The sequence below is a fragment of the Rhododendron vialii genome, chromosome 13a, assembly GCF_030253575.1.
Source record: "Rhododendron vialii isolate Sample 1 chromosome 13a, ASM3025357v1".
Classification (NCBI taxonomy): Eukaryota; Viridiplantae; Streptophyta; class Magnoliopsida; order Ericales; family Ericaceae; genus Rhododendron; species Rhododendron vialii.
This window is the reverse complement of record NC_080569.1, coordinates 15,576,670-15,637,617: the sequence shown is the minus strand read 5'-3', so window position 1 is coordinate 15,637,617 and position 60,948 is coordinate 15,576,670. Positions and strand designations below refer to the sequence as shown.

Genomic DNA, 60,948 nt, shown 5'->3' with positions numbered 1-60,948 from the left:
GTTCCAGGGATGGCCATCTCGGCCGATCCGTCTGAATCCGATCTGTTATCCGCTCCGAACGGGTCGGATATTCGGGGATTTTTTCGGATATCAGAGCAGATTCGGATTTTTTTTTAAAAAAAATTCGGAGATCGGATCGAATTCGAAGATCGGATCGAATCCGACCTCCGATCCGCTCCGCTCCAAATGCCCGACTATAAATACCTCTTATTTTTACCTGTTAGGGTTCTAACACAAAAACAAAGCACACCCAGCAGCCCAGCTCTACTGCTGACTTTCACCATCCACCCCAGTCGATCTCCCTCTCCAGTTGACGTCAAATGTCGACCAGGGTAAAATCTCTCTCTCTGACTCTTTCTCTCTCTCGTTCTCTCTTTCTCTCTTAAATCTCAGGCCCTTCTTTTACTTACAATAGTGTACCGAATGTCAAACTGAGAGCTCTAGTCTAGTCGCTTGTCCAATTCCATTTGCCATGTACAAAAGCAGTCAAGCTTTATAATAAGTAAAGGGGGTTTTGATGATTTGGGTGTTTGTAGTGGTAAAGGCGTTTCCTAGATAATTAGCCATTGGAAACGGTGATGGCCAATGGGGAGCATCTCACCTCCGTACACCATCTTCCAGTACCCTTCCAAGCTTGAATGTCCTACAAAATTTCATTTTTTTTTTGAAATTCGGATTCAGATCTCCATTCCTGGTTCGGAGCGGGGATGGAGGGCCAAGATATATATTCGTTCAGGGCGGATTCGGGTGCGGGTGGAAGGTTCGGATTCGGATATTGTAATATCCGCCTCTGATCCGCCCCGTTCCCATCCCTAAAAGGTTCAGATCTGTGGCACAATAGACTGGGACATATGAGTGAGAACGGAATGAAGGTTTTGCAAGCTAATAGGAAGCTACCAGGGTTAGAGTCAGTGGATATTGACATCTGTGAGGATTGCATCTTCGGCAAATAGAAACGGGTTAGCTTTTAGAAAGGCGGCAGGCCTCCTAGGGCTCAGAAACTAGAACTTGTCCATACAGATGTTTGGGGTCCAGCTACTGTGCATTCTCTTGGCGATTCTTACTACTTCGTTACTTTTGTCGACAATCACTCGAGGAAGGTATGGGTATTCTTCATGAAGCAGAAGTCAGAGGTCTTTGAGGTCTTCAAAAAGTGGAAAAACCATGGTTGAGAATGAAATAAATTTGAAAGTGAAGCGGTTGAGGTCTGATAATGGCAGAGAGTATGAACTGGGTGTGTTCAAGAAAGCCTGCGCTCTTTATGTGATTCGTTTAGAAAGGACACCCCCAGGGACTCTGCAGCATAATGACGTTGCAGAAAGGATGAACATGACTTTGACTGAGCGTGCGAGGAGCATGCGGATACACACAGGTTTGCCTAAGGAGTTTTGGGCAGATGCAGTTAGCACAGCAGCATATTTGATCAATCATGGGCCATCAGTTCCATTGAACTTTGGGATACCGAAAGAGATTTGGAGTGACAAAGAGGTAACTCTTTCACGTTTACGGGTTTTTGGTTGCATGTCTTATGTGCATATCAGCGATAAGGAAATGGATAAGCTTGACCCTAAATCGCAGAAGTGTATGTTCATTGGGTATGGAGGTAATGAATTTGGTTATCGTTTTTTTTATTATAAAAACATGAAGATAATCAGAAGTAAGGATGTTGTATTTAATGAAAGGGTAATGTACAAAGACAAGGATAGCAAACAGAATAGTGGGAATGACACTACAAATAGGGACACTTCAAAATACTTTGGGTTAGAGGATTTTTCAGATGACAGAGGGGTTGAGCCAAGTTCTAATAGGACAGATGGGGCAGTTTCAGATGAGGCAGTTCCAGAGACAGAGTCTAGCTCACTGGTCAGAGATTTGAAGAGGTCAACTAGGGTACCCAAACCTAATCCCAAGTACCTTTCGTCATTAGATTACTTGCTTTTGACAAACAGTGGTTGACAGACAGTGGAGAACCAGAGTGCTATGATGAGGCTTTAAAGGTTAGTGAGTCAACCAAGTGGAAGCATGCGATGCAGGATGAGATGGATTCTCGTTACTCTAATAAAACTTGGGATTTGGCTACTCTTCCCGCAAGAAAGAAGGCTTTGCACAATAAATGGGTTTTTTGAATTAAGCAAGAAAGTGATGGTAAGAAGAGGTGCAAGGCTAGATTGATAGTAAAGGGCTTTCAACAGAAGCAGGGGATCGATTATACAAAGATATTTTCCCTAGCTGTGAAGCACATCACTATCAGAGTGGTGTTGAATTTACTTGCTACGGAAAATCTTTTCCTTGAGCAGTTAGATGTGAAAATTACATTTCTTCACGGTGCCTTAAATGAAGAAATCTACATGAAGCAACCTGTTGGCTTCATTGAGAAAGGAAAAGAAGTGATGGTGTGTAGACTCAAGAAGAGTTTATATGGTTTGAAACAGGTTCCCAGACAGTGGTACAGAAAGTTTGATGGTTTTATGCAGCGCAACGGCTACAAGAGGTGCAATGTAGATCACTGTTGTTACTTCAAGAGGTTTGAATCCAGTTACATTGCTTTATTGCTTTATATCGACGATACGCTTGTAGTAGGATCCTGTGTTAGGGAGATAAATAGTTTGAAGCAACAGTTGGCAACAGAGTTTGCTATGAAGGATCTAGGTGCAGCAAAGCAGATACTTGGTATGAGAATCAGTAGGGATAGGACTTAGAGGATCTTGCGATTGAGTCAAGCTGAGTATATTGAACGTGTTTTGGAGAGGTTCAATCTACAAAGTGCTAAGGCAGTTAGCACGCCCTTGGGAAGTCAATTCAAACTTTCTCAGGGCAATCACCTAAAACAGATGCAGAGAAGGAGTACATGGCCAAGGTTCCTTATGCCTCGGTCATTAGTAGCCTGATGTATGCCTCGGTCATTAGTAGCCTGATGTATGCGATGGTATGCATGAGACCAGATATTGCCCATGCAGTGGAAGTTGTAAGCAGGTTTGTTAACAATCCAGAGAAACAGCATTGGGAAGCAGTCAAGTGGATCTTGCGTTACTTGAGAGGTACCACTGATTTGCCACTTTGTTTTGGGAGAGGGAAGTTGACAATACAGGGATATGTGGATGCAGACTTTGCCAGTGATCAGGATACGAGGTGAAGCACCACGGGGTATGTTTTATACTGTTGGTTCAACAGCGGTGAGTTGGGTTTCACGTCTGCAGAAAATAGTGACATTATCCATGACAGAAGCTGAGTATGTGGCCGTGACTGAGGCTGCAAAGGAGATGATTTAGTTGAAGAGTTTTTTGTAGGAGTTGGGTTTGAAGGAAGAGAACTGCGTCCTTTTCAGTGATAGCCAGAGTGCTATTCACCTTGCCAAAAATCCAATGTTCCACGCTAGCTAGGACGAAGCACATCGATTTGAGATACCATTTCATTCGTTCGCTTTTGAAGGATGGAGATTTGTTACTAGAGAAGATTTTGAGAAACAAAAATCCAGCAGATATGTTGACCAAACCTGTTATTGTTGAGAAACTAAAGTTTGGCCTTCATGTTTGAAAGAGATGATGGGGCTGTAGCCACACCAAGAGGGGTCAGATGACTATGTCTGCGTTGATTGAGATTATTTGGTTTTGCAGTTGTTTGTTTGCTGATACTTCGGTTATCTTTAAGTGGGAGATTGTTAGGGGTGCAGACAACCTTCAACAGTGATTTAGCTCGAGGGTGTGGGGGTGGACCGCAGTTCGGGGTGCGACTTTAAGAGCACACCGAACTATAGCGAAAATGATATTTCAAGGACTTGTGGTGTAATTTTCACATAGGGACCCGACCTATTTACACTGCAGTTTGTATGTAATTAGGTTAACATGGTTTTAGAAAAAAAATAGAGAGAGGCGAGAGAAAACACAAGTCTGAGAGAGATTGTGAGAAGACTTTTACCCTTGGTTCGATTTCATAGTAGACTGGTGTGGCTCCCGTGGTTTTTCCTCGAGTTGAGGTTTTCCACATATATCTTGTATTCTTTCTTTTCTTGTTCGTTACGCACTATTTTTTGTTTGCTTGCGATTTCTGTGATCTTAGTTTCCAAGATCCGTAGTGCGTTGTAAGTTGAACAAGGAGTTCAATTCCTAACAAGAGGATTATATATTACACACTAATGAATCAATTTAGTGTTTTAGCCACTAGCTAGCAAATACCTTAGGCAAGGACAATTCCAACCGGGGTACGTAGTATCGTAGGCACGGGCAAACACTAGTATATAAATACTAGTGCATGCCTTCAGGCATGACTCGAACAATTTGTAGATGCAAATAAATACTGGACATTGAACCCAAAATATCATCTAATAAATTTCAATTTTGCGAAAAACAATAATCCAAGCATATTCATTGACATGTTTAACTTGAATAAGCAAATAAATAACAAATAATTTTTCTGAAAGAACCGACATTTTAAAATTTAAGCACATCAACTAGTGCTTTGCATGCATCAACTAAATCAGTAAAAATCTAAGCACCCCAACTAGTGCTTTGCATTTAACAACATATATAAGAGCAAATCTAAACACACCAGCCAATGATCTACATTATAATACTTACAAATCTGAAGGGTAGCGATTCGACAAACTTTGAGTAGTATTTCTGCACAAAATTAAAAATAAATAAATACAAAAAACCAATAAACATCCATAAAGTCATTACTTCCAATTCAAATAAAAATGCAAAAAATGCAAAAAATAAAATAATAAGCATCAATAAGAATAAGAAAAGAGAAATGATGCCGAGTGAGACTGATATACCTTATTAGTTCGTCATTGCCACAATGTTGTTGTATTGATCATCTTGAGATTCATAAATTCTCCATCCAAGTCCTATAAAAGCAAAATAGTTTATACCGTGAATATTCTTTTTCGAGATAATTATCAAAAGAAACTTTTAAAAAATGTCAACCTTTACAAAACTTCATGGAATAAGACCAAACTAAAACCATACTTATTTTCGACCTACATGCATGTTTGATCACTCGTAAGTGGAATGCCTCATCAACAGACAAAAAAAAAAAAAAACCTCCAAATATTGCTGAATACCACACCAATCAGCGGAGACCATGACAATCGGCAAAGACCACAAATAGATCACAGCCAAAAAAAATCCTAAATTCTTATCATGATTAAGATGCCCATCCTTCGATTCCAGCAATAAAAGCAGAGTTTCAAGCTTGATTAAGATATATGTAAATGTGACTAACTGGGATCCTTAACCATTCCCCCACCCACCCACAGATTTAGGGAATTGCTAATGCATTAGATCATCTCCATTGTAATAAGCAAATTGGTGTGGATAAACAAATTTAACAACAATACTCAAAAAACACCCCACATTGTAATAAGTAAAGTTACAAGTCTTTTAGCAAATAACCAAATTGTAAAGACCAGTAATTTTCGTTTAGTAAAGTTTAATTGTTTCATAAAAGATAAATGGCGATATTATATGGAAAAATATGTTTGTGGGTCAATGTGCAAGGATGTGGAAGAGTTGGGTATTAGTGTAAAATGCATATGAGTGTATATATATAAATATTAGGCGCGCATGTGTGTAGAGAAGTGATTTTCCCACACACACAACTGTCGTCCCTCTATTCTTCCTCTCCGGCGTCTCTGTCTCTCACTTTTGCTCTCTTTCTCTCAAAACTCCACCCAATCACTCAAAATCCAGACCAATCAACCTTCATTCCGCATTCTACTCGAGGTTTTGAGCTAGCTTTTCGTTGGTTGGAACTCGGTGTGGTGTATTTCAGTCGAATCGAGGTTTTTGGAAGCTAGGGCTCGTAAATCTTGTGGGTTTCGTTCTTAAGACTCGAGGTAGGGATTCTAATTCTCAATATATGTAAAAGAAGTGTTTCCTTACCTTGATTCGTGCTTATGATTGTTGTTGTTGAACTCTTGAAAATCTGCAAAAAATCTGCTCGAATTGACCGAGTATCGATACCACTCTACTTGGCATTGATACCAATTCGTCTGGAATGTTTCTTAGCCATCTGTATCAATACCATTTTGAATAGTATCGATACATATTGTTTATGGACAATTTTGCTGCATTTGTTCTATACTCCATTGTTTTGACCCCCCGATCACTTCTAACTTGTTTTAAGCACCTCCAAATCACCCTATAGTATGATTATTCGTACTCGTTGAGTTCGTGGAGTATATTTGCAACTTTAGCCCTTGTTCTGTAGAATTTGACGTTGGTAACTATATGAACCACAACTGAATTGAAATGACACATTATGAGAGTATGAGATTCTTGGACACTTATTGACACAACAAGAACATTCAAGACCCATCAACGGGTTTATGCCTGGCAGGGGGTATCGGGATCCCTTAATTGACCCGGAAAGAGCAAAAGCTCGTATTGTTACATTCAGGACCTACCAATGGGTACGGTACCTAACAGGAGGTATCGAGATCCCTTAATTGGCCCGGTAGGAGTTTCGGCTCATGACACTTCCGACAAAAAACGTTGGACACATGGAAGATGGGAATAGTTCTAATTTGAGTTGCATGATGTTCTCTAGGTTGTTGTTTGGGGATTGTTGAGACAAGATTGTTGATTATCCTATGGTCTTTATTCTTGTTCCTATCTTGAAATCATTTTAGCATTTCATTTGTATATAATGTTAGTGTAAAATTTCGTACTGGGATAGTGTAACTCAAACCTATTACCATTTTCAGGTACTAACCCGGGACAATAGCATGCATGATTGGAGTGCTTGGAAGTGGAAAACTCTTTTGAAAGCTAACATACAGGAGTTACTTAGCCATCTTTGTAAATGTCTTTTGGAAGATGTATTTGTAACTTCATTTTATATTTCTTTTGACTTAAGAATATTGTAAACCCTTAACTCTTGAATACTCGGTACTTATGTTAATTCGGGCCTTCGAGTCAATGATGTAATCTTTTGAAAACTCTTGGATGTGGAGGTACAATTATGGATGTGGAAATGTTGAACTTCTTTGGGGTATCATATGGTTTATTGTGAGATTTTATTGATGGAAATTATTTATATTTATGTTGAAAATCGAGGGCGCGACACAAATTCCACTCATTTCATAACCAAACTTAACAACTTTTATCAATAACCAAAACTTAATAACTCAAAAACACCCCGCATTGGAATTGTCTTATCGAGACGAATAATTTGGTATGGTCGGATGCGTGATCGAAACTCATTTGCGATTGGACAAATGTGTATTGTGTATTGTGGAGGGATTTTTTGGTTAGGAATGCAAAAGTAATCAATGTGGAGGTAGAGGTTGTTAAGTTTGATTATGGACTAAATAGATAATCAAATGTTAACGCGGTACATTTTGGTTATTGGTTTTGATTATTACCATTGCGGATGCTCCTACATGCACGATTTTCGGATAGAAATGTAGCACAGTTCGATCTAGCAGTGGGTGTGAGTGGCTAGGTCGATGCTGACTGTGTTAGAGGCGGTGGTGGCGGTTGTGTGTGTGTGTGTGGGGGGGGGGGGGGAAGATGATTGAGAGAGCAAGGGAGGGAGAGATCTCGTGGTGGTGCTGGCTAGGTCGGTGCTTGCTATGTTAGTGGCAGCAGCAGCGGTCGGATGTGGGGGAGAGAGACGATTGAAAGAGTGAGGGAGAGAGATATCTCATGGTGCTGTGCTGGTGGAGGGAGTGGCACCGCTAGTGGTGCTAAGAGGTGCGGTGCTGCTGCTTGTATCAGTGAGGGAGGGGAGTGGCGGTGGGTAAGAGAGGGACGATCAGTGCTAGTGTGGGACTGTGGTGGTGGCGTGAGGGTAAGGGAGATAGAACGTTTGGGGGGCTAGGACTTTTGTTCTAAGGGTGGGACGTGGTCACATGAGGGAGAGGGAATTGGATCAATGGTGGAGGTTTATGGGTAGATTTCAACGATTAAGATTTATGTAAGACATAAGATTTGAAAACTAAGCTCCCTTATTATATAGATATAACGTGTATGAATGATGTATTTAGCAATTTTTTAAAATTACATTGTGAAATATAGTTTTGTACTTCATTGATTAAAAGTCTCCAACTATTTTTTTCATTTTTTGATAATTAGGAAGAACTGATGATTAAGTAACATAACGACGTGGAATAACAATTATGTTTTTTGGTTCAAAATATTTTGTGTTCTTCGTCTAATTTTTGGTAATTGAAAGTCTCCAACAACGTATTTCTTTCCTTATTTTAATATAACATTTAAGTTACTGAGGGGTAATGTGTTATTTCCAAAAAATCTAGCGGGTAACTTGGACTTCTCATCTCCAACAATTAGAAATGGAAAAAGAGAATGTGAAAAACTCATCCCCTTATTTTTTTACTTTTGCTCTGAAAACACAAAAACCAAAAATGCATTCTACCAAAACTCTGGTCAGCCACCCAAAATTCTAAAAATGCAAAATGAAAAGTTGAAAAATAGACATCCGCTCACTGCATTGATGGTTTTACGTTTAAAATCTATCCAATCAAATTCACTTACCTTCTGATTGCATCCGTTGGAAAAAAGACCGATCCAAGGATGCTACCAGTACCAAGTGCAAAACATCAAATGATGTCTTTTTGACCATGCAAAGCGACAACCCTCAAAACTATGTCGTTTTGGCCCCTTAAAAAACTAGAAAAAGCTATGTCGTTTGGATCCAGCTTTCAATCCTTAATTTCCAGACTCTACTTGAAACTTTCGCATTTCCAGATTGCTGTCACTTTTAACACTTAAAACTTTCGCATTTGTAAGGCAACAAAAATGTAAACCAACTGGGGTTAGTTCAGTTGGTCAGGATTCTTGTATCTCAATAGGAGGTCAAGATGTCGAGTCTCTCTACCTGCGTGTGAGTGTCTTTCCTTAGAGGACTAAGCTCTTTCTTTGTTTGTACCTTATAATGGGCTTATTTCTTGAATTGGTTGAGTTGTTGAGATTGTTTATCTCGTGGATTCTCACAATTGATGTATATTTCTTGAATTGGTTGAGTTTTTGAGCTTGGTTGTCTCGTGAACTCTCACAATTGATGTAGTGTCCCGAATTTGTACTATGTACTTCATATCTGATGTAAAATAATCTCTTATATTGATTGGGGGAAAAAAAAGCAACAAAAATGTGAAATTTGCTTCCTGATTGTAATATCCTTTTCGATTCAATTTCTAATGCCAACAGAAACTTGTACTAATATAAAGCATAAAAAACGGATCTTGTAATTTTGCTTCTTGCATGGTCATCCATGAAAACATAACTCAATGTATGTTAAGAAAATAGAGTCTCATATTGTTTGGGAGTGGAATGAGTGATCACTTAATAACATTTGTGACCTTTCCACTCATTGCCAATTGGTTTTGAGATGGATATAAAGTTTTCATATGGTATCAGAGCAGGGCCTATTCCATCCCATATTTTATAAAATTCACAATCCACACCTCGCGATGACAGACCACCGAAAAGGCTGCACGATGATAGGACCCAAAAAGTGGCCACATATGACAGACCTCAAACACGGTTGCGCGTGAGGGGGGAATGTTAAGGAAATGAATCCCACATTGCTTGGGAGTGGAATGGGTGATCACTTAATAACATCTAAGATCTCTCAACTCATTGCCAATTGGTTTTGAAATGGACATAAAATTTCTACATGGTATCAGAGCGGGGCCCGTTCCACCCCACATTTTATAAAAATTCACAATCCACACCCCACGATAACAGACCAGCAAAAAGGCTGCACGATGATAGGACCCAAAAAGTGGCCACACGTGACAAACCTGAAAATGCGGCTGCATGTGGGGGGATGTTAAGAAAATAGAGTCCCACATTACTTGGGAGTGAAATGGGTGATCGCTTAATAACATTTGGGATCTCTCCACTCATTATCAATTAATTTTGAGATGAATATAAAGTTTTCACACTTGGTAGGTTTGACAAATATAGTCATGAAAACGTAAAGCAACAACAGTAGATGCAATCAGGCACGCGAATGGGAAACATCGTCAGAGGATGTTCCTTTCCTCAATGTGGATCAAAAAAGGCGTAGCTTTTTTAGCAGTAGTAGTTTTTAAGGGACCAAAACGACATAGTTTTGAGGGTTGATGTGGAAACGGCATCGTTTTGCCGGCTCTACACACCATCAAGATGCTTGACAGCATTTTCAGATCTATTTTATTTTTTTTTGAACGGCAAAGAAGAAATTTTATTAAGAGGGAAAAGGAGATGCAGAAAAATAGGAAAAGAAAAGGAAAAGCAGCATCACAACGCCAAGAATACATCTCAACGAGGTTGATATCTATCCTGGCAAAAATTATATGCCAAGAACCCCAAGCTAGTTGATAGGAATACCTGGATCCTTATGGTTTAATATTAGGGGAATGCTAGGTACAAAGAAAACTTACCCCGAAAGTATCCCGAAAACAACAATCAATAGTTGAGAATCACTTTGATGATTATGTCACACACATTAAAGTGAATCTCAACCACTAGTTGATCTTTTCGGGGTACTTTCGGGATAAATTTTCTTTGTCCCTAGCATTTCTGTTAATGTTATTGAATGTAAAAACTTGACCATAGTTCATAGTCATAGTTTTTAGTCATAGTTTTTGACGTTTTCCGTTTATAATTGTATTAATAACCATTCGAACTATGATTAAAGTAGAATGACAAAAATTTTAAGGAAAATTTCAAAATACCCCCAAATTTAATACTCAATGTCAAATAGATTCCCAAACATTCAAAAAAAAAAAAATTTTCTCCCAAAATTATCTTCCATTAAACCCTTTCCGTAAAAAATTTGTGTTTTCTTCAAGGCATCAAACAAATGGGCCATTATTCAAATACATTAAATCCCTATTATTCTTCCAAGAAGGATTGCTCCTTGCTCTGGTAAAAGTGAAAGCGTGTGGACTTCACTTCACTTCCAACGTGGATCCGACACGCTGCAATCCACGTTGCTTTTGTGAGAGGGAGTGGCACTGCTCTCGGAACATGGAATAATTCTCTTGATTTAAAGCAATTTACACAGAGAATCTTGTGGCTCTAAAAAATCGCAATTTAAATAGGCGTAGAAATTGTTAGTGTAGATGTTTTCCCAACTTGTATGGCTGGCCAGACCAGATAAGATGGTACAGTACTAGTACTATTATTCCCTTCTGACTCTTGTCTTTTCATATTTTCTTAATTAATAGAGTAAAATTTTCCCAGTCATACCCTTCATCAAGCCGTTTAGGAAAGGAAACTTCTTCATGATCTCCCCATCATTTTAATTAGTAAACTGCATATGCATATATATAAAGGCTAAGATTTCCGATTTCCTTTGTCGAATTTTCCAGTCAAACATAGCCCTAAAAACCTCCTTTTGAAGATTCTCACCCGTTTTCAGTCTTTAATTGCATCCCTAAACCCAAGCCCCAATTTCTCCATACACGGAAGGAGATCAACTTTTATACTTGTATATAACCACCACCCATAATCCCTCCAGACCAAAACCAAAATCAAAACCAAAATCAGAAAAAAAAAAAAAAATGGGCAAATTTCCCTCACTTGTTTTCTTTTTCCTTTTCGTTTCTTCTCTTTCATTGGCATGCTCCGATTCCTCCTATCAAACATTCCTCCAATGCCTCAAAACAAAATCACCCCCCCAATCACCAGAAATCTCCTCAATCCTCTACGACCCAACCAACTCCTCCTTCCAAACCGTCCTCCAATCCTACGTCCGTAACCGCCGCTTCAACCGGTCCACCACCCCTAAACCCCTCCTCATCGTCACCCCCAAAACCGAGACCCATGTTTCATACGCCGTCCTCTGCGCCCAAGCCATCAACATCCAACTCAAAATCCGCAGCGGCGGCCACGACTACGACGGAATCTCCTACGTCTCCGACCAACCCTTCATTATCCTCGACATGTTCAACCTCCGGTCCATCTCTATCGACCTCCCAACCCAAACCGCTTGGGTCCAAGCCGGTGCCCAACTCGGCGAGCTCTACTACCAAATATCCACCAAAAGCAAAACCCTCGGTTTCCCGGCCGGCGTTTGCCCCACCGTCGGCGTCGGTGGCCACCTCAGCGGCGGCGGATACGGCAACATGCTCAGAAAATACGGCCTGTCCGTCGATCACGTGACCGACGCGAGAATCGTGGACGTGAAAGGTAGGATTTTGGACAGGAAAGCAATGGGAGAGGATTTGTTCTGGGCCATTAGAGGTGGCGGTGGGGCTAGCTTTGGAGTGGTCTTGGCTTACAAAATTGGGCTGGTTCCCGTGCCGGAAACCGTAACCGTTTTCCGCGTCGAACGGACGTTGGCGCAGAACGCTACGGAGGTTGTTTATAGGTGGCAGTACGTTGCTGATAAGATTGATAATGGTTTGTTCATAAGGCTTTTGTTGCAGCCTGTCACTGTTAATAAAACCAGGACGATTAGAGCATCGTTCATTGGAGAGTTTCTGGGTGATTGTGTGAAACTTATGGAAGTGGTTGGGAATGGATTTCCGGAATTGGGATTCAAGAAAGAAGATTGTATGGAGATGAGTTGGATTGGATCTGTTCTTTACTGGGCGAATTTTGATAACGGTACGAAACCGCAAGTACTGCTGAACAGGACTCCGGATTCCTTGAATTTCGGGAAGAGGAAATCGGATTACGTGCAGAATCCAATTTCCAAAGACGGGTTGGAGTGGATTTGGAAGAAGATGATTGAAGTGGGGAAAACAGGATTTGTTTTCAACCCATATGGAGGGAGAATGAGCGAGATCCCGGTGGGGGAAACGCCGTTCCCTCACCGGGCTGGGAATATATTCAAGATGCAGTACTCTGTGAATTGGAATGAAGAAGGGGTTGATGCAGATAAAGACTATATAAATCAGATTAGGAGACTATATAGTTATATGACTCCTTTTGTGTCAAAATCTCCCAGGGGTGCATATTTGAACTATAGGGATCTTGATATTGGTACTAGTGCGAATGGGAAGAACAGTTATGAGGAAGGGAAGGTTTATGGGGAAAAGTATTTCTTGGGGAATTATGCTAGGTTGGTGAAAGTGAAGACCATGGTTGATCCAGGGAATTTCTTCAGGAATGAACAGAGTATTCCACCATTTCCATCGTAGAGGAGGAACAGAGGAAAGTTCAGATACAGGGATGTTGATTTATCGTAGTAGTATTAGTTTGTTGGTAACCGCTTTGATTATTATGCTACATTGATGATAGTTTTAGGCATTTTGAGGCCTTTTACCGAAGTGTCTGGTGATGAGAAATAAACGTACAATTTGTATCTCTATGATGCTCTTTCCATGTTTGGTTGCTTATAGTAGTAGCTCATATATATTAATTATTTTTGGCTTTGTTTGTTTGGTTGGTAGACTTTGTGAAATGATTTATCCAAGATTAAAGAGGAAAAGAAAATTGGTAGGGAAAAACACCTGCCTTTTCAGCTTATTGTTGGTTCCTCTTTTTCTCTAAGTTTTACTCGAGCCTGCCTGACTGCCTGAGAGAGACTTTTGTATCCCAACTGGAAAGGACTCAAACAGAGAGAGAGAGAGAGAGAGAGAGAGAGAGAGTGTGCGCTCTCTTTTTATACCATACATACATAAAAAGGCATGAACCCGTAAGCATGCCCGCGATCGAGTCCCCAAAGCATTGTGTAAGACATTACTACACTTTGGGTATTGTTTCTAAGAGCAGTCTGCTTTATGTTACTAAAATAAAATATAGCATGAAAGAACTGGGTGCTCTTCCTCCTGCTAGTATATATACAAATTGAGCATATATATACCAATCAAAAGTATAAAAAGATTTCTCACAATCCCATGTGGGGCCATTATCCAATTTTTCAAAATAAAAAGATTGGATCGAATATCTATACATATTTAATTGAGCTGATTTATTATGGGTCCACTTGAGATTTTTCTTTTAAAATTATTGAACGGATCGAATCATCCGTGCAGTACTCAAAATAAACCCCACATAACGTGCGGTGGCCACCCATACGGTTACTCTTATCATTTCTGTAATCTGATGCCAAGCACCAAAATCTAGTGAAGTCTGAAGTCATGAGAGGAAACTTTTGCAGAAAGTCTACCCACACAGCAAATCTGTGCACAGATTGTGCACAGATTTTGTTGTGGGGTCCACCATGAGTTTCACACAAATCATCCGAATCGTTCATTAAATGTAAAACATTTTTTAAAGGGTCCACGTAAAAAATAAGCTCAATCCGATACATATAGATAATGAAAAGTTATATAGCTGGATCAAGTATCTATATGTATCAGATTGAACTTATTTTCTACAGGAATCCTTGAAAAAATATTTTACATTTAATGAACGGCTAGGATGATTTGTGTGGAACCCGTGGTGGGCCCCACAACGAAATCTGTGCACAATCTGTGCACAGATCTGCTGTGTGTGTAGCAGAACTCAAACTTTTGAGACATGTCGGTAGCCATGTTCATATATATATATAGAGAGAGTCCCCTTCTCCTAAGGACTACCTTATTTTAATAAAATAAGGACCTTCCTCTCCCGATTAAATTTTGATGATTTGAGTTACTCAATGTATTCAGAACGTGATTTTAAGGGTACCCGCGAGAAATCAGCAAAAAAAAAAAACCAGGAAGGGCTTTATTCGAGCAGTTTTTATTATGTTTTTATCAAACAATTCAAATAAAAACTGCTCAAATCAAGCCCTTCCCGGTCATTTTTTTTGCCTAATCATCGCGGGTACCTTTAAAATCACGTTCTGAACACATTGAGCGGATCGGATTATCAAAATTCAATTAGAAAATGGGAGAAATGGGAAGGTCCTTATTTTAGTTAAAATAAGGACCTCCTTATTTGAAAATAACTATATATATATATATATATATATATATATATATCACTAGTTACTACAGTATATTATATACAGACAGATGTCTACATGCAAAGTAATCAAGTAGTACTCCTGTTCCCTATATTAAATTAAGTAGGGGTTGCCACATGCGTGTTTGGTGCAGATATATTAGTCCTTGTAGCTTTTTTAAAGATGAGTCCAGATTCATCAACAAATTAAGACGAATGTTATGTCATCAAGAAATGAATAAAAAAATAAACTATGCAGAATGATTTTGGCGTAAAGATATAGAGACCGTTTTCATGTATCATAGTACGTAGCAAAGAAAAAAAGTGGTAGTATTTACAACCCTTAGACCAATTTTATTTCTCATCATGCTGGTTTTACATAAATGAAAGTTCTAGTCACAAATATATTTCTCATTATTTTTCTTACTCGTACACATCTGTGTCTCTAGTGCTCAGAGGTGAGATTGTATGAAATATCCGGGGTGCGAACGCTGCTACAGGTACAACAACTGTTGTACAGCAGCTGTGCACAAACTATTTTTGTGCTCGTCTCGAGTATTTTGAAGCAAAATTGGATGATTTGTAAACACCCTTCCTGATATCGGATTGAAGTGATTTTTTACGGGAACTATAAACGAAGTATTTTGAACAACATGAGCGGTTTCGATTATCTTTGCGGGATCCGAGAAGGACACAAAAATGATTTGTGCGCGGCTGCTTTACAGCAGCTGCTGCTTTACCGTAAATTTTGCGGTAATACTGACCCATGGACACTGGTAGTGTATTGATATGTGTGTGGATCAGTTCACTTCAAAGTCTCATAAAAATAATTTATGCTATTTTATTAATTATAAAATTAATTAAGGCTCCGTTTGTTTTGATGTAAAATATTTTACAATGTAAAAAAATATTTTTTCTGAAAATAAATTTCAAACATTTATTTTTTAGTGTTTGGTTGACAGATGAAATATTTTCAGAAATTGACAAAATAATGTAGAGAGAGGGGGGGAGGGACTTAATCGGTAGAGAGATCTGAAAATATTGGAATTGAACGTGGGTCAGGACCGACGATCGAAGAAACTAAGCAGTGAAAATTGCAGTAGAGGGCAACTGGTTCATTTCGGAAAATAACTTATGGAAGATTTAAGGATAAATCATTTTTATCCAATTAATGAAAAATATTTTACATTTAAAATGTTTTTCTCATTTTTTACACCACCAAACTGTAACGCCCCGATTTTTAAAACTAAAATCGGAGGTTTAAATATTAATTTCTAAAAATTTATTAAATTAAAATTCGAAATCCAAACCGGATAATTCACCCTAAAGTTTCGTCTATTACAAATTATCGCAGAAATACTGAAAATAGTCTTTGTGGTAATAAACTAAACAAAATCACAGAGCCATCCTCTAAGTTTGATACGGATCCCAAGCATATTCTGGCTCAGCTCCCACCTCTGGGTTCTCTTCAGCATAAAACTGTTCACCTTCGGGATTTGGTGTTTCTTCTTGATTATCTGCAAAATCTGGCACGGAAGCCAGGCAATCCGTACCTGAGTGAACGAGTTCACCCCGAAGTATAATCCAACCCAACTACCCTTCTTACTTTACAGACAGCATGCAACAGGATAATAATAGTGCGAAAAAAATAACACAGAGATTGTTCCACATAATCAGTTTATTACTATCCATTAACTTGTCGTGTAATCTAAGATCTCCTCCGCGGGATCTTTCCTCCCCAACCACTAGTCATGCTCGGTCCCATGAGATCACTTCCCTTTGCTGTCGCAGATGCATCTAAGTTATGTACCGAGTATGCATCCCAATAACTACAACAAGGGGAAAGCTTATCATGCCTGAATCACGACTAGGGTTCGCTTATCTTATGTACCACTTCACAAACCACATCACAATCACCACTGGACACCCGCCAGTATATCAATTCATCACTGGACACCCGCCAGTCTATCAATTTATCACTGGACACCCGCCAGTTTCAATCTCATCACAAATCTCAACATCACGCCTGCAGGCAATCTAGAAATAAAACTTTCCAATTCATCCATTATCTAGTATCGTCTATGTGAACTCTATTCGCATACCACCCCATGTCTCTAGGGTCCAATCTATCACTCAAATTAATGCAATATACAACGAATCAATAATAATTAAAACAATTAATAAACAACGTAATCACGCAACTTATTATGAACGGGCCGTTGCCCTTAATCTTGTATAGTCACAATGTCAACAATAAAGTAAGAGTTTTAAAAGGAATTTAAAAGGAAGATTTTCCAGGCTTTTATTAATTAATTCTAAGATAATAGATTAATTAAAAACTAATTAAATACATTAATTGGATAAAAATATTGAAATATTTATCATGACTTTAATAAAAGTCCTAAAGGTCCTATGCAACCAGTGGAGTGTTAAAAGTTGGGTTTGGAAGGTCACGGGATTAATTTAAATAAAGACGTTTAAATAAAGTGGCCGAAAGTGAATTAAATAGATAATAAATAATTACAAATTTAAAATATTCTACTGTTAACAATATTTCATCCTCAGAATATAGAGAGTCTAAATAAAATTATTCGGGCATTTATAATAAGGTTATAAGGTCGTAAAGAATTTTTGATTGAAAACGCTATAGAAATAACAATAAATAGTAAATTAAATAAAAAATATATTATCTTAACAAGATATTATCTTTGAGATGCAAGAAGTCTAGGAAAAATTAGTTTGGGTGTTAAAACGTTGTTTGGAAGGTCGCAAATATTTTTCGTGTGTAAACTTTAATAGATAACGAACAAATAATTTAATAAATAGATAATTAAATAAAAAAATATGATCTTAACAAGTTATGATCTTTGAAGTATGAAAAGTCTAGGAAAAATAGTTCGGGGGTCGAAAACGATGTTCGGAAGGTCGAAAAGTCGATTCGAAACGAAACAGTGTACACCTCAAGGTTGGACCAGTCAACCTTGCGGCTGGAGCCTCCACCGCAACATTGGCTCTGGTTCTTGCGGTCCGCAGGTTGCGGCCGCAAGGTTCGTGACAGCTTCGTTTTTTTTTTGTTTTTCTCACGGTTTTCGATGCATGGGACCATAAGGGGCATAGGGTTAAGCATAAAAACAATAAATATACTTAGAGGAGTGTTTGGAATGAATTATACTACCTTGAATCGGATCGAATGGATTAAAAACCGAAACTTGAATTTTTTTGGGAAGATGAATTCGGTTTCTTCAATCGGGGAACCTTGGGATCAAATTGGCCGACGTTTAGCGATGCTAGGAGTGGTAGAAACAGATTGGAATGGTCAATTCGGGTTTTGATTGGCTTCGGAAAGGAAACCCACTTTTCTCTCTCTCTTTTTCTCTCTCTAGAACTCCATTGATTGGAGTTCGATATTTCTCAAATTTCTCTCTCTCTGTGGACTCGTGAAATATGGGGAGTGGCGTGGTGTGCCCTAGGGTCGGGGTTATAGGATATATATAAGGGAATTTTTATAAAAGTTGATGAAAGTTTGAGTTTAAAAAGGATTCTAATACTAGGCTTGAGATGGACGAAAAAGGAGTGGAGATGTGATCAGAGAGAGGGAGTAGAGTCTGAGTAGGAGAGGGAGAGGTGGAAGAAATTTTCGTAATATGCATGCATGCAAATAAAAAAAAATAAGATAGGATAATTAGAATAGGATAATTATGTTTGATATAAATATATCCTATTAAAGAATAATTAATCTTTATTATCAATAATACTAATTATATGATATTATTATTAATAAAAATATCGGGTTGTTACACAAACACCGAAAAATAGGTAAAATATTTTACCGAAAAATATTTTATGCCTAAACAAACGGAGCCTAATTAACTATCAAATCATTTTTGGAGGATCCGGAGTAGGCCCAACATTAGTGAAATGGCCTAGATTAACAGTGGGTGAAAAAAGATTTAGGTAAATATATAGCAGCCCTATAATTGGGTTTTCTTGGTAACATGAATGTGGGATTATAATTCGAGAAAAACTTATTCACGTCTCCGTGGAATCTCATTCATCTGTTTCGGCAATAAATATATTTTACTGTTAATAGTTTGTCTTTATTATTTAATCAAGATCGTTCAAAACACTTTTGACTGCCAAGATCATAAACTTTATTTACAGTAGGCCTCGTTAAAAAAAAATTCTATTGTAATTTTACTTTAAAAAACAGGTAAAGTGCTTTCTTTGTGGAGCAAGTCAAGCCTAACGTTGCCGTCATTGATGTGCTCATATGAGTCTATTGTCGGGAGAGATTATTTGGTGCTCACTTACCAAGTGTGCTCTAGGCGTCTTCAAAATCACAAGTTCGTGTGAGAGACACAAAATTGGTAATGGGGCCACACATTTGGTAGTGAAGGCCACACTAAAATGTCGCGGACAAGGATTCTGAAACACCCGCTCTTTTCGTTTTGAGATTTTAGAGTTAGATTTATAAGTAATAAGTGCAGAGAGAAATATTGTAATGATTGAAAAAATGGATAATAATTAGAGAAAGATAAAAAAAAAAATGAAAATATTGATTAGAGATAGAAATAATAAATAGAAAGAAAAATAAAATAATAATTAAAATTTAAAATCCAAAACTCTTAACCGAACACTGTCGTAGATGAGACCAACACCCTGTGCTGTCCCATTGCCGTCCATTAACAGCAGGGTCCGCAAATTCACAACTTTTCCATTATGTGGTGGAGTTTCATTGTCACAGGAAAAGTCAGGAATAGGAATTGGGTATGAATAATTGAGTTCCAACACATAACTTTTTTTTTTTTTCAACGGAAAAAACAAATTCATTAATCAAGTCATACGGTATCTACAGAATAATTCCGAATATAGATCAGGCCATACGGCAAATATAGATTTTCACCAAAAAATAGAGATACAGAGACACAAAACATGAAAAGACTAAGAGACGAAACCTATGTACGAGCCATCGCTCACTTCTTCACACTGTCAATATGGATTGGCTAACGTGGAGCTAGTACACAGACACCAACGTCTCGGGATGGCGGAGCTCCATATCAAAGATAACATTAAACCTGTGGAAATCAGTCACCCCGATCTGAGAAAACCAGACTGGAACAAAGCACCGCGGGAAGATCCACCGAGATGAGAACCGGAACAACATCCGGACAAAAACCAGCCTAAACATCCGGACATAAACCGGACAAGAGTCCGGACAAAATAGAAACGAAAACAAAACCAAAACCCTAACCTACCGAAACATTCAAACAGCCCACCGCAGTACCGCCGCCACAACAGCCATAGACAATAGTGACAACCTCTACTGCCGCCACGCCCAGTTCCATCACTCCATATTCTCACCCATCATCGCCACCAACAACCCAACGACGCGGGGTTTAAATGACCTCTAGTCAACCCATATAGTTCTTGTTGATTGCTCCAAGACATAACTACTAGGGGTGTTATTTGGTCGGTTCGGTTCGGTTCGGGGTGGATTTGCCGCACCCCGATCGGGTTCGGGGTATATATTCCGGAGACCGATCCCGACCGGTATTAATTTCGGTTCGGTTCGGTTCGGGGTGAGTTCGGTTCGGTCGGGGATTTCGGGGCGTTCGGTCCGCCCGAAATGGGCCTTAATTGGGCCATTTGGGCCGTTTTTAAAAATTAACAATAAACTACGGGCTATGTTTAGACCATTTTTTCACCCATATTTGGGCCATTTTCACATGTTTCTCACCCATATTTGGGCAATTTTCAACCTTAAATCAATCACTCATGTTTGGGCTATTTTTTCACATTTGGGCCATCGTAATTTGTACCTTTTTTTTTTTTTCAAACACCAATTGAAAAAAAAAAAAAACATACAACAAGTATGCTCAAACAATTACAACTTTTACAAGTACTCTTCCACCATCTTCTTTTTTTTTCAATCGAATGGAAATATTTTCTACACTAGTGTATATAACTTGGAGGAGTTAAAGTAATTTAGAACAGAGAGAGTAATCGATTGGAAAATTTTGCAAAAACGTAAATAAATCAAGCAATGAAATTCCAAAAAAAAAAAGTTAAGAGCCAAAAGTTAACCATTCAAAACAATAAGAGCCAGAAGATTAAAACAATTTATATAAATATATAAATATATAATATTCGCGCTCGGTTCGGTCGGTTCGGTCCTCGGTCAGTTCGGTGCGGTTCGGTTCGGTTCGGTCCGCATTCGGTTCGGTTCGGTTCGGTCGGTATAGATTTCCAGAAAACCGAGACCGAACCGACCTAGGTTCGGTTCGGTTCGGTCCACCCCGAACCGAAAAAAAACTCTCTTGGACCGACCGAAGACCGAACCGATCGGTCGGTTTTTTCGGTCTTTTTCGGTCCGGTCGGGTTCGTAACAGCCCTAATAACTACGGTTTAGATCATTGAGTTATGTCGGCATATAGTTCTTGTTGATTGCTCCAAGACATAACTAAGGTTTAGATCATTGAGTTATGTCGGCAAATGATGATCGATTTCATTTGCGATATTTCAAAACATGTTTTCAACAGAATCAAAAGTTAGGTGTGAGTTTTTTTTTTTTTTTTTTCCACACGGTAAGATGTTAGTACGCTAGTAAATTAGATTACTATGGCAAGCCGATGTTGCTCCATCAACTTGACTTGAAACCTCACCTCTTGGCACATAAGCGCCCCCTCACGATCACTTAGGCTAGAGCCTTGGGTCTATAAGTGTGAGTTTAGTAGCATGATTCGTGGTATTAGGCCAACAAACCGTGAAATGGTTCGTGTCTTGACGGTTTTAGTCCAATTTTTTCAAATATTCGTGCTTTACTTATTCTCAATTCACAAATTTGTTAGAGCATCACAATCATGCAATTTTCATATTTAGAAGAAATTTTATAATTTATTTAATATTTTCTTCAATTTTTTGTATTTATATAAGTATCTTAGAGTGACCCATTGTTCTTTTTAGAGGATTTGATCTCCAAATTTACTTTTGAATTTCAAAAAAGGGCGACACAACCTCCATTTTTGAGACTAAATCTCTAAAAGAATAATGAGTCTTCTCTAGATTCTCCCATAAAGTATAAAAAAATGAAAAAAATAAAAAAGTAAATTACAAAATCTTCCCCCAACATAGAGATTTAATTTGGAACATGGTTGGAGATGCTCTTATTGTGCAGAGAGTAGCGGAGTCTCACTAAGACTAGTGGGGGCATGGGCCCTCACTACAATTGTCAATTATATTAATTTTACTCGAAAATGGTAAAGGTCATAACAATTTGTATCTAAAAATTATACTCATTTTTTCTCTTGTAGCACTTACATCCTCTAGCATCTCTACCAATTTTCAAAAAGTTTTCTTTTACGTATTTTATTTTTTTTAAAGACCCATTATCCATCTGTATATTGTAACAAACTTTACATTCTAAGTTTATATATATTTTTTATATTATGGTTGTCTGTCATGAAAGATAAAAAAATCTAAGACCATGTAATGCAGACGAATTAATTTAATTACCACAAAGAACCAATTATTAACTTACACATGTAATGCACTATGTAACAACTCGTATTTTTTTTCATTAATAATATTATTAATAGCTTTAATAATAGAATTATTTTCTTAATATTTTTTTTATTAATACAATTATGCATGCATTTATATACAATGCATGCATTCTTTTCTTTTTTTTCCTACACACACATGAATGCATGCACGCCCTCTCCATCTCCCTCACCTCACTCTCTTGCAATGTCTCTCTCTCTCTCTCTCTCTCCCTCCCACAACTCCATTTCTCTCCAGTAATAACTCCTTCCATTTCTTTTCCTCCAAGAAAAACCAAATTCGTCCCAACTTGCCCCAAACCAAAATTTGTTTCACCACCAAGAACAATCCCGAGTTTGATTCATTCCTATCCTCCTCATACTCTCTTCCTGGCCTTAAACTCAATCCTATCTCGTCCAATTCAATGCCCAAGAGATCAAACTTTCATAAATGCCATCTTATCACCTCCTCCAAAATTCACTATAAATACCCCACCACTTCAGCCACAAGCACGCCACCATCTTCCTTCACACCACTGAGTCAGAATATGAGAGAAAATTGCAAGAATTCGAGCTCCCATCAATGGAGTTTTAGAGAGAGAAAGTGAGAGAGAGAAAAGTGGATTTTGTACCTAGACCCAATCGAGATCCAATTCAACCATCCCGATCACTTCCTACAACCCAAAGCATTCCTAAACAACCATCAATTCGATCCCAAGGTCCCCTGATCAAAGAATCCGAAGTCATCTTCTCCAAAAACTCCAAATTTGATTTTGAATTATTCCGATCTAATTCAAGGTATTATAATCCTATCCAACTCTTCTCTAAGTATATTCAAGTGTTTTTAAGTCTAACCCATAGTTCCATGAGGTCCCATGCATCAAATCCGTGGAAAAACAAAAAAAAGTTCAAAAAACTGAACCAACCTTGCGGCCGCAACCTTTGGGCCGCAAGAACCAGAGCCGAGTTCGCGGCTAACTGCTTCACCTTTGTCAAACCTTGCGGCCAGGGCTCCCACCGCAAACTTTATTCGGTTTTCATTAAAAAATCGTTCGAAACCATTTGCAACCTTCTGAACAACATTTTTGACACCCGAACTATTTTTCCTAGACTTCTCACACCTCAAAGATCATACCTTGTTAATATCATATTTTATTATTTTATTATCTATTTATTAATTATTTACTTGTTTTCATTCAAAAGTTTACATACGAAAAATCTTTACGACCTTATAAATCATGTTATTGATGCCCGAGTAATTTTTTTTTGACTCTTTACATTCCGAAGATGAAACGTTGTTAACCTCAACGTATTTTATTCATTAAATAATTTATTATCCAATTATTCTACTTTCGACAACTTTTGTTAATATCATTATTTAAAATAATCCCGCGACCCTTCGAACCCAACTTTTGGCACTCAAACATGTTGTGTAGGACCTTTAGGGCTCTTATCAAGGTCATGAAAATTATTCTAATATCTTTACCTAATTTATGTATTTAATTAGTTTTTAATCAATCTAGTTTCTTAGAAATAATTAATAAGAGCTTAGAAATTTTTATTTGATAAAAGTTCTTACTTTATTATTAACATCGTGATCATACAAGACTAAGGGCAACAACCCAATCATAAAGAGTTGTGTGATTGCATTACTTGTATTTGTTTTAATTATTATTTGATTAATTGTATATTGTACCGATACGTGATTTGAATGCTAGATTTGAATGCTAGATTGGACCCTAGAGACATGGAGTGGTATGCGAATAGAATTCATCTAGACGATGCTAGGTAACAGATAAATTGAAAAGTTTATTTTTTTCTAGATTGCCTGCAGACAGGATTTTGAGATGTGATGAGTTGGATGTGATGATTTAAAACTGGCAAAGTAAGTCAAGTGATGAATTGAAATTGGCGGAAGTCCAGTGATGATTGTGAAGTGGTGCATAAGATAGATGAACCCTAGTTATAATTAGGGCATGATAAGCTTTCGTTTTGTTGTAATAAGAGGGATATACACTAGGTATATAACTTAGGTGCAATCCGCGACAGCAAAAGAAAGTGATCTCATGGGACATGGCATAGCTAGCGGTTGGGGAGGAAAGATCTCGTGGATGAGATCTTAGATTTCACGTTAGGTTAATAAATAGTAATAAACCGGTTTATGTAGAAAATCTCTGTTTTACTTTTTCGCATTACTATTATCCTGTTGTTTGCTAACTGTAAAGTAAGAGGGGTAGTTGGGTTGGATTATTCTACGGGGTGAACTTTATCACTCAGGTACGGATTGCCTGGCATCCGTGCCAGATTTTGCAGAGAATCAAGAAGAGACACAAAACCCTGAAGGCGAGCAGTATTATGCAGAAGAGAATCCAGAGGTGGGAGTCGAGCTAGAGTACGCTTGAGATCCGTATCAAGCTTAGAAGTCGGCTCTGTACTTTGTCTATTTCATTACCACAAAGACTATTTTTTTTAGTATTTCCACAGTGGTTTGTAATAAATGAATCTTTATGTTGAATTACCTGTTTTGAATTTTGAACTTTAAATTAGTAAATTTTTCAAAAATTATATTTAATGCCTCCAATTTTATTTCCGAAAATCGAGGCGTTACACACTATATTTGCAAAACCAATACTATAGCTTTTTGACATGGACAGGAGAGAGGTTAGGTTCTTGTATTATTAGAGTAATGCAAACATATATATACATATACATGCATATGGCTTATACCCATATTGGCCCATATATATTTTGTGATCACAAGAAAGTGAATTCCACATAATTTAATTTGGACCACCATCTAGTAATCATGTTTGAGCAGCACCAATCGCATCTCAAAGCAAAGTTGGAAGAACCCATGCTAAAATAATTTTTAATTACGAGGAGTCTAACTTTAAATTTGACACAAGCAAGTTTGTAACCTCTAAGTTGTTATCATGATTATGGGTCAGTTCATACAGGATATTGTCTCGATATGAAATGGGCCACCACTAATAGACAGTGAAATTAGTCCTTCAATAACATACGCGTAAATTGGTCCGGTCATCACCACTTATCCAAAAAGGAAATGACAGTATTTTCACAAAAATAAGTTGTACTATGAAAAAATATTGTATATATTTGCTAATAACTACTCCTTCCGTCCCATTTTGTTTGTCAATTATTCTTTTTGTCGCTTTTGTGCCTATTACATATATCTTTCAATGTGAATTTTAAAAAAATATGCAATTTGGTTATTATTTGATAGATTTCAATTTGTTTAATTTTATAATGCAAAGTTGTCGAAATCATGAAAACCATATCATTCAATGTGGATTTTGTAAAATATGGATCGCAATTGATAGATTTCAATTTGTTTTATAATACGAAGTAGTTGTTGAAATCATGAAAAACATTATAGATTATTAAAAAATATAGCCAATAGACACAAAATAAATAAATAAAAATAATAATGAACAAACAAATTAAATGGGACAGAGGAATCGGTACGCCTGTGCATTTTAGTGATCCGTGCCACACCATTTGCAATTGTGATAGAGTAATTATTAAAGTGGAGACAGTACCGAAGTAATAATTTGCTTTGTTTGATTTAAGTCTTAGAAAGTTATTTTTGAGAGTTGAGTGATAGTGAGTGGAGAAAGATAGAGAGACAAATTTATTGAAAATTGTGCCGAAAGTTAAAAGTTACTCTTAAAGTTGGGAACCAAGCGGAGTGAGGTTCTAAGGCTCCGTTTATTTCGACGTAAAAAATATTTTGGTTGTGTTTGGTTACCATTTTACATTAGTTTTAATTTATTTTTTCAATCTTTATCCTATTTCTTTCTTCAATCATTATCCTATTTTTTCTCCAATTATTACCCTATTTCTCAAATTATTACTTTCTCATCTCTCTCCAATCATTACCTTATTTCTCTCTCAACCCACTATCAAAACTAAACTAAACTAAAATGCCAACCTACAACTCAATTTGTCTTCTTGTTTTTATTTTCTCGTGTTTGGTTAACAGTTGAAAAATATTTTCATAACAAGAAAAATCCCTTGAACATACCGATTACCGAATGCACTATATCAAAATATATTTATACCAATACGGTAGGCTGTATGCCAAGTGGTGTCCCAACTGTTGTGACAAAGTAATTATTAAAAGTGAATACAATAGGGTTAGGATCAAGCGCTTACTATCTTGATAAAATCCGCAGGTAGTGGTAAATGCGCATATTTATTTTCTTATACTAAAGCGTAGTAGGTCCCAAGTGCCACGGTTCGACCCTCGTGGACAGGAAATTGGCCCGCGACCAACAAGTACTGAAGTATTAATGTGGTTGTAAGTTTAGAGTGATTATTTAGTGTTCCAAGAGCATTGCCAAGTGGTTCCCCAACTGTCTCTCAACCACACAAATGTGTGGAGGAGAGAAGCGTACTTGAGGCACCACGTGGACAGGATACTATTGGAGCATTGAATAATTTTCGGTAAGTTTGTAAACGCTCTGGCGATAATTTATATGTGGCAGTGTGAAAAGGTTTAATTGTGGTAACATGCATAAGCCATTCGGCACAAAGAACTCGCAAAGGATAATGCTGAGCCCACATCATTCACTATTGCGATGTGTTTTTGTGGTCCTTGGGGACAAAGTCAAGCAAACTGTTATTATCATGCATGTGAACCCTTCTGTAACCAGAATCTAAGTTAGACGCATTGAGGTAAGAAGATGGTTTCACATCTGGTATCAATAATTAGATCTGCGCGCAAACTGAATTTGAAAAGGAAAAAAATTTCTTTCCAAAGTCTTGAACACGATTTCGCTAAAATTTGTAGTGAAAACCTACACATATTTATTTATGGAACGTGCCATGGACTCTTTCATAGAAATTCGAATTTGACACAAATATTGTGTTTAAAGATTTTTCAAAAATATTTAACAAAAAAAAGAAGGAGAGAGAGAGAGAGAGAGAGAGAGAGGAGGAGGAGGAGGGGGAGGCCGGTGCCGCCTCCCCCTGAAGGGAAACCCTAATCGGTGGCTCTAGAGAAAAGTGAGAGCGTTTTTAGAGAGAGTTTGGGAATTCCTCATGAGATATTATTCTTCGAGGCATTACTTAAATAACAAAATTCGCATGGTCAGTGGAACGAGATCAAGGCATGACTTAAGTAACAAAATTTGCATGATCAGTGGAATGAGAGCACGAACGTGAGATCTTTTGATAATGTTCTTAATTTCCAAAATTTAAGAGAACGGAAATTAAGAACAGAGTTAAGGATACTATTAAAAATTTATGTACCCTAGGACATGACACTTATGGATTTGTATTTTTTTTATTATACCAAACACTCTTCTGATCTTTCCTTAAGACTTGTTAAGTCTACGAGATTGTCATGTACGATGTAGACAACTTCTTGATTGCCGTACGGGTATTTTTTTTTCCAATCAATTAGAGAGATCATTTGCATCATTTATGAATTACGAAGTATAAATCACGCAAAACTATATCAATTGTGTGAGTCAAAGCGATAGCCAAGCTCTAAAACTCAACTAACAAAAAAAAAAAAGCTCATCATAACGTACGGAGAAACAAACAAACAAAGAAAAAACCTCTCTACAGGGAGAAATTACCGATTCATGCCTTCAGCAAAATTCAAACCCTTCGATCACCTCCTCATTAGAAGTGTATAACATTAAATGACCAACTGAGCTAGACTCACTTGGTTGCCGTATAGGTTATTCTATTAGGTTTGAATTGTAATAAAATGCAATTAATATGCTAGCGTGTCTGTATCGTGTTCTTGCCGCCACTTATAGAGTGGCATTTTTGTCTTCCACAGATGTGATGTGGATACCGTGATGCATCCCCTATTGAGAGAAATTACCAATTCTTCTTGCCTCCAACAAAATTTGACCCCTTTAACCTTTTAATTAAGAATGTATAAGAGTGGCCAACTGAGCTAGACCCACTTGAGTACCGCATAAATTATTCTAGGGTAAATTTCATTTACCTCTCCTGAGGTTTCTGACAATGACAGACACCTTCCCTAACGTTTTAAAAATTGCACTTACCTCCCCTCTGCTTTAGTTGTCGGCTGCAGATTCCCCCATTGCCGTTAGAAGACCGTTACTAGGTAACGGAAAATGCTTACATCAGTTACTAAATTCATTTCATTACCAATTTTACCCCTTTAGAATGGTTTTGTGAAATTAATGCCCTTCTACACTCAATTTAAAAGACGTTCATGTTCCTAATCAAAACTATTTAAAAGAGATCAAGTTATTATACATATCTCACATGCACGCGTGTCTTCAAAATTAAACCCATATATACATTGATTTTACATATGCGTGCATAAGCTTTTTTTTTACAAAACTTTGAAAACACTTTTAATTTTTTGAAGTCAAATGCATATGTAGACATTAATATAAAGAAATTACAGTTTTGTTTCTTAATCTTTTTTTAGGAAACTTGAAACAATTTTTGACTTTTTTTGAAGTCAAATGCATATGTAGGTATAAATACAAAACAATTTCAATTTCTTTCCTTTATCATGAAACTTCAAAAGTCTTTTTTTGCATAGAATAACATAAATTTCTACAAACAATATGGCTTTAAATTAAGGTAAACTTTTTTTTTTCCAACCCTACGTTGTGCATCTTTTTTATACCAAAAAAATTATGTTAAAAGTTTTAGCCAAAACATATTTTTTTTCCAACCGATTTCTTTTTTGAACTTTTAGATTAGATATATACATTTGGTTTTAAATATGCATGTATAAATTTTTTTTCCTATGGAGATTGAAAAAAACTTTTGAATTATTTGAAGACAAACGCACACGTAGGCATGATCCCAAAGAAATTACAATTTCTTTCCATTTTCATGAAGCGTCAATTTTTATTATTTTTGCAAAGAATAACAAAAATTTGCAAAATACATAGCTTTAAATTAAGGTTACAAATCATCCAAAAGTCTGGAAAAAAATTAATTGGAGTAAAAATACATAATTTCGCTAAAACTCTTACACAGTTTCTTAACTAAATCATCTTTTTTCTCCAACCGATTTTTTTTTCCGAACTTTTGGATCTTGTAAAACAAATTTGTAATTAAAAGATTAAAAGTTTCATGGTATTAAAAAATTCTATGGTATAAAGACTATAGTTGCTAATCGAGGCCAGTCCAAATTAGAAGTACACATGTCAAAATTACTCTCCTATTTTTTCAGAAAAGGACCTTACGGCTACATGATTTACCCATATGTTTTTTCCGATAATGATATTATGATAGGATATTCTAATACAATTCAATTTAATTTATAAAGCAACAAAATCATAATTGGAAAAAAGGTAATGTGTTCCCAATCGGTAACAAATAACTTTAGAATTTTGCCGAAATTAAATTTTAACAACTTCAATGAAACTAGAAATCTAAAACTAGAAATTTAAATCTTTGAAAAATAGGCAAAACAATTATAATTTTAAAGTTTGTTTCCACAAGAAATTTAGAGATAAGATGAAGTAAACTTTTAATTTTAAAATTCTAGACTAGATAACTATTGCATTAACTCCAATAACTTAATTAAATTATAGCTTAAATTATATAAGAGAGAGAGAGAGAGAGAGAGAGAGAGAGAGAGAGAGAGAGAGAGAGAGAGTACCTACAATTGGTAGAAACCTCATGGGACGTCAATAAAAGGGTAAAACTGTACATTCACGCGCTTCGTTAACATGAGAGAGAGAGAGAGAGAGAGAGAGAGAGAGTGTGTGTGTGTGTGTACCTGCAATTGGTAGAAACCTCAGGGGACATCAATAAAAGGGTAAAACTGTACATTCGCGCGCTCCATTAATATCTGTTAGCCTAAGAGTCTGACAAGGGAGGTAAGTGCAATTTCAAAAATGTAAGGAGAGGTATCTGCCATTGTCAGAAACCTTAGGAGAGGTAAGTGAAATTTACCCATTATTGGGTCTGGAGTATTAGATTTGGATTGTAAGAAAGTGCAATTAATATCCGGCGTGTCTTTGTCGTGTTCATGCGGCCACCACTTGTTTTTGTCTTCCAGAGATGTGAGGTGGATACAATGTCGCGTCCTCTCATTATTCCATTAGTTGACTATTCCTTGTTGGTTAATGGAGTAGTACTACTATTCTGAGTGGAGTTCACGTGGTCATCTTGTCATTTTCTTTCTACAATACTACAACTAGTAATAAAAAACCATTGACTGTTTATTCAGGAGACTTGAATATTCCCATCCCCAATACCAATAATAATAATAATAATAATAATAATAAGTAGAGATCGAGAAGCTTCATTTTCAATTTGACTATTCGGCCTGCATGCTGCAAATTACCAGAACCATTGTACTAATCTCTCTAGAATTCATCTGCGTATTTGCTTACGTCAAAGGTCAATCAACTGAGGTTCCCATTTTCCAATCCGTGAAAATTACTCCTAGTAGCTACTATATGAGAAACACAATTGATCAGCCTTCCGATGTTAGTAGTAGAAATTATACGGAGTATATCCAAGCGCTTACAGAACAGAACAATATGGGAATTTCTAATTGTGGCTTTCTCACATTAGCTTTCCTCCTCTGTATCTCAACTCAATCGGCAACTTCAAACTTAGCTTCCAATAACTTTCTCGAATGCTTTCACTCCCGAACAAATCTTTCCGTCTCCAATGTAATTTTCACTACAAACAGCTCCTCCTACACCTCCGTCTTGCAATCTTCCGCTCAAAACCTCCTTTTCGTGACTGCTTCCACACCAAAACCACAACTCATTATTCGCCCACTTCACGAATCCCACATTCAAGCAGCTGTCATTTGTTCCAGAAAAACCAGCATTAACATACGAATCCGAAGTGGGGGCCACGACTATGAGGGCCTTTCTTTTGTATCCAACATCCCGTTCATCATCATCGACCTTGCCAATCTCCGGTCTATTAAAATCGATGTGGAAAACAAGACCGCTTGGGTCGAATCAGGCGCAACACTAGGTGAACTGTACCACGCAATTGCTGAAGAAAGCAACATTTACGGTTTTCCAGCCGGTTCTTGCAGCACGATGGGCGTTGGAGGGCACTTAGGTGGCGGAGGATTAGGTACCATTTTCAGAAAATATGGCCTTGCCGCAGATAATGTCATTGATGCTCGAATAGTAGATGTAAACGGAAGGATATTCGATAGGAAGTCGATGGGGGAAGAACTATTTTGGGCTATTAGAGGTGGAGGAGGAGCGAGCTTTGGAATCATTTTCGCTTGGAAAATAAAGCTCGTTCCTGTTCCATCAATAGTTACCGTGTTTGATATCGGTAAGACATTGGAACCAGGCGCAACAAAGCTCCTACAAAAGTGGCAACTCGTAGCAGATAAACTCTCTGACACTCTATTTCTCGATGTTGTAATACAAGGAAATTCAGATAACACGATCGCAGTTTCTTTCCGGGCTTTATTTTTGGGAGTAAGTGAGGAACTCCTGACTACGATGGAGGAGAGTTTTCCTGAGCTGGGCGTGGAGCGCAAGGACTGCACCGAGATGAGCTGGATCCAATCGGTCCTTTACTTCGCTGGATTCTCAATCCGGGAATCATCCGATGTTTTGCTCAACAGGACTAACGGATACAAGTCCTCTTTCAAGGGGAAATCAGATTACGTGAAGGAACCCATATCGAAAAAAGGATTAGAAGGGCTGTGGAAAATACTTGGTGAAGAAGAAAGTGGTTATATGATTTGGACCCTTTACGGTGGTAGAATGAGCGAGATTTCGAAATTTGAGATCCCTTTTCCTCATAGAAGTGGGAATTTGTACCTAATCCAATATATGGTTACTTGGGACGCAGAGGAGGAAACAGAGGAGCATGTGAATTGGATTAGAAGGCTTTACGGATATATGACACCATTTGTTTCGAAGAATCCAAGATCTGCCTATCTTAATTACAGAGATCTTGACTTGGGGATTAATAGGAATGAGAATGAAAGCTATGGACAAGCAAGTGTTTGGGGACTGAAGTATTTCAATAGTAATTTCAAGAGGCTGGCACAAATCAAGGCCGAAGTTGATCCAAGTGACTTCTTTTGGTATGAGCAGAGTATACCATTGTTTCTATCATGAGAGAAAATGGAAAAGTAGAATTGGCTGGATCTGTCCCGGCATGGTCCATTATAAATGCAATAAAGATTTGAAGATTTATGCATTCACTTTTCTATTCTTTGCTTCTTCTTTTTTTTCCTTTCTAGATATGACTTTTCACATCTTTTTTCTTGCGATCAGCTTTCTTGATTGTCAGCTCACCAAACATAGTAATTGTATTGAAAAAATATAAAATATGATGAAACTCGTATTTAGAAAATAAAGCATACTCTTGTTCAACAGATTGGGGAGGCACACTTAATTGGCCCACATATTTTTTTTTGGTCAAGTTTGCACACACAGACAAACAATCTATATAATAAAACAGAGCTGTGTTTGAATCCAAAAGACAACCAACGCTCTAGATTTATCCCTCTTTGTGCGTAAATCTGGACCCTTCATTCTATATGGCATTTTGGTAATACTTTGCTTTTTCATGACAAAAAATAGAGCACATTTTTGGAAAGAGAGAGTTGGTATCAAATCTGTGACTTGGGGAGTAAACGTAATTGCTTAATTAGTAGCAAAAGCTAATTGGCCAAGACAATTGCTTAATTACAGTAGATTTTTGTTAAATCTTTTAACGAATTCTTTTAGTTATTAAATCTTTGATTTTGTGGATAAATATTTCATCCCTTGAATCCGTATATTTTGGACCATTAGATTGGTACATATTTTTTAAATAAAATACTCCTTCCGATTAAAAAAAAAAAAACCATTTGGCCCTTCTAATTAAAATTCAATTCGTTTGTATCTCCAAACATTTTAAATCCCATGATTTATGGGATCGGTTATAACTGAAAAGGAGAATACGTACATATATGGAATTGATTTAGTCTATTTTAAATCCATACATAATTGAAAATGAATCCATATGTAATTAATTTAGCCTTTTTAAAAGAAAAATTACGTACATATCAATTGGGATATATACAAAACTGTATATAAGGAGTCATTTCCGCCTCCTATTTAGGCATTAGGTAAAATATATAAGAAGTCCACAACCTAAAAGGAATATACCTTCTATTTAGGAATGTGTGAGTGATTGGCTCCCTGTGATTTCCTTATCACATAAGATTTAAATTTTAGAAGATTTAAACTTATCACTACGTTTTAGAAGTCCCCGTTTCGTAGAAGACCAACCTACTGTGTGCAATTGATACCTTCTATTTAGAAATCCACATTTTTTGGGTTTGTTTGTCACATGCATAGGTTTTCCATGTCCTCCAACTTCTGAACGACAATTACCTATAGTGAGGTAAGTTCGATTTTTTTTAGTACTCACTAAAGTTCGATTTCTTTCTTGAACGATTTTTAATCATATTGGGTTTCTTTTGCCAAAAACAACTTCCTGAATGACCATTACCGATAGTGATATAAGTTCGATTTTTTCAGTTCTCATGCAAGTTTGATTTTTGTCATGGACGATTTTTACTCATATTAGATTTCTTTTGCCGTAAATTAGGAGTTTCTTGACTAATTTTTTTTCAGTTTTCTTGCAAGGGATTCAAACATCGAAGAATTTTTTTCATTTCTCATGCAAGTTCAATTTTCATATTGGGTTTCTTTTGCCGAAAATTAGAAGAAAAAATATGAGTGTGAGAGAATAGTTTTTTTTTTTGACAACCTTGCATGGGCCTTTTGCGTTAATCCTAACTTTGTTGTTTATTCTACCATCTTCTTACTTTCTATTATTTTACTGCAGGAAAGATCACAAGAAATATATTTAGAGAATTCTTTCGTTGAGCTTAAATTTGAGGTACTGCAATTTTTTTTGGATTGCTATCCTTTTTCATATAGAGCACTCATAATGATTTTGTTATTAAACTTATAAACGTTTTAGTTAGGTTCATGGCCAATTTTATTTGTCGTTTGGAACATGCATGCCTTCATCATTCTTTACAAAATCGATAAGGGAGGACTGGGTTTGAATCCAAAAGTCAACCAACGGACCAGAATGTCCCCTCTATAAATCTAGACCGTTAGTTGTTCAAGGGTTATCATCATCACATTTTGGTAACCAGCTAATCAAAAAAAAAAAAAAAAGGATCTCTGAGATTGATTCCCTGTGATTCAAGGATTTAATTTTTTACCACATTTAAAAGGATGCCTGAGATTGATTCCCTGTGATTCAGGGATTTAATTTTTTTACCACATTTACCAAATATTGACATTTAAAATTCTATTGATTATCACATAAATTGAAAAATAATACTTACAGCTACATTTTCGGATAAGAATGGATCCCTATTATTCAGGGAATTAATGTCGAAAATTAGGGTGGTTTTCAAACGTTTTTTTTTAATAGTAAGATCAAACGTTTGCTACTTCAAACCTTTTTTTTTTCTTTTTTTTTTTGACATAAGAAAAGAAAGAGTGCAAAACTAATTAACGCCCTATTCTTTTTTTTTTTTTGAACGGCAACACCCTATTCTTTTTTTCCTTGATAGTTGTCAAAACAACATTTTTTTGCAAGATTAACACATGGAGTAATTGTAAACATTTTTTCTCATTTTTTTAAATTTCGTTTCATTAGAACATGTGTTGTTATTTACACTCTTTTAAACATTACCATATATGCATCGATGAAAATATTATGATGTTAATCAAACACACAGCAAACTGGAGTTCAGTGTTCCTTTTTTTTTTTGTCACTCATTTAATATTATGGGAGTCTATATATATATCTTTAAAATGCTTTCTGTTGTTATTCCCATGATAACTTTTGACTATTACTCTCTTTCAAATTTCAGATAACTTCTTGGGACTTAACTAATCATGGACAATCTAAGCGTCTATGGCCATGTGAGTTGAATTGTTTCATTTTATACCTTGGTCGTAATAATCAAATTAATTGTTTCCTATGCATTCGGTGAATTCTTCATTTTTTTATGCAGCTCGACAGTAACTTGCAGAAAATGTAAGAACTATTTACTCAATTGCATTGCTTAATCTGACTTTATATATTTGATTCATATTTGCTTTGTTTTATTTTTTCAGTACAAAGGTTACGTGTCTTCGAGAAAAAATGTAATTGTGGTGATTTATGATGAGCAAGAAGTTAATCGTATTTTTATGCATGGGGTATGCCTACCAATGCCATTATTACTTTACTCCCTCTGTACTGTAAGGGGTCAACGAATTGATAAAAGGGATGTGGTGCTATACAATACATACATTTCGAGAAAATATAATTCTCATATCAATGTGGAAGTTTATCCTGGAATAAAATCTGTTAAGTATATCCACAAGTACATCTACAAAGGTCATGATCGTACCATGTTGAGAGACGAACAAACAAGATCTAGAATTAAGGTAACTATTATTAGTCATCATTTTACTTTTACAAGAAGGGATTCTTGCTCATTAATTATTTTTTTAGGCTGTTATTCATGTTCCTAATTGTGTTTTTTGGATGAAGTAGATATGCGTTGGTACAAAAACTCTTGGGAGGCAGATGGAGAGACAAATTTCAAGACAATAAGATCTCTATTGAACACCTTTTTTTCCCCTACGTAGTGTATCAGATTTGACTCTATATAATTTTTTAGATTTTTTATGCATGTTAAATTAAATTGGATTCTATGAATGCAACATGGTATTGGTTTTGAGTTTTGTGGTTTGGATTAATATAGTTCAATGTGCATCCTATCAATGCAATTAACTCGGTATATGTGATTAGGATTATCATTGATAGTGATGTACACACGGGTAGGGGTTTAACAAATAAAACTTTTTGTTGCGGAGTGCTGCAGGCAGGTAATTAGCATATAAAAGTTTTGCAACAACAAAAATATACCATATTTTACTTTGTTCCTACCCATTTTTTTCAACATGTCATTCCTTTGCTCATTACTCGAACTGTAGCTTTAGTTGTCTTCAAAATGTGTTGCGCCGTGCCTTCAGGCACGGGCATTCACTAGTAATAAGATAAGATAGGCAATCCATATAAGATCGATAGTTCTGTCGGAGTAAAAGTGAGGGATAACTATTGCTGCACATCCCACAATATTGTATATCCAACGTGAGATTGGTTGTCTAAGATATACCCCGTAGCGCTCATCTATCATTCGAAATCAATTCCGAAAAGTTCAATTTCTAATTCGCTATTCAATCACATGTCCAAATTGACTAATCAGATGGGCATAGAGGTTGCGCATTTACATACAGAAAGAAGGAAAAATGTGCATGAGAAAATTGGGCTTCATCACTGGGAACCCAAAATTCTATAAATCGTTGTTTAGCTGGCTATATATGTCTTCGCCAAGAAAATAAAACAACTGAAGTTACTGAACCCACAAACAAAGCAACGCATAGAGCCATTAAAGGCTGGATAAGCTACCGAAGGATGTTAGAAGACTGCTCAAACTTTGAAGCCGTGCTGTGGGGATTGCTTAGGGGATTTAAGATGATTAAGGGCCAAGAGATGCCCGTGGTGCAAATAATCAATGAAGGAACTTCGCCCCTGGTTTTAAGGGTGAGGTTTGGGTTTCAAGTTGATAGAGATGCAAAATTACATGAAGCCTTTAACATTTGACAACATAAGGTTCCAATTCTGTAAGTAAGATGATGCTATGGTGTCCCCGGTCATTTTTGGAACATCGTAATTTTTGGCATAACTTCACCATTATGAGCATAACTAAAACCCATTACAAGCATAACTGAACCCAAACAAGGTATAACTAAGGAATATCTAAAAAACCAACCAAGGTATAACCAAACCCAACCAAGGCATAACAAACAAGTTATGCTTTGCTATAGTTCTGTTATGCTCATAATGGTTTTGGTTATGCTCATAATAGGTTTTGGTTATACTCATAATGGTTTTGTTATGCCAAAAGTTACGGTGTCCCCAAAATGACCGGGGACACCGAAGTCATTCCCCTGTAAGTATGCATTGCAGTCTTTGCAGAGATATGGTAGGAAGGTGGGGTTTGAATTACTTGGTAGTGCCAATATGTAGGGAGTGACTTCGGTGTCCCCGTCATTTTGGGGACACCGTAACTTTTGGCATAACAAAACCACTATGAGCATAACCAAAATCTATTATGAGTATAACCAAAACCATTATAAGCATAACAAAACCATAACAAGGCATAACTTGATTGTTATGCCTTGATTGGTTTTTTGGATATTCCTTGGTTATGCCTTATTTGGATTCTGTTATGCTTGTAATGGGTTTTAGTTATGCTCATAATGGTAAAGTTATACCAAAAATTACGGTGTCTCCAAAATGACCGGGGACACCATAGCATCATCCCAATATGTATGGATAGATGATGATATGGTGTCTACCCTCCATTTGGGGACACCGTAATTTTTGGTATAACCGGACCATTACAAGTATAACCAAGACTAGTGGCATGTATAACCCAGACCTAACAAGGCATAACCAAGGCATAACCAAAAATTGGCTTAACACTTTTTGAGTTATGCCTTGGTTATACATGCCATTGGTCTTAATTATGCTTGTAATGGTCTGATTATGCCAAAAATTATGGTGTCTCCAAATGGAGAGTAGACACCGAAGTCATTCCCAAAGTCGGAGATATTCTTTGGCAAGTTATCCAAGACAAAATAGTAACAGATTCTTACAGATCAAGGCAAAGAAACTGTCCATTTTTTGACGAGGAAGTCAAAACTTCACAATACTTGCTATTGCACTGCAGGTTCTCATGGAGTTATTGGTTTGCTACAATGCACTGGCAGCATGTACAGTGGGTGTGCCCATCGATCTACTCGATCTTGGTTCCCTGTTGCTTTGGCTGTTTGCAAATAGATTGATTCATTTGGAAAAACACGGCTCGAAAATGTGCTTTTGCGCAGTTCTGTGGTAACATTTTCCATAATCGCATAAGTACAAAATTAGCCACTGCCTGCAATGAGAGCCTTGGCCACATTGTGCGCCACACTAACTAAAGTTCTACCTCTTTTATCAATAGACAACTTAGTAAAATTACAAGATAACGATGACAAATCACACCATTCCATTTGAAGTTATAAGGACTGGTTCACATATCCTATCATATATTATTATGCATATACCAAGTGAGAACTTCTTTTCTCGATAGCCGAAGCTACTTAGCATATTTCTTAAGCCAATTTGGGAAAGTTAATTCCCTAAATTAATGTTAATTTGCTGTCATCTGTATACACAAAAGTTCGTTTTCTTTGAATATTAGGCAAGCAGGCACTTGTAAACTACGCTGTTAATGCCGAAGTACTAATTTATGCAAATTCAAATATGTTCCAAACTCCAAAGAGTTGAATTTTTCTATCCCCCAAATGAGATACTACTACTATTTTATTTGCTCAATGAATTACACTTTGACTTTTACAAAAGAAATCCAATTGAACTTGCCAATATCTTATCTATGAATCTTTCACCCATGCCCATATATGCATGTGTTAGAACGTACACAAGGGATTAGACTTTTGATGTTAATAGAGTTATCATCCAAGTGTTGAGAGAAGATATGAAAATATCTGTTTTTGGCTTTCTCACATTAGCTTTCCTCCTCTGTGTCTCAATTCCATCAGCAACTTCAGACTCAGCCTCCAATAACTTTCTCAAATGCTTTCAATCCAAAACTAATCTTTCCGTCTCCAATTCCTCTTCCAATGTCATGTTCACCACAACCACTTCTTCCTACACCTCGATCTTGCAATCTTCTGCTCAAAACCTCCGATTCGTGACTAAGTCCACACCAAAACCACAACTCATTATTCAGCCACTTGACAAATCCCACATTCAAGCAGCCGTTACTTGTTCCAAGGAAAACAACATTAACATACGTATCCGAAGTGGGGGTCATGACTACGAGGGCCTTTCATATGTATCCCACATCCCATTCATCATCGTCGACCTTTCCAATCTCCGGTCCATCAAAATTGATATAGAAAACCAGATCGCGTGGGTAGATTCAGGCGCAACACTAGGTGAATTGTACCATGCCATTGCTGAAAAAAGCAAGATTTATGGCTTTCCAGCCGGGACTTGCCCCACAGTAGGCATTGGAGGGCACTTAAGTGGAGGCGGAATGGGTACCATGTGCAGGAAATATGGCCTTGCCGCAGATAATGTCATTGATGCTAGAATAGTAGATGCAAATGGAAGAGTTCTCAATCGGAAGTCAATGGGGGAAGACCCTTTCTGGGCTATTAGAGGTGGAGGAGGAGCGAGCTTTGGAATCATTTTCTCTTGGAAAATAAAGCTTGTTCCAGTTCCATCCACAGTTACTGTGTTCTTAATCCAAAAGTCATTGGAACAAGGTGCAACAAAGTTTGTTCAGAAGTGGCAGCTCGTAGCAAATAAACTCTCTAAAGATCTATTTATCCGTGTTATTATAGGAGTTGCTGATTTGGCGAGTGGAAATTCAAACAAGACGATCGTAGTTACATTTGCGGCTGTTTTTTTGGGCAGACGTGAGCAACTCTTGACTATGATGGAGAACAGTTTTCATGAGTTGGGAGTGGAGCAAAAGGACTGCATCGAGATGAGTTGGATCCAGTCGGTCCTTTACGATGCTGGGTTCTCAACCGAGGGATCATACGATGTTTTGCTCAATAGGACTAACACGAACAAGTCCTATTTCAAGGCGAAATCAGATTACGTGAAGGAACCCATATCGGAAAAAGGGTTAGAAGGGCTGTGGAAAATACTTCTTGAAGAAGAAAGTGGTTATATGATTTGGACACCTTACGGTGGTAGAATGGGCGAGATTTCGGAATTTCAGATCCCTTTCCCTCATAGAAGTGGGAACTTGTACGAAATCCAGTACATGGTTACTTGGGAAGCCAAGAAGGAAACAGAGGAGCATGTGAATTGGATTAGAAGGCTTTACGGATATATGACACCTTTCGTTTCGAAGAATCCAAGATCTGCCTATCTTAATTACAGAGATCTTGACTTGGGGATTAATAGGAATGAGAATGAAAGCTATGGACAAGCAAGTGTTTGGGGTCTAAAGTATTTCAATAGTAATTTCAAGAGGCTGGCACAAGTCAAGACCCAAGTTGATCCAAGTAACTTCTTTTGGTATGAGCAGAGTATACCATTGTTTGTATCATGAGTGAAATGGAAGTAGAAATGTCTGGATCCGTCCCGGCCCCGGCTGATTATAAATGCAATAAAGATTTGAAGATTTATGCATTCACTCTTCTTTTCTTTGCATTTTTTTTTCTAGATATTACTCTTCACATTCTTTTTTCTCACGAGCCTTCTTGATTGTTAGCTCACTAAACATACTAATTGGTGTTGGAAAAATATAAAATACATGAAACACATATTTAGAAAATAAATCATACTCTTGTTCAACAGATTGGGGAGGCATGCACGCTTAGCCCGCATATTTTTCTTAGGTCAAGTTTGCTCAGACAGACAAACATTAAGGTATATCGGCAATCCATAGGATCAGTAGTTTTGTCGGGGTAACAGTGAGGGATTGCTATTGCTGCACATCCCACAGTGAGAGATTGTTATTGCTGCACATTCTTCAATATCGTATGTCGAATACTTTGTGAGATTGGTTATCGAATATATACTCCTTAGTGCTCATCTATCAGTCAAAATCAATTCCAAAAAGTTCAATTTCTTCAAACTCGCTATTCAGTCACATGTCTAAGTTAACTATTCAGATGGGCACAGAGGTTGTGCATTTACACACAGAACAGAAAAAAAGAAAAATGTGCATGAGAAAATTGGGCTTCGTCACTGGGAACCCAAAATTCAATAAATCGTTGTCGGGGCTGGCTATATGTCATCTTCAAGAAAATAGAGCAGCTGAAGTTACTCAACCCACAGTCAAAGCAACGCATATAGCCATTGAAGGCTGGATAAGCTACCGGAGGATGTTAGAAGACTGCTCAAACCTTGAAGCCGTGCTGTGGGGATTGCTTAGGGGATTTGAGATGATTAAGGACCAAGAGATGCCAGTGGTGCAAATAGTCAATGACGGAACTTCCCTCTAGTTTGGACCATTTGTGGGCCCTTCCCTAGAACATTTACAAGTATCTATTGAACTAGTTTTTAGCGGGTGAGCCAACAAATTGTTTTAAAAATAATAAACGGCTTGGATTATTTGTGGGGACGGTGAAATCGGCCCCACGGAACCGTCTGTGAACAATGTGCCCCTGGAGTTTCTGTATTCAACTAGCATCCTTAAAGTTCATGTACCTTGGGGCCTCATAAGTTTTCTTGAAAACATGCATGTGCATTGTAGCAGGCCGAACATGAGTTCGCTATGTAACGACCGAGCCCGTGCTATGCCGAGCACGAACATTGAGCACGGCTCCCGTCCCTGCTCTACGTTGGCCATCACTTTTGCCATGGATTCGTCGACAGGTCGTCTCGTTCTCGGCCACCTTCCATGGCGGGTCATTTGGGACTGCCCTCTCCTGTCAATTATGTGCCCGGTCGGCAAAGGCGTGCTCGGCCACCCGCAGAGCAAGGTCACTGCCGACCACGGCTAGCTGCTGATTTGCATGTCCTTCCACGTGTAAAAGCGGTTATAACAGAAGATGATCATGAGCGCACATGGGTGTGCCAGCTCAGCCCTAAAAACGGTTACCAGATCTATTTGGTGACGTCATGATGATACTGCCTGACCTGTGCAAGGCACGTGCTGGTGCTTGGAAAGCAAGTGAAGGAGCTCTATAAATACCTAGCAGAGGAAACCCTAAAGAGGTACACGCTACTACATACTCACTCTCGTAATCTTCTGCCTACGCTCTCTGCACTTTACTCATCCTCACGCCGGAGGGCCTTGCCGGGACAATCCCCGGCCTGGTCTTTAGTCGTGCGCTCATTGTGCAGGCGAGGAGAAGACTCGACCACCAATCCACCAGCGGAGGAGGAGATCGAGGATCACGGGCCACACATGCATTATGCAGAATGTAATTAAAGGCCCCCTGGATTCTTTCCCGTTTATACCCCGTTACTATTTGGCTGCATATATATGCGCACATGCAACGTCTTACCATACATGTATGTTTCGACCAAGACATGAGTGAATCATGATCAAGATTTCTTATAAGGAGTAGGCTGTGATTCATGAATCATTATCAAGTTAACTTAGTCAGTTTTAACCATTAAAGGAGTATGCGTACGTTGGCCCGAACACTTGATTGAATTTTAAAAAAAAAAAAAATTAAAGAGGGTCAAATAAAGTAAATCTATTCTTAAATGTAGCAGGGGTGTAAGGAATCTATATTCATATTCTACTGTTGTATCGTGCAGAATTTTGTCGACAAAACTTGGCAAAAAATAAAAAGAAGGGAAGAATTAGGCGTCTTCATTTCCCCTTGCAAGTAACCAATGACGAAATGTCCGCGTCAAAGCAATTCTTGAAAAAAAGTAAACAAAATTAGTAAAGTAAAAAAAAAAATGGTCAAGTTGTACTGTTGTATCAGGCAAGAATTTGAAGTTTTTCCTGACAATTTGGAAAAAACGGTTGGATTGTACAGCTGAATCTTGCAATTGTTTCCCAAAATAACTGCACAATCAAAATTAGCATCCTTCCATTCCCCCCTACAAATAGGCCATGAAAATTCACAAAACGTCACAACCTTGTGAATTCTGATAAGAAACAAGAACCAAAGCATGAAGCCTTCAAGCATTGCAATCCTTTCAGCCCTTCTGTTGTTGATTCCATTGGCAAATTCGGAACCCTCCAAAGACGCCTTCATCCAATGCCTCAAAAACCAGGCCAATAAGTCTCCGAAACCAATCTCTGAAGCAATATTCACCGCCGAAAGCCCATTATTTGTGCCTACTTTATTTGCCTATTTCCGAAACTCTAGATTTAACACAACCACAAACCGAAACCCAATTGCCATTATAACCGCCACGCATGAAACCCATATCCAAGCAACCGTGATATGTGCCAAAAATCACAACCTACTCCTTAGAATCCGAAGTGGGGGCCACGACTATGAAGGTCTTTCTTATGTGTCAAACGAACCATTCGTTATCCTTGACATGTTCAGCCTCCGATCAATTGATATCAACATACAAGCCGAAACTGCATGGGTACAAGCAGGTGCAACACTTGGTGAACTCTATTACAGAATTTCCCAAAAAAGCAAGGTGCACGCCTTTCCAGGTGGCGTCTGCTCTTCTGTAGCCACAGGTGGGCATTTCATTGGTGCTGGGTACGGAAACTTGTTGAGAAAGTACGGATTAACCGTTGATAACATAATCGATGCCAAAATAGTCGATGTTAATGGAAAAATCCTCGATAGAAAATCCATGGGAGAGGATGTTTTCTGGGCCATTAGAGGCGGTGGAGCGAGTTTTGGTGTCATTCTCTCATGGAACCTCAAATTGGTTTCAATTCCTGAAGTCGTCACGTTCTTTAAGGTCGATAGAGCCCTTGAGGAAGGAGCAGTGGATCTAGTCTATAAATGGCAAGAGGTTGCAGGTAAACTACCCGAAGACATTTTCATAAGACTTAAATTACAACATTGGGAAGAGCATGGCAATAAATTTATGGGTAGATTCGTCGCTTTGTACCTAGGGAAAACCGACACACTTCTCCCAATGATGAATCAGCGATTTCCTGAATTGGGTTTGAAGCAAAAGGACTGCATTGAAACGAGTTGGGTTGAAACTACCCTTCTCTGGCAAGACATGGACCCAAAACAGACTAACCTCTTACTTGACAGAAAGACCACTTCAACCTTTGGTCCTTCTCCCTTTAAGGTGAAATCGGACTACGTGAAAACATCGATTGCAAAACCAGCATTGGAAGAACTATGGAAGACGGCGGACAACACATCGGGATTGGCAATGGAATGGAATCCATATGGAGGGAAAATGAGTCAGATTCCAGAGTCGGAGACACCATTCCCTCATAGGGCCGGGTACAAGTTCAAAATCCAGTACTGGTATTTTTCTAACGACATGATAGAGCCACTGCAAAAGGTCTATGACTTTATGGCACCATATGCATCGCAGTCGCCACGAGAGGCGTTTCTCAACTACAGAGACCTTGATGTTGGAACGAATGGAAACGGTGAGGATCCAAATGTTTTTGGGGCTAAGTATTTCAAGGGGAATTTCGAGAGGTTGAGAAAGGTGAAGACGGAGTGTGATCCTGGTAATTTCTTTAGGAATGAACAAAGCATTCCACCTCTTTCTGCTTAAAGGAATCATTGACCTTGTAATAAGTTTTTTCTTAAGCCTTTTGGTTATCGTGCTGTGGTGTTGGTTAATGGAATCTTATTAGCTAAGTGACTAAGTGTTCTATCTCAGTACTTATTTCTCTTGGGTACATTAATTACTCCTATGAGGCTGCCTACTCGGAAGCCAACGGGTGTTTTTTTTTCCTTCTCAAAATGGAAAAGATTATATTAGTAATAGCCCAGCGGCACTTACATAATGGAGTTCATCACAAAAATCTTGGATAGAGCCAAATTATTCATCTAACTATTGTAAATGAGAAAAAAACACATGGCAATCAATGTCTTTTACCCCGACTTAGACGTTGAGCTTGACACAAACAGTGGCACTCGCAATTTGCTATATATTCATACCTAGTCTCAAAAGAAAGGCAAAAATACCCAAACGATCAGATGGATTTCAACCAAGTATGAACTTCAAAAAAAAAACAGATTTGACAAACCTGCACGAGTTATCCCACCAAAAACACAAGCCAACGCGTTGGAAGGCAACAATTTGGGTTAGAGGAGCTGAAGGCATGGGGTGAGCCTCGGTTATATAAAACTTCCAAAAATCACAAAACTAAGACCAAAAGAACAAAAACTGAATCGTAGTTCACAACAAAAACTTTAAAAGCACGGGCTTTGTTTGGTTGGGAGTTTAGTTTAGTTTTAGTAGTGGTTGGAGAAATAGGGTAATGATTGGAGAAAGAAGCAGGGTAATGATTGAAAAATTAAACTAAAACTAAAACTAAACTAAAATGTGAACCGAACACAAATAATTCCCAAAAAAAAATTTATAAAACGACTCAACAAGAGCAGAAAGGCAAGAATAGCCTATTTGAAGCGAAGCCCCATTACCAAACCTCTAATGACAAATTTCAACTTCTTCTCCAAGATACACTTTCTTACCCAATAGATAGATCTGGTCGAAGGGATTGAACTTTAGTTTTTTTTACAAGATTCCTTTTCAAGAGAACATAATAGAAAAATATATTTTATTTTTCTTTTCTTTTACTTCGGCCCCGTCCAGATGACAAGAAAGGATGAAAAAACAAACTTTTCCATCAATTTTGGCATGTTCTGGAAAATAGTGGGAATCATAAAATACTTTTCCCACCAAGACTCACTTTCTCCCAAAATGCATCCCGCAAAATAGTGAAAATTTATTTTCCTCAAAAAATTTCCTCCCGCACGCCAATGACTATAGCAACCTGATCCGGCTTACCATGGACCCCTTTTGGCCCAAACACTTGGTTTGAAAAGGTATACCTACGAAGGTACCATGTAGCCCTAGGTGGGTGTCTTCCCCCTTTAGGGATGTGTAACGTCCTCGTAGCTGGTCCTATCAACCTCCCCTGTTGTCTGTGGTGCCAAAGCATCCTACCCACCACTTGGATTATGGCGGGGCTCTAATACCATTTGTAATTAACGACCCGACCCAGTTGATCATGGACCCCTTTTCGGCCCAAACACTTGGCCTGAAAAGGTATACCTAAGAAAATACCATGTAGCCCTAGGTGGGTGTTAATATACCACATGAGACTTTAGCTCCCAACCAATGTGTCCAAATCCGGGGTATTACAATGACACTTCCCTCCTCGTGCAAATCACTTTTTGGCACCAATATCACTTTCCCCTCTCTTTCCATAACTTAGTATAGTGGGTCGGCATTCAATTTATCTTTTCTTGTTTCTGTTTTCTCCAATGTTTTGATATATTAATTAAGGCTAATATATGTTTAAAATCAAATGATTAAAGTTAAAAACATGGTTATTTTGTTTAAAAACTTAATAAAAGGGATATTGAGCGCCATTTAACATCGGTTGATGAGCCTAATATTTTGCTGGATGTTTTTTTTTTCTCTGGGTTATTTGTTGTGCATGTGTTTTGCTAAGATATGATGGTTGATAAACTAGTAAAGAAGCATACTTCTACCTACGATGGTCTCTTGTAACCCTCGATGTGCCCGTTATTGAGCTTTAATAAAAGAGACATTTAGTCTATAGTTTATTCCAATTTTGAAACTCATGAAATCTATCCAACTATTTTCAAAAGCATCTAGAACCTGACAAAAATACCCATAATCTTAATTTTAATTTAAATAAGCAGCCAGTGACCGACTAATGGCGCTGCAAACATCACCAGAAAAGTTGTCAGAACAATTCGTAGGGGCCGGAGTTGGTCGCCGGAGCCAGAGATGGTAGTGAGGGGGAAGAAGATGGTGACCAGAGATGGTACTGGTGGAAAAGAAGATGGTGACCGGAGATGTACAGAGATTTCATGTGTTTAGTCCCGGGAGATATACAATGATAATTTTAGAAGAAATTAAATAGACATCCTGTTTGGGGAACTTATTTAGGTGTCCATCCTGATGGGTTTGAATACTTATGTTATCATCCTCAAATTGTCAAGTTGCCCTATTATACCCCTATCTATATATTTATAAATATATATGTATATATATATATATATATATATATATATATATATATATAAATATGGGTATATATATGGGATATTTCCAATTCCCACAATTATAGGGATATTAATATATTGATATATATGGGATACACGGTTTCCATTCCACAATTATAGGCATTATGCTAATCCTAGAAAAACTGTAGCTATCCCTCCTCCTATCTCTAGATCGAGGAACCAGTATACCCACTGTCACCGATCAACTCAATCGTCTCCGCCCCCTTCGCTGCCGATCACCCTCATCATCACTATCAACTCCACCATCGTTGTCAACCCCATAGTCGCTGACCACCACCGTCAAACCCATCATCAGTTCGGATCTCTCTCTCTCGCTAGATCGATGACCGCCGCTGCCGCCCGAACATCTGCCCCTCGATCGCCATCAACCACATTGTTGCACCGCCACCCCTTCCATGCCTTCAGGCCATTGCCGTCAACCGCACTCCGGCTTTGGTATTGACGTAGAAGAAAGTGTGCTTTGTATTTTTGTCATAATTTTTCTTTATTGTAATTTAGTCGGGACAATTTTACAATACATGTTCATGATTTTTTTATGTTTTATGGTGATTTCACCAATTTCGTCATGATTTCGGTATGTGTTTCTCTTTCTCTAAATTTTGTCATTATTTCGGTTTAGTGTAGTTTCGTCGGCACAATTTTATAATACGTGTTCATAATTTTTTATGTTTTATAGTGATTTCACAAATTTTGTCATGATTTCGGTATGTGTGTTTCAATTTTTTCGAATTTTGTTTGAAACCTACATTTCTCAAAACTTGTCATGTTTTCTGATTTGTCATATTTTTTATTTGATCATGTTTTGTTCATCTACCTCGATCGAAACCTACACTTCTCGAAACTTGCAATGTTTTCCAATTTTGTCATGTTTTTTAATTTCTCTTGTTTTGTTCATCTACCTTGATCAGGTTTTGCCATGTTTTGTGAATTGATCATGTTTTGACATGTTTTCCAACTTACACATCCGTTTTTGTAAGAGTTGTATTTTCTTTTTAGATTTTAGGGGAATGAAAATATGAGAGGGAATGTTAGGAGAGAGAAAAAATTCAAAAGATTAGGTGAGAGAAATGTTTAAAAGATGAGAGATAATTAGAAAAGATAAAAAAAAAAAAGAGAGAGAGAGAGAGAGAAAGATTTGAAAAATTAGGAGCAAGAAAGGGTAGTTTAGGATTTAATTAAATTTGAGGATGGAAAGATAAGTATTTAAACACATTAGTATGAGCACCTAAATAAGTTGGGTAAAAAGGATGGCTAATTAAATTCCCCATAATTTTATATGTTTAGTCATAAATTGCAGCAAATAAACTTATCTATTTTTATTTATGCTCTGAATTAGTTGTAAATTTCAACATATAAACTTATCTGTTCATATTTATGCTCTACGGGTGTAATGAATTCCAGCAGTTCAAGTTAAACGTTTACAATCCCGGGAGTATACGATTGTATCATTTTTATCAAGTTGTTATTTATTTTTAATAACAACTCAAAAGTGGAAGGAATCAAATCTTTTGTAATTAAAAGGTTGAGCTTTTAGGAAATTAAAGTGGAAGAAAATCAACCTATAAATACAAGCTGTTTAGGGTTTGCTTTCCCACCGAAAAAATTCAGTCACCTCATATCACTTTTGAGCTTTAAAACATTCAAGAGAGAGCTTTGCTTTTGGGTCTTGGAGTACGAATGAGGTTTATTGACCATTGATATACAATGATAACTCCAAGAATTTTCGTCATCTTTGCTTCAACTAATTGAGTCATCTTCCAGTGGATTTCTAGAAGCATTTCGGAAGACTTGAGAATTCAAGATGTTCGACAATCAATCATTTGGTGCGGTGTACGTGAATTTGGCAATTTGTTCTTCGGTCAGTTAGTGTGAGAATTCACAATTGTTTTAGTTAAGATTGTTTTTGTAACTACACAATGTTTATTTTAGTGGTATGATTTTCTCTTATGGTTTTTACCCTTTTTAAAGGGTTTTTCACATATATGCTTGTATTCATCATTTATTGTTTTTAAATTCTTTTTATTTTGTTTGTTAAGTATTCAGATAGTTGAAAAGAAATTTTCAACATTTAGCTTTCACTAAGCTCTAGAAGACGAACCACACCATCCCATTTGAAGTTATGCGTTGACTGCTGAGACTGGTCGCGCGAGGTGAGATTCTTCCCCGTTAAGGTTCACACCCGCCCACTTCCACAGCCTCCCTTCGGAGACCATGTCCGCGGCTACGCAACTGATAAGACGTCGTCATCTCTTGATGATTCAAACAATAACTGATCTTCGTCCAAAACCTAAACCATCGACAAGATTTTGCTGGTTTGTACTTGATTCCTAACATATACTTTTAGGGATCTCCCTTGAGGTCTCAAAAATGAAACTGCCCTCCCTTTTCATTAAATAACACATGACAAAATTACCCTTTAGTACAATCGCCATTACCAAGTGTCGCTAATGTTGAGGTAGACAGTTATAATCAATAACTTCCCATTTTACCCTTATTAAAATCAGATCGACCTTAAAACACTATTTCAAGTAAAAATTCTATGAAAGTTTTGCATAACCCATAAATAACTAGCCACATTTTTCCACCAAACAATTGTGAACTTCAAAGCAAATCTTTTGATTTGCATCACTCACTTCCCAAAACTCATGACTGTCCGAATTTCAGCCTTCGAATCACTGTAAATTATAGACACTGATAAATACATGTTTGCTATTTGAATAACCTACAGACCCAGATTACTGTGGCATTCTTGTATGTAATTTGTCATCTTTTCTTTTGTGCAGGGTGACCTTCGTGACAGTTTACATCTCAGACAAAATCTCTTGAGGGCAGTTTTGGCTCTAGTAAACGGGTAGGTTTGCTTGTTTACTATACTGAAGTATTTTGTTTATCTTTCCTGGTTGTTCTGTAACATCTATATCCATTGGGTATATTCATAAAGTCGGCACTGAAGTGGCTGGGATATTCATTTAAACAATTTGAATCCAAGCAAAAAGGAATCTCTCTCTCTCATCACATACACACTATCACAAATACATATATGTGCAAACATAAATAGTTGAGAGATCAGGAACACACACAAGCATAGCAATTGCTTATCCAAAAAAAAAAACCCATAACAACCCAAAATTGAAAACCAACAATAGTAGATCTAAAACGAAATCAACTCGGTGCCCAATATTTGGCCAAAAATTGTGAAAGAAAGAGAAAGCAAGAAAGAAAAGACAGAGAGGGACGATGCGGATGAGAGAGACAACCTGCGCATGATAATGGCGGTGATTGTGGCCGGAGATTTGCACTGTGCTGGAATGGAGTCACTGTGCATCAATTTGGAGAGAGAGAGAGAGGCAAAAAAATCTGCACACCTAGAGGATGTTAGCATATTATTATAAGTGCATGACCTGAAACGACGAAATTGCCCAGGAGGGCATAACCAGGAGCTCTCCAATTGAGGGGCACAATTGGAAAAATCAACCAAAAACTGGCAAGCGTTCCAATTTGGTTCAACTCTCTTAGTTTTAAACCCTTAGATAACATATCATGCATATACTACGAGAGAATTTTTCTCGATTTCCGAATGGTTTATTTTACGTTCAATGTGATAATATACAATTAATATACAAGATATATACAACGTGTGTAACACCCCGCCTTTTAAAAATACAAATAGGACGATAAAAAAAAATACCAATAAAGGGTTAACATTTAGCGGGCCATTTACTGTTAGGATTAGATTACCCAATTTCATTATCAAAAATTGGGAGACCATTTTCATCAAGTTGAACAGCATGTTTTACTTCTTCTCTTGACCCACATGGTATCAGAGCCAAGTAGGATATAGTTGAAGAATTAAACTCAAGTAATCTGTAAGTTGTATTTACTCCTACTTAATTTTCATTTAGTCTTTTAGTCCTGCTGAAATTTTAGTTAGTATTTTAGTCCGGTTGTCATCGGTCGACCACCTTGCAAAAGACCACCTTAGGTAATCCGTAAAAGTCCTCGTGAGTAAGTCCCGCGGTAGGGCAGTGAAGGGGTTGGGAAAAAACCTGGGGTATGTGTCAATTGGGGTATGTGTTTATCATGACAATTTAGGATTAAAATATTAATTAAGAAATCTTTAGGGTTAAAATACTAAAAGAAGAGTCTGTAGGATTAAAAACAATGAATAGATTATTTAGGTGTACTTCTTCAGCCAGTTCTTCAATGGCTTCTCTATCTGAGTTAGCGGACATAGTCAACCAAGAAGAACATGAGTATCAAGATTTAGATACAGGATTAGGAAATTGGAATATACCTAAAATCCCAGTAAAAGAAATTTATAAGTCAAGTTTTTTAGATGATGCTTTTCGTACTGATCAAGTTGGTAAAACTGCTGAACATGTTTATGCCATTACTAAACAAGAAGAGAGATGTTCTCTCCTTAGTCAACAATCAGTCAAACGTCACCTTGAACGATGGTATAATTATATTCATGTAGGATTAATACAAGTTGCAATTAAACCATTAACAAGAAGAGGATTAAATTCCTCAGTTTTATTATCTTTAAGAGATAGTAGATTCACAGTCTATAGTGATAGTCTCCTAGGATTAATGGAGTCAAGTCTACATAATGGTCCAGTTTATTTTAACTGTTACCCCGATTTACCCCTTAGTTTAAAAGATAAAAATATTTTGAAAGCATTAACTTTAAATATTCAAACTGCCGGAGCAATCACTCAAATGCTTGAAGGTAGTCAGTCAATTGCATTAATTTACCGTATTTACTATAAATGTATGAAAACTAATTTAAATATTCATGCATTAGGCAAAAGTCCCAAGGATAAAACTGTACTTATACAAAGTAGCACAAATGCTAATGTACAAGTACCCAAAACCATTTCTTGGAGTGATATCCAGTTACCAACCAGTTGGCTTAGTGAAAATGAGAGTTTCCCACAGAAACTCCAAAATGACACAATTGATCTAGATTATATTCAACAATACTTAGATGGTACAGTTAGGATAAGTTTTGATCAACAAAGAGTAAACCCTCCTCTGAGAATCAGAGAATTAAGTCGATCCAATAGCTCAATAGCTATGGATAGGTCAAATAGTTCAACTAATTTGCCTAGGAAGGACAAAAATTTAATTGATCCCAGTATTAGATTAAAAGGTGTTGAATCAAGTTCACAAATTAGTAAACCTTGTTATTCTACACAGTCAAAATTTGAGGATGAAGACACCTTTCAAGGGTCTCCAACTCAAACAGATTTTGAAGAACCCATTGATTCAACTTTATTAGTTTTAAATAAACCTTTTGAAATAAATTTTGACAAATTATATTTTGAATTTAAGTCAAAAGAAAATAAACAAAAAAGAAAAAATTATTTTGCTAAATATACATCTAGTAAACAGGATAAAATTTTAGCTCATTGGGAAGCATTTATGGAAGAATCCAGAACTGAAATTTATTTTTTCGACTACTTAGAAAATTATTACAAAAAAGTCAATACTCTTACAAAAGTAAAATGGACAAAATCAGACAATACTGTTACAACTGCTAGTCACCCTCCTTTAGATTCAATCATTATTAATTACAAAGGATCTGCTATATCAGCATCTCCATTCAAATTACCAACTGATAGAACTGAATGTAAGCAAATAGCTGAACAAATTAATTACACTAATCAATGTCTCACAACAATTAGTAAACAATTGGATAAAATAGAAACTAAAATAGATGAAGGATCCTCTTGTAGCATCCCCTCATCCAGTAAAAATATTGAAAAACCTCTCATCCACCTCCCTGAGAAGAGAGAAAAAATCAGTCTAAACCAGAATCAAAATATTCAAAAAATTGAAAATTTGCTCACAAACATAGCAATTAAGTTAGAACCACAGTCACCTCAGCTTGCTACAATTACACAAAACCACGACTCCCATACCTCTAGTCAAACCTCTTCTGATGAAGAAATCACAAACCTACAAAAACAATTCTCTGGTCAAGAAATAAATCGCCTTTATAACCCCCCAGCAAACCCTACTAGCCTTACCAAAAATTGGTACTCTAGGCCAACCCCTCCTGACTTACAGTATGAAGAAAATAATTTAATTAACCAGTTTTCTGTCTCGTCTAATAAATTATATGAATGGAATATAGATGGTCTAAGTGAACACCAAATATTAGAAAAATTAAATCACATGTCAATGGCTGCCAATAGTTACCTAAGTAATACTGAACTTAGTCAACCACAAATTGTTGATTTATTAACCTCCGGTTTTACTGGAATGCTAAAATCTTGGTGGGATAAATACCTCACCAGTGAGTCAAGAGAAGAAGTAAAACATGCTGTTCAACTTGATGAAAATGGTCTCCCAATTTTTGATAATGAAATTGGAATGGGAATACCCGACGGAGTTAATACCCTAATTTACACCATAATTAAACATTTCATTGGTCAACCTAGTAACATTACCTCTAGGATACATGATCAACTGACTAACTTGCGTTGCCCAACATTAAGTGATTTTAGATGGTACAAAGATGTTTTTACATCTAGAGTCATGCTCCGAGATGATTGTACAAAATCATTTTGGAAAGAAAAATTCATTAATGGACTCCCTAATTTATTTGCTCATAAAATTAGAGATGTTCTTAGTCAACCAACAGGAGTAATTGAATATGATAAGTTAACATACGGTGACATTATTAGTACCATTCAAAAAGAAGGTCTAAGAATGTGCATTGATATGAAAATTAGTAAACAAGCCCAAAAAGACAAGAATAAAGCCAAATATGAATTGGGTAACTTCTGTGAACAATATGGTCTACCCCCTGTAGCACCATCACGAAGGAAAACCAAATCTCATACTAAACCAACTACCAGTCATAAAAGTCACAAATACTATAGGCGTAATAAATCCTCCACACCATCCAAGGATAAATATTATGAAAAACCCAAAACACAAAAGCATAAAAACAGAAAACCAAATGACAAGTCAAATGATAAGAATAATGTTACATGCTACAATTGTGGCAAAAAAGGTCATTATAAAACTGAATGTAAAGTCAAAACAAAAATTAATCAACTCAACATATCCGACACTGATAAACAGCAGATTTTAGAAATTTTTAGAGCACAAAATCTGAGTAACACTAGTGATGAAGATGACAATATTAAATCTTCTGAGTACCATTCTCTAAGTAATAGTCCCAGTGACGACCAAATTGAGATAGGATGTACTGCTAACTGCTGTAAAACAATAAATGTACTTATTAAAGAATTACCTGAAAAAGAATTACTTATTGACTTAATAAGTAAATTAGATGATTCTGAGTTAAAACAACAATATATTAAAAAACTCAAACAACTCTTAATCCAACAAAGTAAAAAACCTCAATACAGTAAGCCAATTATTAACCTCAACACCACTATTGAACGATTCAGTAAAATTCAGAAAGATATAACCCTGCAAAGTCTCCAAGAAGAAATAAATTTGATTAAAAAAGAAATTGAAACAATTAAAAATCAACTTCCAAGAAAAAGATTCGTCCAGTTTAAGGATGACCAATTATCTTCTGAATCTTCTTCCAATGAAGAAGAGCCCATTAATAAAACTCAACATCCTAGTCAAGAACAATCTTTTGATCCCAATCACCCAATTGATGATCCAGTAAATTACAGATTAAATTTACTAAATAAAATAAAATTACAAAAATGGCATGCACGTATCAAATTAATTGTAGGAGATTATAGAATTGAGATTACTGCTCTTATAGACACAGGAGCTGATTTAAACTGCATTCAAGAAGGAATAATACCAAAAAGGTATTATCAAGAAACAACTGAACGGTTGAGTTCTGCAAATGGTAGTAAAATGCAGATCAAGTATAAATTACCTGAAGTAAATATTTGCCAAAATAACATTTGTTTCAAAACATCATTTGTTTTAGTGAAAAATTTAACTGATAAAATAATTTTAGGAATACCCTTTATTTACTTACTTTATCCATTCACAGTCACTAGTAACAACATTATTACCACTTCTCTTGATCAACAAGTCAATTTTGAATTTTCATCAATACCAAACAAAGATGACTTATGTCAACTTCAAAATTGCTCTATTTATCCTACTAATGATTTATTTGATTGTTTTACAGATGGATCAAAGTCACCAGAAAACCATTCCTTTTGGGAAAATCCTACTACCAGTATTTCCTGAAGGAGCCAGCACAAAATTTAGGAAGCTTAAAAACGTAGGCAGCATAAATGAGACCCAACAATGTCTTCTGGATAATCTCTGGAATACGCGTGGGGATCATCGTAAATTCCTAGACAGCTTAAATTCCTTGAGTATTTATTTTAGTCAGCAAAATCAACAGACTAGTGGAGTTGTTTTCCCTAGTTCTTCAGGTGGAGTTTTGATAAACCCATCTTTAGTCAGTAATAATTATACTAACCCTTCACATTGTGAACGATGTGAAGCCATGAATTGCCAATTTCTGAATTTAAATTACAGGTACCACCAGTCAATGATTGAACTTGCTCAACTCCGAGACAAGAAGGCCTCCTTTACCCCACTGGTAAAGGTAGAGAAAAGTCAATCATCCCCACTGGATGATGGTGAAAGCGTGTGTGTGTTGGAACCATTCCAAAAAATGGCATCCAAAGCCCTAGCTTTACCACAGTCATTATCTCTCATACCCACATCTCTGCCTACTGAAATAGTAAACCACATTCAACACCTAGCCAGACAAGATGCCCATCATTTTCAAGAATTCCTATTTGAAACCCTTACTAAACTAGCCAGTCAACCAACCCCAGGTTTATCAATCACTTGGGAAACTCACTATACTGAAAATCCAGTCACCTGCCCCAAAACTAACCCATTGTGCCAAGAAATACCATTAGAACGATACAGTTGCCCTTGTGATTTAGTGTTCAGTGTCCCGAAAGCCTGTATCAATATGCAGTACTTTCAGGACATTATTATTCCCTATAAAGATCAAGTCATCCAAATTAGCCCAATGACCCTACTAGATTATGGATTTCTTAGACAATTAATTTTCACTAGTTCAAACCAAACTGACCGAGTCACCCGTAAATTAGCTGTTTGTGTCCAAAACCTCTTTGCTAAGTATGGCGCATTAATATGCCAAGTCCTCATTACTAGTAAAATGCCGGAATGGACAAACACAGGGAATGTGATACTGGCCCAGCATGTCATGTATCTCTCTGCAAATTGGCCATTCAGCAGACTGCATGCACCAATTCTACTAATTGAAGATGAATGCCCCTGGCCGTGTTCCAAACCACCCAGAGCGCAAATCAGGCATCACAGAGCCAAGTCAATTGCTCAACTCCTTGAAATTGATAATCAATTCATTGATCACCTGCATCATTTAGTGTGTGAAGACCCTATTCAAAAAATCAGAGCCACAGAACCTATTCAAGAAGTCCCATTCATTTTCTACACCAAATTTCAAAACCTAGTCAAGGAATATCAGAGTCAGCAAAGTCACCTACTTGAAGACAGTCAAGCAGATGAATCTACCTCACAAGTCAACAGTGATGACAATGGACGGGATTATTGGGAGAATCTCACATGTGACGAATTGCAGAATATGGACAACATGATGGAGTGGTAGTCATTTCTACCTTTTGGCCCCACCAGCACCAAAAGGAGAAACAGTCACAGTCAAAAGAAGTAATCATTTCTACTTTTGGCCCCACCTGCACCGAAAGTAGAAACAGTAACTTACTTTATTTACTGTAGTCACGTGATTCTACTATTCAATGTTTGTAATTTCTCTGATCCTTATTCTATAAAAGGATTGGAGAAGTCAGTTAGAAGCAGGACCGGTAAGACCAGTTAGAACTAGTTGGAAGAGAGTTAGGACTAGAGACCACAAGTAAAAAGAGAGGAGAGAATACGAGAGAGGTTTTAGAGAGAGAAATTCTCCTACCACTTCCCCTTGTTCCTCATCCTCTGTAGTAAACCCAGTCATTGCTTTTCATTGCTGAGTATCAATATACTCCAGCAACCCTTGTAAACCAGTAAACTGCCATGTACTGTTTCTGATTCAGCAATTGAATTCAGATTGTTTTAGTAAGTAATTTATTTCAGTAATTCTGTTGTTCAAATTACTAGTAAAGCTATTCTATAAAATTATAGAGCTATTATATAATTGATTATTGTTTCACTATTCACCGACACTATTCACCCGTCACTATTCATCCGATTTACTATTCATCCGATTTACTATTCATGTCGCTATTCATCATAGGCTTTCCTTTATGCTTTGTTTGGTAACTTTCCTTTATACTTTGTTAGATTCCTCTGGTAACATTTGTTCCCCAGTAGTACCTAGTACCTAGTACTTTGATTCTTTTGCTTGCCTTTGTTTGATAGTTTGATTCCCCAGTAAACATTAGTCCAATTCCCACTCTCCCACTCTGACCCACATGTTCTTCCCCCTTGTCCGTGCTTCCGCCCCCCTCATGGTATCAGAGCCAAGTAGGATATAGTTGAAGAATTAAACTCAAGTAATCTGTAAGTTGTATTTACTCCTACTTAATTTTCATTTAGTCTTTTAATCCTGCTGAAATTTTAGTTAGTATTTTAGTCCGATTGTCATCGGTCGACCACCTTGCAAAAGACCACCTTAGGTAATCCGTAAAAGTCCTCGTGAGTAAGTCCCGCGGTAGGGCAGTGAAGGGGTTGGGAAAAAACCTGGGGTATGTGTCAATTGGGGTATGTGTTTATCATGACAATTTAGGATTAAAATATTAATTAAGAAATCTTTAGGGTTAAAATACTAAAAGAAGAGTCTGTAGGATTAAAAACAATGAATAGATTATTTAGGTGTACTTCTTCAGCCAGTTCTTCAATGGCTTCTCTATCTGAGTTAGCGGACATAGTCAACCAAGAAGAACATGAGTATCAAGATTTAGATACAGGATTAGGAAATTGGAATATACCTAAAATCCCAGTAAAAGAAATTTATAAATCAAGTTTTTTAGATGATGCTTTTCGTACTGATCAAGTTACTAAAACTGCTGAACATGTTTATGCCATTACTAAACAAGAAGAGAGATGCTCTCTCCTTAGTCAACAATCAGTCAAACGTCACCTTGAACGAGGATATAATTATATTCATGTAGTATTAATACAAGTTGCAATTAAACCATTAACAAGAAGAGGATTAAATTCCTCAGTTTTATTATCTTTAAGAGATAGTAGATTCACAGTCTATAGTGATAGTCTCCTAGGATTAATGGAGTCAAGTCTACATAATGGTCCAGTTTATTTTAACTGTTACCCCGATTTACCCCTTAGTTTAAAAGATAAAAATATTTTGAAAGCATTAACTTTAAATATTCAAACTGCCGGAGCAATCACTCAAATGCTTGAAGGTAGTCAGTCAATTGCATTAATTTACCGTATTTACTATAAATGTATGAAAACTAATTTAAATATTCATGCATTAGTCAAAAGTCCCAAGGATAAAACTGTACTTATACAAAGTAGCACAAATGCTAATGTTCAAGTACCCAAAACCATTTCTTGGAGTGATATCCAGTTACCAACCAGTTGGCTTAGTGAAAATGAGAGTTTCCCACAGAAACTCCAAAATGACACAATTGATCTAGATTATATTCAACAATACTTAGATGGTACAGTTAGGATAAGTTTTGATCAACAAAGAGTAAACCCTCCTCTGAGAATCAGAGAATTAAGTCGATCCAATAGCTCAATAGCTATGGATAGGTCAAATAGTTCAACTAATTTGCCTAGGAAGGACAAAAATTTAATTGATCCCAGTATTAGATTAAAAGGTGTTGAATCAAGTTCACAAATTAGTAAACCTTGTTATTCTACACAGTCAAAATTTGAGGATGAAGACACCTTTCAAGGGTCTCCAACTCAAACAGATTTTGAAGAACCCATTGATTCAACTTTATTAGTTTTAAATAAACCTTTTGAAATAAATTTTGACAAATTATATTTTGAATTTAAGTCAAAAGAAAATAAACAAAAAAGAAAAAATTATTTTGCTAAATATACATCTAGTAAACAGGATAAAATTTTAGCTCATTGGGAAGCATTTATGGAAGATCTCTGAGTAGTGATGGGTGGCCCCATTCTTCTAGGCTGACTATGTTGTGAATATAGAGGGAATGGTAAATGACTTTAGTTGGATATATATATATATATATATATATATATATATATATATATATATATATATATATATATATATATATATTCCATGTATGTTTTTTTTGGGATTTTTAGATATCGTGCCAAACCTTGCTCCACAGCATCAGACTGTGGCACGAGACATAGCATCGTGGGGTTTTAAGAAGAATAATCCGAAGAAAGAATATTCTAGGTATCCCTAAATTTTATCCTAGGCATCAAAGAATATGCTAGAATAATTCTAATTCTAGAAACCTTATCCTACAATTCCTAGATATTCTTAATGAACATTCTAGGCATCAATGGATATACCTAGAATAATTCTAATTCTAGAACCCTTATCTTATTACCTAGTTCAACTATAAATAGCACATGGTATGGCCTTTGCATTCCATTCCACACACACGGCACACACCACACACACAGCACATGCACCAAGCACACCGCTAGCAAAATTAAAGGAAGGAGGGAGGAACGAAAAAAAAAATAGAGAGGGAGAGAGAGTTTTTTTAGGAACTAACATAGGCATCACCATTGATAAAATTATTGGGTTTGGGCCGCTCGAATTGTACCCGTAACCAATAATTTTACCGGCCACGGACTCCGAAAATAATTAGTACTTATCCGCACGGTAATTTGGGCCTCGTTGCAAGGTGAGTTACGAATATACTCTGGCTACATAATTCTTTCAGATTGTTTTTATGAAATGTTATGTTTGGATATATAAAGAAAAATAGACGTCTCTACGGAAGGGTCATAGTGCATATTAAGCACAACTTTGCGAAAAGGAATTTTAAAAAAACAAACATGGGATTAAATTTTGGAAAGAGAAACGAAAAGTTTTGAGGCAATATCTGGGTAACGAGTTATTTGTGGGCAATGAGTTATTTACGGGCAGTGAAGCTGCTCTTGGTGCCTATCGATGGATATTGTCGGGTATCCCCTTGAATTTGATATTATTTCCCTTATTTTGCTGGGGTCGCTCCCCATGCTACCGCCAGTATTACGCCTATTACAAATTCGAGCGTGGAAGTTAAAAAAAAATATTGTTGATTTTGTCTATGGGATATTTTATTTTGATTATGTTAGGTTTTATGTTGATGTCACGTTTTATGGTGATTGAGATTATACTGTGCATACTTTATTCAAATTATCCCATGTTTTCTTATGTAACCCCAGTATATCGTAATTTATTGAATTGGTTTTGTGTTTTCATAAAAAAAATTCAGGTATTCAGGTTTTTTTTTTAAAGAAGGTTGTTCATTTTATGTGGAAGATTTCAGAAGTTATGGCTAAATAATAAAAGAATGTGATGATAAGTGGCACGTGTATGTTGGCCACATTGATGTATTTTACTTACTGTAGTTCAAAGTTTGTATTGGGTTCGGACGCTAATAAGCTCTGTTGTAATATATTTTAATTTATAGACTTGAGAGTTTTTAGAATAAAATTTTACAGTTGTTGATATCAAGGCATGTGGTGATTTTTAAATCACTGGCCGTGTCAAAGATTTTAACCTGCAAATTTGGGTCATTACAACGTGATAATACACAATTAATATACCGGATACTTATGAAACTTTAAGATGTCCTCATTTAATATAATGCATTTTAAGAGATTCTCATTTGAAAC

At 36.9% G+C, this 60,948-nt stretch overlaps 4 protein-coding genes across 4 annotated transcripts; all 4 read left to right on the top strand.

Annotated features, from left to right (window-relative positions):
• Positions 1–11,082: 11,082 nt before the first annotated feature.
• LOC131312973 (berberine bridge enzyme-like 21) lies at positions 11,083–13,267 on the top strand. Its single transcript, XM_058341012.1, has one exon. The coding sequence runs from the start codon at positions 11,516–11,518 to the stop codon at positions 13,097–13,099; it is 1,584 nt and encodes a 527-aa protein (XP_058196995.1). The 5' UTR covers positions 11,083–11,515; the 3' UTR covers positions 13,100–13,267.
• Positions 13,268–30,664: 17,397 nt separating this feature from the next.
• Positions 30,665–32,539, top strand: LOC131312972 (tetrahydroberberine oxidase-like). The gene has a single exon (XM_058341011.1). The coding sequence runs from the start codon at positions 30,679–30,681 to the stop codon at positions 32,455–32,457; it is 1,779 nt and encodes a 592-aa protein (XP_058196994.1). The 5' UTR covers positions 30,665–30,678; the 3' UTR covers positions 32,458–32,539.
• A 6,295-nt stretch (positions 32,540–38,834) lies between these two features.
• On the top strand, positions 38,835–40,621 carry LOC131312971 (berberine bridge enzyme-like 26). The gene has a single exon (XM_058341010.1). It carries the CDS (start codon positions 38,952–38,954, stop codon positions 40,545–40,547), a length of 1,596 nt encoding a protein of 531 aa, XP_058196993.1. The 5' UTR covers positions 38,835–38,951; the 3' UTR covers positions 40,548–40,621.
• Positions 40,622–42,918: 2,297 nt separating this feature from the next.
• Positions 42,919–44,710, top strand: LOC131312970 (berberine bridge enzyme-like 4). Its single transcript, XM_058341009.1, has one exon. It carries the CDS (start codon positions 43,076–43,078, stop codon positions 44,618–44,620), a length of 1,545 nt encoding a protein of 514 aa, XP_058196992.1. The 5' UTR covers positions 42,919–43,075; the 3' UTR covers positions 44,621–44,710.
• Positions 44,711–60,948: the final 16,238 nt, after the last annotated feature.

What these genes read in the sequence shown, in the direction of transcription:
- LOC131312971 (XM_058341010.1), top strand. Translation starts at nt 38,952, where the DNA reads ATGAAAATATCTGTTTTTGGCTTTCTCACATTAGCTTTCCTCCTCTGT.
- LOC131312973 (XM_058341012.1), top strand. Translation starts at nt 11,516, where the DNA reads ATGGGCAAATTTCCCTCACTTGTTTTCTTTTTCCTTTTCGTTTCTTCT.
- LOC131312970 (XM_058341009.1), top strand. Translation starts at nt 43,076, where the DNA reads ATGAAGCCTTCAAGCATTGCAATCCTTTCAGCCCTTCTGTTGTTGATT.
- LOC131312972 (XM_058341011.1), top strand. Translation starts at nt 30,679, where the DNA reads ATGCTGCAAATTACCAGAACCATTGTACTAATCTCTCTAGAATTCATC.